Raw genomic sequence first — 61837 nt, 5'->3', positions numbered from 1 at the left:
AACTTTATTACATTACATACATACATTTAAATTGACACTGGAATAATTTTAACTTTTATTTTTTAAAGTAAATTTTATTAACTTACCATCTCTATTTAATTAACTTGTTTTATGAAAGTAATATTTATAAGCAAGTGCAAGCTGAAGTTATGTTTACATTTATTGGAGATACAGATCTATCTATATGTGGAAAATTACCTGTGAACATTAACTTTATTTTCATTTACACATAACCTTTAAATAAATTTATAATTCTGGAAACTCGAACACTTCGGTTTTGTTGTCTGTGGATGTTATGTATATTAAGTCTATTCTTAGTAACTCGAATATTAATGTTATACATATGTATATGAATCCTTGGGACGTGGCCACAACAATAGGTTTCCGTTTCCCGACTTGGCACACGCCACCATTTGACGTGTCGTTACTTGTTGCAGCAGCTTCATATAGTCCGGTTTAAAAAATAGTTCCTCATATAAAAACATACTACAAAATCTTGATATGCTTTTTGAAATTGTATTGAACAGTAATTAATGATTGTGTGTAACCTTAATACCTATTTGTATATCAAATTATAAAACTAACCATAGGTTGCTTTTTTTTTCTTTTTTTTTTTTTTATCCCACTGCCCCTTTTCTTTCTCTCCTTTGAATTCCATCTCATTTCTTCCCGATCTGGCAACTCCTCTTATCTTTCAACTTCTTTCCCAGTCCTTGTCTCTCCTTGTCCTTGTCTCTCCAACCGCGACAGGTGCTTGTCTCTTGTGGCTATCTGTGCCACACACCTGCCATTCCCCATCAGCTTTTAGCTGTGGGCTTAGTCTGACCACTTCGGGGAGTGTTCAGTAGTTACTTCTTGCATTGTTAAGATGCACTTGTAACCACCTACTATGCACCTCTACTACCGGCGGTCGTTAGTTAGTGCCGTGGGTCAGATCAGCTTTATTAGCGGCAGAGGACGAGGGTGTCAGGTGGGTGCAGATAAATACACAAAGACTGCACCCGTGGAGGATGTTGAGACAGGTAGGCGATGGTGTGGACAGCTGAGAAGATAGAGTCGGAGGAAACTGACAGAAAGGGTCGAAACAGATTGAATCCGTGGGAGAAATTGGAAAGGTTTATTTTATATTAAGATAATGAGAATGATAGGCAGAGGGTGATAGATGATAAAGATGAATGAATGTGTGAGCCAGCTTTGACGGGATTTGAACCACTGTCGTCAGCTTGATTGTCCAGCAGCTTATCCACTAGACCACGGATGCTATTAATTCTGTTTACTGCTGAGTAGCACTCCGGAAACAAGTGAGAGATGCGCGCGCAGGTCGATCATAGCGCGTTTAGCATGGTTACCCGATGGGTTTGTTTGGAGCAATCTCCATGTTTTGTGACACAAGTGTTACATGTTTAACATACCCATCGGTTCAGTACAGTTACTGGTAACTTTGAGAATAAGTTCTCATTGTTTGATTGTTTTTTGCATACGTACGTTTGTACTTTTGAACCTTTGTTTGGCCACAACTTGTAGGCCCATGCCATGTGACATGGCGAACGTTACGCCGCCATCTTGTGTGAAAACTGCAAATTGTAGTACTATTGTGTCTGAATTTGACTTAGTCGGTGCAATATTGGGTTCAGATATGCCTAGCAAGGGCAAAGCGGCAAAAAAGTCATCGGGTTCACGTTTGGCTAAATCTTCTAGCGAAGTTTCCAGTGACAGGAGCACTGCACTGACCGATCGAACGCGACCTCAGACAGAAAAGGGAGATAATTCTTCATCTGTGGGCATCTCGGATAAGAATGGTCCCTGTGACGGAACATGCTCTTAATTTTGTTTTCGCCTGTGGCGATATTAATTGTTTTAGAAGGCCGTGTGCAGTTCCAATGAATGAATGAATGAATGAATGAATGTTTAACGACACCCCAGCACGAAAAATACATCGGCTATTGGGTGTCAAACTATGGTAATGCAAATAAATAAAGTGATGATCAACATCAACATCAATATAAAAATTCAAGGTTTAAACAAGAACAGTGTAAAGAACTGTGCAAAAATACAAATACAAATATCACAGAAATTTACTGACACCGAATTTTACTCTAAACTTCAATTTGTGCTGTATTGGCCATTCTCAAAGAGAATGTTACACCCCTGCACCACGGTGAGGTTACAGCACTCGCGGGGGTGTGTGCAGTTCCAAATGCACTTATCCAGGTGGGCAACTTGTTACGTGATACCTTGCGCGACGGTTTTCTAATACACACCCCGCCAGGTGCGGAGGCCATGTTACGTAGTGCGGTTTCGACGACCGTGATTTTGGCGACCAAGGCGTCAGTAAGTCTGGCGATCAAAGAGAAAAATGCGTCTCTGGGAGTTGGGGATATATCACTTGATAGGGGGAGGACCGCCTTGTACCCCCAGGCGATATTCTGTTTTATAATAAATAGCTAGTTTTTTTGAGATATCGAGGAGAACTAGGAAGGCTCCAGGGGATCACGGACGTCGTCCACTGAACGATCTATATTAGTTCAGACGGGACTTTGGTAAATATATATTTTCTGCTCTGTGTATAACCTTGATGTGATTGATGTGACTTTAAATATTTTAATACTGTATTATACCAATATTCTTTAGACAGTGTCTTCGGTCATCTGACGAAGTAAATCGTAGACTTTTTGTTCTAACATTATATGAGTATTTGGTAATATAAAGCTTAGCCAGTCATCCTAGAAGACCTAGGTAAACTGTAGGTTATTGTCTTTATTGTGATAGGTACCAGTATTAATTCTGTGTTACAAGGTTACTGAATGAGTAGTTAGGGTTAATTAAAAATTAACCAGTTAGGAATAGAGCTGTAATTCCTTTATTAATTAAGTTCCCCTGGAAGCGTTTCTCAATTATCACACGTGTGGGTGTTGTGTCACGGTGAAGAGATTCGCATAGTGTGTAAACTAGACACCTAGAGATTAACTAATTAAGTGATCAGTTCTGGGTTGTTATTATTGTTGTTATTAATTAACTACTGCGGCTGTACATTTGTCAGCGTAGGTTAATACAGATTCCAAAGTGTATTGTGTTTTTGTTGTGTTTTCTAGTGAACTAAACGTGCTATAATAATATATACTTTATATAAGATCGTATCTCTGATCATACCTAGACGAGCCATACTCGAGTAAATACCGCCCGTTACAGAGAGATCTAATAGATATACAGTTAGGAGAGATATTTGGACAATCGTGTTTTATTCAGTTACGGGTATTATAGGATCCCCGTGACAGTCCCGATATCTCTGCTAAAGACAAATCTTTGAGTGAACTTTACAACGTGGTGCATTCACTGGTGTCATCTGTTAAAATAATGTCTTAAAACATTCAGAGATCGAATGTTTGCAGTGATGATGCGGATTTTGTTCTTTACGGTGAGCGTTCGGCGAAACGTCGCCGAGTTGATTCTTTTTCCGGATCTTCGGGTGATGACATTTGTGACCAGATCGAAAACTTATTAACAGACAAGTCTGTGGTGGATAGTGGTTGCCTAGTTGCCGACAAAGGCTGTGACAACACATCTTATATGACGATTTTCCTAGATTATTTCAAGGAAATTGCTCAGGATTTTTCTGAAGAGGAAACCACTGGGCTAGATTTGGGAGGTCAGTTGTCAAAATTAGTACAAGACATTTTGAGTAAGAAAATGCCAGAAGAGAAACTGAAGGCCAAGTCTGATGAATATCCCAGACCGAAGAATGTTGAATTTCTTCAGGTGCCAAAAGTCAATCCTGAAATTTGGAGTAAACTAAAACCAGCTACTAGATCCAGGGATATTAAACTTTAAAAAACCCAGGGGAAAATTCTAAAGGGTTTGGTCCCTTTGGCCAAGTTGCTTGAAGATTGTCTGCAAGCAAGAAGGTCGGGTGCAAATGCCGGTATTGTATTAGATAATACAATGCGATATGCTATTGACAGTTTTGCACTCATAGCTAACCCTAGCCAAGAAATTAGTCAACGTCGTCGGGAAATGATAAAACCTGATCTGAATGCTCAGTTTGGACAGTTATGTTCACCTCTCGTCCCAGTCACAACCTGTCTTTTTGGAGACGACTTGCCACAAGCAGTGAAAGATAATAATGAAACTAGTAGAGTTGGCTACAAGCTTGCAGGGCAAAAAGGTATATCCAGATTTGCCAATAAGGGCAAAGGACCTTTTTATCCTAGAAAGGATGCTGGACATGGACATTTTTATCAACAGAAATTTCGTCCAAAAAACATCCATTTTTATGGGCTACTCTTTTCGATTAGAAGCAAGGGATCTTTTATATGCACCATCCTAAAGACAGGATAGCACATACCACACACCTTTGATATACCAGTCGTTGTGCACTGGCTGGGGCGAGAAATAGCCCAATGGGCCTACTGACGGGGATCGATCCTAGACCAACCGCGCATCGAGCGAGCGCTTTACCAGTGGGCTACGTCACACCCCGATATACATAAAAATGACAGAGCCTATTATCTCGCCTTCATGTAAAATTCTTTGATCTCATTGGTTGTTTGCCGTTGGACAAATCCCTTATACCCCTGTGGGCGGAGCTAAATTCTCTTATACCCCGTCTGTAGGCCTAATTTCCAACAGTTTCCAGCCACCACAGTTAATGCTAAAGCAATAATTAGATTATAAATAACATTGATATTAATTTTATTTTTACTATATTACAAACATTTGAAGTTAAAAACTCGTTTATCGATGGAACTATTTTTGTCACTGGCAAGTGGTTTCGTTCGCGTCCGCGTGGTACGGCTCCGTTAATAAATTGTTAACAATTATTGTTTGGCGTTATTTTGATTATTTGGCTATATGGTTTAACACGTCGGCTCGGGGTAAAAGAACACACAGAGGGTACATAAAAAGCCATATACCCCTCGTGATGCTTCTACAACTTATATTGTTCATGAGTAATTTTGAAAATCTATACAATTCAAAGCAAAAACTATTAGGCTATTATTATGAAACTTCGATCACGCAAATTAAGGCGCTCATTACTCGCGTTAGACAATAGTGAACCCCATTGAGACTCAGTAAAACAGACACACATCTGCAAGCTTGCGCAAACACGCACAACTTAGCTTCATGGAGCTAAAAATGCTTACGTGCAAAACAATTTTTGTACAAACAAAAAGGGCATTTGAACATTTTGAGAGCACTTGAAAACATTTTGGGGGACGCGTCCCCCTGGTACACCCCTTCTGGATCCGCCTCTGCCTAGTTAATTAATATGCAAATGGAAGGGGGGGGGGGGGAGAGAGGGCGTGTTACGAGGGGCATACCCTCCATTTTTTCGTTGTCACAAAATACTAAAAGCCTAATCAAGCACCTATTACCACCCACCCCGTCCCTTTCACCTATCCCTGGATCAACACCTGCTATTTATAGAAATAATTAATTATATTTTTTATTATGCAAAACAAAAAAATAGTCTTTATTTGACAGTGGCGTAGGTAGGTGCCAAAAAGTGACGGGGGGTGGGCACACTTTTATATTTACACACTTTTACAATATTATAAAGCAAAAATATCTGAAAAGTTAGGGGCAAATGCCCCCACCCCCCCCCCCCCCCACACACACACACACACACACACACCCACACCCCGCTTCTTAAGCCAGTGTTTGATAATTTATAAACAGAAATGAATGTTATAAATGTGAAATATAGGCTATGAGAAATTTGGGGATTTTATTCAAAATATATAAATTTTGGTTACAAACACGCATTTCTGCCCCACCCCCACCCCGATTCAATTTTAATACTGATGTTTGTTCGAAACATTTTACCTTTTTTTATATTCCCATTAAAGCGACATATAAGTTTAGTTAGTCTACAAACCTGTAACACATTTGGATAAAGTTACAACTGAACGAAACACGAGTCTGTGACTTTGAAATGGTGAAATACCCTCTAAAAATAGGACAAAACTCGACTCCATAACTCTTACTTCTCAGACGCACGTGTGTATTTAAAAATATGAGCAATGCATTTTGTGATATTAAAAACACCAGGTTGACCAAAAACACTTTGAATGTGCGGAAATGGATAATATAAACAATAAAATCTAAGTAAAATATGATTTCAGTTATCAAAAAAAGTGCTTTTAATATCCCCCCCCCCCCCCCCCCCCCCCGACACACACACACACACACACACACACAAAACCCATTTCTGTTCTAGTTTGTTTCGGGTCAAACCATATATTGACTGGGCTAGTGAGGTAAACACCCTCGTTACACCCTTCCCGCTCCTAAGCTCAATGCCACAGTTTTGAAAACCACGTGACAGCGACGTAGCTTGACAGGAATTAGTTACGTCATCAGTTGCTTGGATATTCAATTGTTATTGCGTTGGCTTGATAAATTGAAACATCATGGAGCGTTTCATGGAGAATTTTAATGGAAAAATGCCTTTACGAAGGTATGGAACAAACAAAAATATTGATTACCTAAACACACTTTAATATTTGGCTTTCAGGAGCCTAGCTTCCATATACGCAGGTACACAGCTGCGTACCACCTGAGATTACAATTATTTATCATTATAAAATATATGATGTAAATGCGTGTATACATGCTGTATGTTTTATTCCAGCGCAGAAAAAGTCTGCGTACCACCTGAAAATCCCAAGCTAGGTCCCTGGCTTTTATATATTATTTTGTATTATATTTATTAAAATAATAATAATAATAATAACAAACTAAGATAAAAGTCAGCTAATAATAACAATTCAAAAACATTTGGCACGAACGATTTTGTCGGTTATGCAAAACCAATATCAACATAAGCGACGGATCGCTCGTGTGAAAGCTGTAATCGCTCGTCAGAAAATCCAAACAAATGTGTGTTGACCAATATCAATGTTTTGCAAAACTGTGTGCAGTGGGAAATCCCTGACCTAGATGTAGGCATACGTCGTATGTGCTTGATGGTAATGTTCTAACCTGTTTTTTTCTCCATCGGTCAACGTGTCCAGCTATTTCCTTCACGACCACCGTCTACTTTCGCCATAAAATGCGACCTATATTGACACGCTAGCGAAATATTTTCTTTTTACTGAAATGCTCAAACTCCTGACGTCACGATATTCGGTGTTTGAAGCATTCACAGAACTTTTATGGGTAGTTTCTTAGAATATTATATTATATACCGATTTAATTTAATGACACTGATTAAAACAAAATATGTTAAAAGAATTATATAATGGTGTCATGAAAATCTCTCTCACTACTATTCCAAGCCAATCGGAATAAGTCGGCCGATTACGGATTCTCCACAGTTTGACATTTGTATAGCTTCGTTTGGACTGAATCGAGTCTATTGATAACAAACACGATAGCATTCTAGCCACTGTACCTAGTGTCGGACAAAATCACCGCTAATATTAACTTTGTGACTGTCAATACATAACCTCATCTGGCTCACGCGAAAGTACCTGTGCAGCTACTGTTAGATTGATTTGGTTTAAAACCCAGTTTTGCCTGTCTCAAGAACATGTACTATTGTATTACGAACATGCACCGCAGTGCGCGAGATCTCGTGCCACCGTCGTGGGGAAAATCGTGTTCTCGTTACCATGAATAGATTTTACAAATTTTTTAATTTCTGACGAATAAAAACTGACGTTAATACATTTTTGTTAAATTATATCAAGGTTTTAAAATGTGTGACAAATATCATCTGCAGATCAACATTATACTAGTTTAAATTGAAACTGATTAAATATATATTTTTAAAATAATAATAATAAATAAATTTAAAATCTTTCCCAAAAGGGGACAGAAAAGATTTCCGTAGATCAGACGAGTTAGGATTTTCAAGTTTGTCTTACTCATAAAAAAGAAAAGAAAAAAAAGAGTATTATTTTGTATTTATGGTAGGAAATTTGATGGAGAAAAGGTAAAAAAATCGCTCATCGTTGCCCATTTACCTTTTCATTTGTATCTGAACCACAGTGTATTCGTAAATAAAAAAGAACACACGCATTTAAACAGTTTATTCATCGCTACCAGGTAAACATCATTTTAAAAATCCATTGTTCAAAGCAGATTGTGTAGTTTCGAACTATTTTTATATTTAAGATGTATGGATTACATTTGGCATACTGAAGTTGAAAAACATGTTTAAATATAATATACTTGCCGTAGACAAGACTTTTACCAGCTTTCTTCAAATCTGTTTTGTATAGTGACAATGTCTGAAACCTTAGTGGTATAGGGCATGTAAAAACACACTTAAGTCTAAAATACTCTACGTCACACACGCTAAACACTTGATGAATAGAGGCTGGTACTATTCAGACGAGTCTATGTATCCTGCAGTTAAACTACGTCAGAATCCGTTTCTGTCGGCCAGGTGTGAGATTTCTAGATGTCAAGGTCAAACAAGATGCAATATGGTAGAGTAATATTAATTATTGGTGGTATGCTGTGGAATTTATATACACTATAGGACACCTCTGTACATTACCCATGGAAACCTGACAAGTATTAGGTATAGAGACGAGAATTTGTTAGCCTTTACTACTTCCGTCATATCACCAAATTGGCCGTGGTGGGTTTTTTTTTTTTTTTTTTTTTTTTTTTCGTTTTTTTTACACGACAATTCTAGACCCCAGCATGCCACGTTTGTATCATGTTCTCATACAACATGGTATCCAACGTATGAATCGGCCGGCAGTCTCACCAGATGTGTCACCTATTAAACATGTCTGGGACGAATTGGGCACAGGATTAAGAGACAGTCATAGGAAGCAGACTTCGGTGCTGATTACCGGCCTCGGTGGCGTCGTGGTAGGCCATCGGTCTACAGGCTGGTAGGTACTGGGTTCGGATCCCAGTCGAGGCATGGGATTTTTAATCCAGATACCGACTCCAAACCCTGAGTGAGTGCTCCGCAAGGCTCAATGGGTAGGTGTAAACCACTTACACCGACCAGTGATCCATAACTGGTTCAACAAAGGCCATGGTTTGTGCTATCCTGCCTGTGGGAAGCGCAAATAAAAGATCCCTTGCTGCTAATCGGAAGAGTAGCCAATGTAGTGGCGACAGCGAGTTTCCTCTCAAAATCTGTGTGGTCCTTAACCATATGTCTGACGCCATATAACCGTAAATAAAATGTGTTGAGTGTGCGTCGTTAAATAAAACATTTCTTTCTTTCTTTCGCTGATTTGTATGCAGAACTGACCAAACGTTAAGCTGACCAAACGTTAAGCAATGCATTTTGTACTGATCATTACTATGGTAATATTTACAAACACAGAGTGGCACTTAACAGTCCGGCGTCCTGTCCACTCTGTCAACGTGACGTCTTCAAAAATGCAAACCGGTAGTTAAGACCGCGTGCTGTCCAATATTACGTTCGAAACTAGTGTAACAGTGTTTTTTCCCATCCCTAGCCATGCAAGACTGGCGTATTCTATGACGTCAGCCCTATGGAATAAATCGGTATTGCATGACCACGCGACTTCTATCGTTTGAGCTGATATTTACATTGGGTGACGTCACGTAAACGGCAAAACAACACAAGAAATGGTTTTAATATTTCATAAACACAAGGAAACCTGCTGTCATAATGAAATTATACTGTCATTTTCGGTTTATACCTTCAGTATAAACCATTTTTGGGAACGATCTTTTCAATGATTATGATTATTTTATTGTAAGATAAAAAAAAATTAAAAAAAATGTAGGTTTTTCATGTTTTTTTCCAAAATGCTTGTTTTTCATCTACTGCATGGGAGAAGCCTAGTCCCTGACAACAAATTGTGTACCCTTGGGTGGAATAGCCCTGTCCCACATGGACACATATGAAGGATTCTTTTAGTATTTATACACGGCAGGCGCGAGACGTAGCCCAGTGGTAAAGCGTCCGCTCGATGCGCGGTCGGTCTGGGATCGATCCCCGTCGGTGGCCCATTGGGCTATTTCTCGCTTCAGCCAGTGCACCACGACTGGTACATGAAAGGCCGTGGTATGTGCTATCATGTCTATGAGATGGTGCATATAAAAGAATCCTTCCTGCTTATCGAAAAAGAGTAGCCTATCAAGTGGCGGTATCGGGTTTCCTCCCTCAATATCTGTGTGGTCCTTAACCATATGTCCGACGCCATATAACCGCAAATAAAATGTGTTGAGTGCGTCGTTGAATAAAACATTTCATTCTTTCTTCCTGCATAGTTGACACCATTTATACCATTTTATAAAAGGCAGCTATTGGTGTTCCTATATGCCGTGCAGAGTGAAATCGTCTCTTGTTTTTTTTCTTCCAGAAATGCTAATATTATGTCAATTAGCAGAGAATATTAATTTTAGTTTTTTACTTTGCTGATAGACGTTTGAAACTGATTGCCATCTATTATTTAACATTTTAGATTCACTGCTAGGAGGCCGCGGCTTCAGATGGTATGTATTTTCTTATATGGAATTATTGCAAGCCCTCGAGAACTTAAAATATGTATAACCCTTTTATTGGCCACACACAAAATTTGCAGGAAACTTAATTATCCTTTTCCTACCAGCCAGTGCACCACTACTGGTATACCAAAGGCTGCGGTTTGTGCTATCCTGCCTGTGGAATGATGCAAATAAAAGATCCCTTGCTACTAATGGAAATATATAGCGGGTTTCCTTTCTAAGACTATATGCCAAAATTACCAAATGTTTAACATCCAAAAGCCGATGATTAATAAATTAATGTGCTCTAGTGGTGTCGTTAAACAAAACAAACGTTACAAACACTTGTCAGCTGATCTGGTAGTTCCCTGTATGAGAACTAGCAACGTATTTCTTTTTGGTCTGAATACTCTTTTAGTGGGTGGGGAGGGGGGGGGGGGTCATAATGTGATATAGATAATTCAGTAATACTAGACAAGTCAAAATATATAGCTACGTTAGCTATTATTCTCTACTGCATTATTATTTTTATTTGTTTTCTGCGTTACTTCCTTTGGGTGGGTGGGAGGGGTATTAAAATCAATTAAGCAATTCAAGCTATTAAAAAAAAAAACATGTTGGTATAAAGTGATTGATTGATTGAATGTTTGTTTAACGACACCCCAGCACAAAAATATATATCGGCTATTGGGTGTCACAAATGGTAAGTATATGAACATATTTATATAGACTCATGTAAAACCACAGTGTAAGGAGCTGTGGGGGGGGGGGGGGGGGGGGAAGTATAATACAATATATAAAATCAAGTTAAGTATATCTTAAAATTTTGTATAGAAGTCAAAGTGTTTTAAAAACTTTACAATTAACATTGGATGGAATTTAAACGATTCCAAAACATTTCTGTTGCCAAATATATCATTTCTTGTCGGCTTGAGATGATCACACTCCACCAAAATGTGCCGCACAGTCAGTGTACACTGACAGTGTTCACACTGAGGAGGAGGGTCCTTCTTTAAAATAAATGAATGCGTCAAATATGTATGGCCGATGCGGGCACGGCATAAGACTACTTCATCCTTCCTGCATCGCCTGTAGGATGACTGCCACTCTCCCAGGACTGCCTTGACAGAATGAAGCTTATTCGCAACCGCACCGTCCCAATCATCTTGCCAAGTCGAAAAGATATATTGGTTAATATGAAATTTAAAATCACTGTAGGGGACACCAACATGGACACGGGGCAAGTTCAAAGCAGACTTGGCAGCAACATCTGCCTTTTCGTTACCCCTAATGCCAACATGGCTGGGTACCCAACACAGTATAACATCTTTATTGGCAATTGATAAAAAGACACACTTTCGTATCACCATCCCAACTAAGGGGTGCTCCAATTTCATGTACTGTAGAGCTTGAAGACACGAAAGTGAGTCTGTAAAAATAATATACTTGGATGCATATGAATCCTTAATCTGTTCCAGGGCTTTAATGATTGCCCAAATTTCAGCAGTAAAGATTGATGCTGAATCGGGCAATCTCATGGAAATTATTGTGTCTGATGGAAACACTGTAGCACAAGCCACCGAATTCCCATCCCGTGATCCGTCTGTGTAAACAGGAATGTAATCACAGTACCGCTCTTGGATTTCCATGAAATGTTGTTTATAAATAACTGCATCTGTGCGATCTTTTTTTAGATGCACAAGATCGAATACAATTTTTGGTGGTTTGATACACCAAGGTGGCAAAATAAAATATGAAGGCGTTTCCAAAATGTCTGTTAAATCAATGTTGGAAACTGATAAAAACTGCTTAATGCGAAGACCAAATGTTCGAATCGCATTCGGTTTCGCATCAAATAACTTCATATATTTATTATCAAACACCGCATTGTGTGCAGGATGTTTTGGCATTGATTTAATCTTTGTAGCATACTGCAGAGAAAGCTTTGCACGTCTAGCACCCAAACTAGGTTCGTGTGCATCGACGTACAAGCTCTCCACAGGAGATGTTTTGAAAGCACCAAGACAGAGCCTAAGTCCCTGGTTGTGTATAGGATCTAGCATTTGCAAGTAAGACTTACGTGCTGAGCCATACACAATGCACCCATAATCAAGTTTAGACCGAACTAAAGATCTGTAAAGTCGGAGCATAACCTTTCGGTCTGCCCCCCATTCAGTATTGCCAATAACCTTTAAGATATTGAGGGCCTTCAAGCCCTTCTTTTTCATATACTGTAAATGAGGAACAAAAGATAGCCTCCTGTCAAAAAATAACCCCCAGAAATTTGGTCTCCTCCACAACTGGAACTAGAGTTTTGTCCAAAAACAGCTGAGGATCTAAATGGTGACCTCTTTTCTGGCAAATATGCATACAGACTGTTTTTGACTTTGAGAATCGAAATCCATTGTCAGTTGCCCATTGTTGAAGTTTATTCAAACAAAGCTGCAACTGACGTTCAATGATACTCATACTGGACGACCTGTAGCAAATCTGAAAATCGTCGACATATAACGAGCTATCAACGCCAGGTTTTAAACACTGGGTGATGCTGTTAATTTTCACGGAAAATAAAGTTACTGACAGGATGCTACCTTGAGGCACACCCATCCCTTGGGAGTGAGAATCGGATAACGTAGACCCCACTCGTACCTTGAAAGACCTATTCTGTAAGAAATTTGAGATAAAGCCAGGCATACGGCCTCTTAGGCCCATGCCATGGAGGTCTTTCAAAATCCCATACTTCCACGTGGTATCATAAGCTTTCTCGAGGTAAAAAAAAAGACCGATACCAAATGCTGGTTATGGATAAAAGCATCCCTACAAAACGTTTCAAATCTAACAAGATGATCGACCGTGCTACGTCTAGGCCTGAACCCACATTGCACGTTAGTAAGCAATTTGTGGGACTCAAGATACCAGACAAGTCTACGGTTGATCATTCTTTCCATGGTTTTACAAATGCAACTTGTCAAAGCAATAGGGCGATAACTGGTAGGATTTGTTGGATCCTTACCAGGCTTAGGAATAGGAATGACAATGGCTTTTCTCCAATCAGAAGGAAAGTCACCCGAAATCCAGATTTTGTTAAAGATATTTAATAGAACCATTAAGGATGATTCAGGTAAATGTTTTAAGAGTTGATAATGTATTTCATCTGGTCCTACCGAAGTATCATGGGCTCTACGTAGAGCGTCCTGCAACTCCTCCAAAGAGAAGTGCCTGTTGTATACTTCAACATTTTCAGATGAAAAGTTAATGGGTTGCTTTTCAGCTTTATTTCTGATAGACGTAAAAGCATCTGTACTGAAAGAAGAAGAAGAGTTATGGGAGAAACTGTCTGCCAATGCATTGGCAATGTCACGATGAGACGTAACATCCGTGTCATTGACAGACAAATGGCGAACTGTATTATTGGATTCTTTTCCCTTGATTTTACGTATCCTATTCCAGACAGATTTCACAGATGTTTGAGAAGTCAACTTGGAGACATAATTTCTCCAAGATGATTTCTTACTCTGTCTGATAGTTTTACGAGCCTTTGCCCGAGCAATGCGATAACTATTCAGGTTATCCCCGGTAGGTTCGCGTTTGAACCTCTCGAGGGTCCTGTTTCGCTCTTTGATTGCATCTTTGCATGTCTCATTGAACCATGGTTTATTGAAACGCTTCGGTACTGCCGAAGTCTTTGGAATAGTTTCCTCTGCAATATCTTTCAAGATGGAGGTGAACAAAGACATGGGATCATCGGCACCAGTCATGGCAGTTTGTTGCAGTCGAGTGCTGCATAGATGCCGAAATTGATCCCAGTTTGCCCCTGTCAACCTCCATCTCTGAACCCTTTCAAGTGATGGAAGTCCATCATTCTCCAAAAAAACTGGAAAGTGGTCACTACCACAAGGGTCTGGACAAACTTTCCAGGAGAAATCAAGACAAAGTGATGGACTACAAAGGGTTAAATCAATGGATGTGAAAGAACCACTTGCAGGATGAAAGTATGTATGACTTTTATCATTAAGTAATATTAAGTCATTTTTGAGAATTAAGTCTTCTAATTGTTTACCTCTAGTGTTTATGTCATCGCATCCCCACAAAGTGTGGTGAGCATTAAAATCTCCCATGATAATAAAGGGAGTAGGGAGTTGATCAAGAAGACCTTGAAAGTCCCTAGTGTTAAAATTGTAATTGTTTCGAGGGGGTAAATAAACTGAACAGAGAGTAATAGTTTTATGAGCCGTGACCTTTACAGCCACAGCTTGTAAAGTCGACTTTAGTATGACTTCACTCTGGGGAATGTTTTCATGTACAATAATGGAAACGCCCCCAGACGCTCTGTTTTCACTCTGTTGACATTTATGGTAGAGATTAAATCCTCTGATGTTAATACTGTCAGTATCCTTCAGGAAAGTTTCCTGAAGACACACTGCAAGAGGATTATACTTTTGAATTAGAAGACTTAGTTCATCAAAATTGGGCCTAAGCCCACGACAGTTCCACTGGATAACTTTATTTTCCATCGGGAGGGAGTATGGGTTTTTTCTTTGGCTTTGCTGGTGGTCTTTGTGATCGGCAATGATCTGGAGATGAAATCTCCATATCATTATCACCGATATCAGCCAAAGTATCATACATATTGCTGATCGGGACCGAACGTAGTTCGATCTTTTTCAGCCTACAAGACAGTACTTCTGTAGCTTTCTTTGGAGATTTCTTTGTGTCACTGCCTGTCTTAGGGAGACTAGAGCTCGACCTATTTGGGGGATTCTTAGAATCCAATGACACTTGGGTTTCAATTTCCTTGTGTTGGACAGTGACTTTTTCTTTTTGTGCTGCTTTCTGCACTTGTTTTTGTGCCTTCTCAATGTCAGACAGTTTTTTGTACTTGGCTTCGTCACAGTGCCAGGTGAGGTCTGTGTTGACTGCAACACTTTTAGTGGCGACTTTGGCAGCAGCTGCTGCTGCATATGACTTGTCAGCCACTGTCGGTGTTGCGGTCTCCACCAACCTCCTGGCATCCATGAAGGTTATTTTATTTTGTACCTTTACCTGCTGAACTCGTTTTTCCAGTTTCCACCGTGGACACTCTCGAGAGTATGCACAGTGGTTGCCCCTGCAGTTGAGACAAAGTACATCGTTCTTGCATGTCTTGCTGTCATGGTCTAAAAGACCACAACGAGCACATGTAAGTTTGCCACGACATGTGTTCTGACCATGGCCAAACCTCTGGCATTTGAAGCAACGCAAGGGGTTTGGAATAAAGGGCTCAACAGGGATATTAAGGTAACCCGCTTTGACAGACTGGGGAAGGGTAGGGACGTTAAAGGTGAGGATACAAGTATTCGTCGGTAACAAATCATTGTTTCGACGAACCTTTATCCTCCTCACAGCAGTAACACCCTGCGGACTTAAATTTTGGCATATTTCTTCCTCACTTACTCCTTCCAGATCTCTGCATCTGATCACTCCCTTTGACGAGTTGAGGGAGGTATGAGGAGTTACCTTAATCGGCACATTGCAAAAAACTGTCGACTTGAGAAGGCAAGTTGAATGTTTTTCGGTTAAACACTCAACCAACAGCCCATTCTTAATTTTCTTAACAGATTTTGGCTCACCAGCCAAGCCAACAATTGCCTTTTGAATAGCAAAAGGTGAAAGTTTATTCAAGGCCCCATCATCAGTGGAACTGATGACGAGAAACCTTGGCCAATGTTGTGAAGAAATCACTTTGGATTTCTTCACATTTGTTTTAGATTTCATGGATTCCTCGTCCGAAGACAAGAAGTCCGAAACTTCGGTGTGGACCCTTTTAAGGGTCCCATCTAAGGTTGATAAATTTGTTTTACCCATATTAGGTTAAAAGGGTTCATCAACCATGCCCCCCCCCCCCTCCCCCCACCCACCACCGAGTCCAACAAGGGGACACGGTGCTGCGGATAACCAGCAGACAGCCATGCCAGGGATACATGGTTGATATACTTGGGCATTAAGAACACAAAATCACCCAATTGACCCTAGCCACCGCCCCAAGAGCAACAAATACATGATATATAAAACAATGTTTTCTCTTGACTAATGTAAACAAAACAAAGATTGTATGCTCTCGAGCTTGGCGTGACCAGCCGATTGATCAGGTCGGGCCATTCCTGACCTCCCGTCTACGTGAACTCCGGGCCAAAGTGGTGTATTGTTAGTGGCAATATACTCTGTTGCAGACATTAACCATGACTCAACCACCAGGATCCCATCATCCACTTCACGGGTCGCACCTCACGACAAACAAGGCGCCTCATATGAGGAGTTGTGCATTTATTGGCCATTCTATAAAAAGAATGTTCACCCCTGCACCACGATGAGGTTAATGCACACGCAGGGGATGTTGGTATAAAGAGTCAATTATTTAATTTAGTTGCTATTCAAATATTTGCTCGTCGTTTCCATCAAATATTGGAATACCAGTTTCAGACTGAATACCGGATACTAATAATCATTATATATTTAATGACATCATTTTCTTCACGATTATTGGTTTTTTTTTTTAAACTACAGACATGCTATAGTGACATAAGACGTCGGCGTCGAGAGCTTCTAGAGTTTATTCGCAAGCAGGGAAGCGTCCTTACGTAAGTATCCAGTTAATATATTGAATGTATTAAGTATGATCCAGGACTGATGGCACGTGGGGAGGTGGGAGATTAACAGAAGAGAGTCTCTCCAGCAGTAAGTATCCAGTTAAATATATTGAATGAATTAAATATGATCCAGGACTGATGACATGTGGGGAGGTGGGAGATTAACAGAAGAGAGGCTCTCCAGCAGTAAGTATCCAGTTAAATATATTGAATGTATTAAGTATGATCCAGGACTGATGACATATGGGGAGGTGGGAGATTAACAGAAGAGAGGCTCTCCAGCAGTAAGTATCCAGTTAAATATATTGAATGCATTAAGTATGATCCAGGACTGATGACATGTGGGGAGGTAGGAGATTAACAGAAGAGAGGCTATCCAGCAGTAAGTATCCAGTTAAATATATTGAATGCATTAAGTATGATCCAGGACTGATGACATAATTTATTATTTTATTTGGAGCGCTTACAGTTAAAACTTCTTAAATCACCGATTCCACAATTGATGGCAGTCGTCCATTCTCTTTTGTTTGATATTTGTTTTCTAGAGCATGGTTTGCGCAATTAACATCAGATTTGTTGTATTAAAAAAAGTAAACGTGTTAATAGAAAACTTTACAAACCCTGAAACCATTTATTTACAAAGTTCCCTTTTTTTTTTCATATATAATTATTTAAAACTACCAATATAGAGTCGAGATTGAGCCGAAGAAATTGAGTAAAAATGGAGGCTGTTGAATTTACATTCGGTGCATATGAAGATCAACAGTAATGCTACATTTAATTTCATATCAGAGATCCACAGAATAAACAAAATAATACATTCACACACAAAATCGATTACACATTATGTAGTAGATTCTGCTGGCCAACGATTTACGAATACGGATTTAACGTAAACACTTGTAAACGTGTAATTTCAATTTTCAGTGACGTGTCCAACTACACCATCTACAACACCCACCGACAGCTGGGTAACCTGCCCTCCAGGGCCACGCTTCTGCCGGCGATCGAGGAGGAAAGTAAGTTGAGTCGCTGGTTTAGTATCTCGGTAGTGACGTGGTTAAGCCATCGGACATAAGACTGGTAGATACAGGGTTCGCAGCCCGGTATCGGCTCCCACCCAGAGTGAGGGTTTTTTACGCCCTCTTCTCTATCACTAACCACTAACCACTAACTCACTGTCCAGGACAGACAGCCCAGATAACTGAGTTGTGTGCCCAGGACAGCTTGCTTGAACCTTAATTGGATATAAGCATGAAAATAAGTTCAAATGAAATAAAATGAATGTAATTTGGTGATTTATGTTGATCACGTCTATAATGTTTGAATCCAGCTCCATAGATAATCACTAATGCTCAATCGTTTTCTTTCTTCCGATTCTTATTATAATACCGGCCTCGGTGGCGTCGTGGTTAGGCCATCGGTCTACAGGCTGGTAGGTACTGGGTTCGGATCCCAGTCGAGGCATGGAATTTATAATCCAGATACCGACTCCAAACCCCGAGTGAGTGCTCCGCAAGGCTCAATGGGTAGGTGTAAACCACTTGCACCGACCAGTGATCCATAACTGGTTCAACAAAGGCCATGGGTTGTGCTATTCTGCCTGTAGGAAGCGCAAATAAAAGATCCCTTGATGCTAATTGGAAAGTGTCAAACATATAGTCATTTTGACAGAGTCATAGAGAGGAAACCCGCTACACTTTTCCATTAGTAGCAAGGGATCTTTTATATGCACCATCCCACAGACATGATGGCACATACCACGGCCTTTGGTATACCAGTCGTGGTGCACTGGATGGAACGAGAAATAGCCCAATGGGCTCACCGACGGGGATCGATCCTAGACCGATAGCGCATTAGGCGTGCGCTTTACCACTGGGCTACGAACCCCCCCCCCCCCCCCCCCACCCCCTCTCCCCACACACACACATCTGGATAAAGTTACAATACAGCGAAACAAGAGTCTGTGAGGTTGAAACGGGGAAAAACCCTTAAGAATAGACTAGAGCTCCTCTCCATAACCGTTACTTCTCAAAGGAACATGCGTTGTTGTTGTTTTTAAATATGAAAAACAAAGATTTTGTGGTTTTAGGAAAACCGGGATGACCACAAATATTTTGGATGTACGAATAATTTAGAGAATAAAGCCTATTGTAAGTAATATTTGATTTCAATTACGACCTCTAATAGTGAAACGTCGGTGGGCTCATTGGGCTATTTCTCTTTCCAGCCAGTGCACCACGACTGATATATCAACGGTTGTGGTATGTACTACCCTGTCTGTGGGATGGTGCATATAAAAGATCCCTTGCTGCTAATCGAAAAGAGTAGCCCATGAAGTGGCGACAGCGGGTTTCCTCTCAAAATCTGTGTGGTCCATAACCATATGTCTGACGTCATATAACCGTAAATAAAATGTGTTGAGTGCGTCGTTAAATAAAACATTTCTTTCTTTCTTTCTTATTATAATGGTCAGGTCAAGTTAGCTTATAGGGTTTTACGTGCACATTCAGAACAAGCTGTTGTAGCGCACGCCTGTCCTGGGCACAGGTACCACCAGTTTTAGGGGGGGGGGGGGGGGGGTGTTGGGGAGTAATGTTTTTCATACTTCTATTAGCACGCCTGTCGAGCGTTGGCTTTAAATATAGACATGTATAATAATAATAATAATAATAACAAAAATAAGTAGACAAAATCCCAACAAACAAACCTAACAACATACTTGTCAATAGTTAATTTAGATGTGCAAGCCGAAAAGGTTAATGGTTAAAGGTAAAGCAGTTTCAGGTCCGTTACCTGTCTTTGTATGTCTACGTGTAATGATTAAGTTTGATGTTCATCTTCATCAATTGCAGCTCCATCTATGATTCGACAGGAGTGGATTGCGGATTCGATAATGACTAAAAACATCAAAGACTCTGAAATGGAGCCGGCAATCCAGTAAGTATCCAGCTAAATGTATTCAGTGTATTAGGGGTGACCATGGTGCCCTTGGAAATGGAACCGGTAATCCAGTACGTATCCAGCTAAATGTATTCAATGTATTAAGCGTGAACATGATTCCCTTGGAAATGGAACCGGTAATCCAGTAAGTATCTAGCTAAATGTATTCAATGTATTAGGGGTGACCATGATGCCCTTGGAAATGGAACCGGTAATCCAGTAAGTATCCTGCTAAATGTATTCAATGTATTAGGGGTGACCATGATGCCCTTGGAAATGGAACCGGTAATCCAGTAAGTATCTAGCTAAATGTATTCAATGTATTAGGGGTGACCATGGTGCCCTTGGAAATGGAACCGGTAATCCAGTAAGTATCCAGCTAAACGTATTCAATGTATTAGGGGTGACCATGATGCCCTTGGAAATGGAACCGGTAATCCACTAAGTATCCAGCTAAATGTATTCAGTGTATTAGGGGTGACCATGATGCCCTTGGAAATGGAACCGGTAATCCAGTAAGTATCCAGCTAAACGTATTCAATGTATTAGGGGTGACCATGATGCCCTTGGAAATGGAACCGGTAATCCAGTAAGTATCCAGCTAAACGTATTCAATGTATTAGGGGTGACCATGATGCCCTTGGAAATGGAACCGGTAATCCACTAAGTATCCAGCTAAATGTATTCAATGTATTAGGGGTGACCATGACGCCCTTGGAAATGGAACCGGTAATCCAGTAAGTATCCAGCTAAACGTATTCAATGTATTAGGGGTGACCATGGTGCCCTTGGAAATGGAACCGGTAATCCAGTAAGTATCCAGCTAAACGTATTCAATGTATTAGGGGTGACCATGATGCCCTTGGAAATGGAACCGGTAATCCAGTAAGTATCCAGCTAAACGTATTCAATGTATTAGGGGTGACCATGATGCCCTTGGAAATGGAACCGGTAATCCAGTAAGTATCCAGTTAAACGTAGTAAATGTATTAGGGGTGAACATGATGCCCTTGGAAATGGAACCGGTAATCCAGTAAGTATCCAGTTAAATTTATTCAATGTATTAGGGGTGAACATGATGCCCTTGGAAATGGAACCGGTAATCTAGTCAGTATCATGTTGTATTGACGGATTGACGATATAACGGAGAGGCGAATGCACCATAATTTATTATTTTATTTCGAGGACTGATTAACATCACTCATCAACATTTTATAAATGATGGTAGTCCACTATTCACATTTATCACTATTTACATATTATTGTGGTGGGTTTTTTTTTTTTTTTTTTTAATGTATCGTCTAGGCAGCTACATGTAACTTGAACAAATTATATAAAACTGGAGGTTGTTAAAATTAACATGCAGTGTGTGTCACATGACCTCACATACACCAGATCAACAACGTCAGATGTTCTAAGGGGCGGGACGTAGCCCACTGGTAAAGAGCTCGTTTGATGCGCGGTCGCTCTGGGATGCAGTGTGTGTTTGTTTGTTTCTGCAGTGTGTGTTTGTTTGTTTGTTTGAATGTTTGTTTAACGACACCCCAGCACAAAAATACATATCGGCTATTGGGTGTCACAAATGGTAAGTACATGAACATATTTATATAGACTCATGTAAAACCACAGTGTAAGGAGCTGTGGGGAGGAAGTATAATACAATATATAAAATCAAGTTAAGTATATCTTAAAATTTTGTATAGAAGTCAAAGTGTTTTAAAAACTTTACAATTAACATTGGATGGAATTTAAACGATTCCAAAACATTTCTGTTGCCAAATATATCATTTCTTGTCGGCTTGAGATGATCACACTCCACCAAAATGTGCCGCACAGTCAGTGTACACTGACAATGTTCACACAGAGGGGGAGGGTCCTTCTTTAAAATAAATGAATGCGTCAAATATGTATGGCCGATGCGGGCACGGCATAAGACTACTTCATCCTTCCTGCATCGCCTGTAGGATGACTGCCACTCTCCCAGGACTGCCTTGACAGAATGAAGCTTATTCGCAACCGCATCGTCCCAATCATCTTGCCAAGTCGAAAAGATATATTGGTTAATATGAAATTTAAAATCACTGTAGGGGACACCAACATGGACACGGGGCAAGTTCAAAGCAGACTTGGCAGCAACATCTGCCTTTTCGTTACCCCTAATGCCAACATGGCTGGGTACCCAACACAGTATAACATCTTTATTGGCAATTGATAAAAAGACACACTTTCGTATCACTATCCCAACTAAGGGGTGCTCCAATTTCATGTACTGTAGAGCTTGAAGACACGAAAGTGAGTCTGTAAAAATAATATACTTGGATACATGACCTTACATACACCAGATCAACAACGTCAGATGTTCTAAGGGGCGGGACGTAGCCCACTGGTAAAGAGCTCGTTTGATGCGCGGTCGCTCTGGGATCGATCGCTGTCAGTGGGCCAATTGAGCTATTTCTCATTCCAGCCAGTGCACCACGACTGGTATATCAAAGGCCGTGGTATGTACTACCCTGCCTTGTGGAATGGTGCATATAAAAGATCCTTTGCTGCTAATCGAAAAGAGTAGCCCATGAAGTGGCGACAGCGGGTTTCCTCTCTCAATATCTGTGTGGTCCTTAACCATATGTCTGACGCCATATAACCGTAAATAAAATGTGTTGAGCGCGTCGTTAAATAAAACATTTCTTCTTTTTTTTCAAATCATTTAGTTCTTTTATGCTTTATTTCCAAACGAAAAAACATATTTTATGTGTCACTAAAAGTTCTAACTTCAATTTTTCAGCTCCGTCGCCTCCTCAAGTCGGCCGGCAGAACGCCTGCCTACAATCCCTGAGAGGAGTAAGTTGAGTAGTATTGATCAGGGTGTTAATAACTAATTTGGTTCACTATTGTGATCACTACTATCTAAAGTTTTAACCCAGGGCTATACTAAAAGTACTAATCAAAGTTAAACTGTTTTCCCTTATTCTATCACCACATTTTGAAGTTTGAACCCAGGGCTATACTAAAAGTACTAATCAAAATTAAACTTTTTTCCCTTATTCTATCACCACATTTTGAAGTTTGAAACCAGGGCCAGTGTTAACGTCCGAATCAAAATTAAACTGCTGATACTATCGCCACTTTTTAGAGTTTTCAAATCAAAATTAAACTGTTTTTCCCTGATTCTATCACCACGTTTTAGAGATTTCAAACCAGGGACATAGGTAAAGTCCTAATCAAAATTAAATGTTTTCCCCTGATTCTGTCACCACTTTTTAGAGTTACTAGAGTTAAGCCTTACTTTCTTTCGAATTCCCAGTGTCAAAACAAAAAATAGCAGGACGTTTATGTTAAACAACCACAAGTTACGTGTTCCTATTAAGCAATACTATGCACGGTTTTATTTCTTACGTGTTAGATACATTTTAAAATCATTTTCTAACTGTAGTGACTAAGGTAAGTGGCTGATTCCATTAATTGCAGGGAGGCACGTGTCCAGTGTCTTATTCTCTATGTCTGTGTGTAGTGACTAAGGTTGATCCTATTAATTGCAGGGAGGCACGTGTCCAATATCTTATTCTCTATGTCTGTGTGTAGTGACTGAGGTTGATCCTACTAATGACAGGGAGGCACGTGTCCAGTGTCTTATTCTCTATGTCTGTGTGTAGTGACTAAGGTTGATCCTACTAATTGCATGGAGGCACGTGTCCAGTGTCTTATTCTCTGTCTGTGTGTAGTGACTGAGGTTGATCCTACTAATTGCAGGGAAGCACGTGTCCAGTGTCTTATCATCTATGTCTGTGTGTAGTGACTAAGGTTGATCCTATTAATTGCAGGGAGGCACGTGGCTCTGGAGACAGAACAACGCAGGCCATCCCGCTGTTGGTGGTGCTTGTTTTGTTGCTGTTTTTGCTGCAAGTGAGTACATAAAGAGTGAACATGACAAATGGTTTCGACAATATCATAATAATAACAGGCATTCGTAGTGTACTGCTAAAGCAATACATGTCCCCTACCTGGCCCAACACATTTCCGTATCTCTTCAGTTGAAGGGCCATAACCCTATATCGTCACCGTTCCTAACTGTATTATGCTTCCAACTCCGTTCAGTTTGTTTTCTCGTGCACGGTTCGCGCAATCAACACTGATTTGTTTTAATCTGCTAGTCGTTCATTTGTGAGATTTTTCTTCACAGTTCGTGTACATTTCTATTAACATTAAAGTTAAAAAAAGTAGGTATGTAAATACAAAACTTTACTAATTCCTAAAACCATGAATTTTACTAAGTCGTTTTTGTTTATTTCTTAAAATTACCGATATCGGGTACACTTGACTCGTAGAAATTGATTGAAAATAGAGGAAGATGAATTAACATTTGGTGTGTTTCACATGATCTCACGTATGCCAAAAGAAGCCCAAATCATTTAACTGTTAGAATTTGTTTCAATTATTATATTCGATCTTCAAAAGGTATGCTACATTTGTGTGCCTCTACTGTTGTGAATTGTAGACATAATCCATTTACAATTGCAAATAATTTTGAGTGCATAGATTTTGTTGATTAAGAATCAATTCATTAGAAAATTTATATTTTACAAACTATTCACTGGTGTGAATGTGGACCAGACCGGAACGCTTGTCAAACTGAATTTTTCCTTTTAATGTTTTTTTTTTTTTCTTTTTAGAAAAAGTTTAGTTGAGAAACATATATTTTATCATTTAGTATCTTAAACATGACGAACCTCGCAATGTTTTTGCCATGTGCTAAACTGCCGTATTTACAAAAGTTGATGTTTCTCTACATTTAGAGCGTGCATATACAAACTGTAAATTGAAAACAGAAGCTGGATCAAAAAGCAATTGGTTTATTTAGTGAGCACATCTGTGCATAACTGAATTATCAAATGATTTGATATTTATTTTGTAACGGTAGCTTTTTTACTAGCGTGATATTTCTCAGTGGCTATCAAAGGTCTTTATGGTGTCATAGTTATATATATATATATATATATATATATATATATATATATATATATATTATTTTTTATTTATTTAATTTTTTTTCGGCAGGAATTGTTGCTGACATCTTTGCGCGCTGGGGTCATTACTGCAGTACCAAAAAGCCTTCTTGTCTGCAGAATATATATTTCTTTGTTACACGTAAGTAGAGAAAAAACTCTCAAAAACAGAACCCTCCCACAAAAAAATAAAATAAAAATAAATAAAATAAATGTTTTTAAATATTTAAAAAAAAAATCACATTCATATTCATATATCTACATCTACATCTACATCTACATCTATATATATATAGTTGTTTGCCACCGTACAAATTAGGGGAGGGACGTAGCCCAGTGGTAAAGCGTTCGTGTGATGCACGGTCGGTCTAGGATTGATCCCCGTCGGTGGACCCATTGGGCTATTTCTCTTTCCAGGCAGTGCTCCACAAATGGACTAAGATAGGCCATGGTATGTACTATCCTGTCTGTGGGGGATGGTGCATAAAAAAGATCCTTTGCTGCTAATCGAAAAGAGTAGCCCATGAAGTGGCGACAGCGAGTTTTCTCTGTCAATATCTGTGTGATCCATAACAATATGTCTGACGCCATATAACCATAAATAAAATGTGTTGAGTGCGAATGTATCCGTGCCTGCAATATCTTTAAGAGGGGTCGAGCCCTCGGAATGTATCCGTGCCTGCAATATCTTTAAGAGCGGTCAAGCCCTCGGAATGTATCCGTGCCTATAATATGTTTAAGAGGGGTCGAGCCCTCAGAATGTATCCGTGCCTGCAATATCTTTAAGAGGGAGAGCATCCTCAGATTGTATCCGTGCCTGCAATAACTTTAAGAGGGAGAGCGCTCTCAGATTGTATCCGTGCCTGCAATACCCTTAAGAGGGAGAGCGCCCTCAGAATGTATCCGTGCCTGCAATATCTTTAAGAGGGAGAGCGCCCTCAGAATGTATCTCTTCCTGCAATATCTTTAAGAGGGAGAGCGTCCTCAGAATGTATCCGTGCCTGAAATATCTTTAAGCGGGAGAGCGCCCTCAGAATGTATCCGTGCCTGCAATAACTTTAAGAGGGAGAGCGCCCTCAGAATGTATCTGTTCCTGCAATATCTTTAAGAGGGAGAGCCTCCTCAGAATGATCCGTACCTGAAATATCTTTAAGAGGGAGAGCGCCCTCAGAATGTATCCGTGCCTGCAATATCTTTAAGAGGGAGAGCGCCCTCACATTGTATCCGTGCCTGCAATATCTTTAAGAGGGAGAGCGCCCTCAGATTGTATCCGTGCCTGCAATATCTTTAAGAGGGAGAGCGCCCTCAGAATGTATCCGTGCCTGAAATATGTTTAAGAGAGAGAGTGCCCTCAGAATGTATCCGTGCCTGAAATATGTTTAAGAGGGAGAGCGCCCTCAGATTGTATCCGTGCCTGAAATATGTTCAAGAGGGAGAGAGCACCGTCAGAATGTATCCGTTCATGCACACATTCATCTCTTCACTTTATAAGGTAACAAAACAAAGACGTCAAACTAATTTTTGTAACATTAAAAAGTTAACTTTTGTTTTCTTTAACGACATCACTAGAGCACATTAATTTATTAATCATCGTCTGTTGAATGTGAAATATTTGGTAATTTTGACATATAGTCTTAGAGAAGAAACCTGCTACATTTCCCATTCCAATCAAGGTGATGCGATAGCTAGATTTGGTTTCCCACAATTAATGTAATTTTTATTTATTATCCATTTTTAGAGAAATAAGGTCGTTAAATCCGTAACAGTATGTCTTTAAATATACAGTTATGTTGTTAGCAAGACTTGGCAGGGCTCTAAAACAATGTGTGGGACAAGATTGACGGATAGACACACAGGACAGAAACAAGACTTGGCAGGGCTCTAAAACAATGTGTGGGACAAGATTGACGGATAGACACACAGGACAGAAACAAGACTTGGCAGGGCTCTAAAACAATGTGTGGGACAAGATTGACGGATAGACACACAGGACAGAAACAAGACTTGGCAGGGCTCTAAAACAATGTGCGGGACAAGATTGACGGATAGACACACAGGACAGAAACAAAACCTACATGTGTAGACCCATATGGCGTGCTATTATTTCTTAACGTAGCAGGCCAAAAAATATATATCTATTCCACTAAGTGTCCAGGTTTAAGACAGCATGGGCTGAGGGGAGTGATGCAGATATATGGAAACAGTTTTTATATCATGTCCCATAACTGATTTGTTTTCTTGTATTTTGCAGGATTTTCCCGGACTCTACTACCAACCAGTAGTTAAAAATACTACGAGAAAGCTAGACACTGTCAGTTAGAAATACTACCAGAAACCTGAACACTGCCAGTTAGAAATACTACGAGAAAGCTAGACACTGTCAGTTAGAAATACTACCAGAAACCTGAACACTGCCAGTTAGAAATACTAGAAACCTGGACACTGCCAGTTAGAAATACTACGAGAAAGCTGGACACTGTCAATTAGAAATACTACCAGAAACATGAACACTGCCAGTTAGAAATACTACGAGAAAGCTGGACACTGTCAGTTAGAAAAACTACCAGAAACCTGAACACTGCCAGTTAGAAATACTACGAGAAAGCTGGACACTGCCAGTTAGAAATACTACCAGAAGGCTGGGTAGTTAGAAATACTACGAGAAAGCTGGACACTGCCAGTTAGAAATACTACCAGGAAGCTGGACAACGGTAGTTAGAAATACTACGAGAAAGCTGGACACTGTCAGTTAGAAATACTACCAGAAAGCTGGACACTGCCAGTTAGAAATACTACCAGAAAGCTGGACACTGTCACTTAGAAATACTACCAGAAACCTGGACACTGCCAGTCAGAAATACTACCAGAAAGCTGGACACTGCCAGTTAGAAATACTACCAGAATTTTGTGTAAATCATAAATAAAAAATTGATGACCTGACCTGTGCATGGGATTGTAGAGTTGTGTTAAATGTTAACTGCTGTTGAATGGATTTCTCGCAATATGTAAACTAGTAAATACTGGGCGGATCTAGAGGGGGGTGGGGGGGTGTATGTGTGTGTGTGTGTGTCCAAGTTGTCCGGACCCCCCCCCCCCCTCAAATTTGAGAAGTGCCCCTTTTATTTAGGATTTTTAGGTTTTTTACAAATTTATTTATTCTGTCAATGTATAGAATACGTCTGCCAGCGTCCCTGTTGTAGCACTATTATATTATGGTCCATGTGAACCGTGTGTAATTTGTCAATAGTGCCTCTTCATAATGTTATGGTGCCCTTTTTGTCTTGGACTCCCCCCCCCCCCCACCCCATCAGAAAAGCTGGATCCGCCCAAGAAATACATGTATGTAATACTTCAGAACTGTCCAGTACATTAACATATATATATACACACACACATGATTCACCGATGTTTTTAACAGTGTAGGGATGGTGGATCATTATCTCTCAAAGTAGAGCTAATAATTAACCTTTTCAGCCTGCTTCATAACAGAATCCTGAAGTCTTATTAACATGCCTCTTTACCCATATGGTTTCGGCATGTCCCTCACAGGTCACAGCTCTGTCAAGGTCAGTGGTGGCCTGGGATGGATAATGTTTCATAACAGAATCCTGAAGTCTTATTAACCTGGCTCTTTACCCTTATGGTTTCGGCATGTCCCTCACAGGTCACAGCTCTGTCAAGGTCAGTGGTGTGGCCTGGGATGGATAATGCTTCATAACTTAATGGCCCAAATCGTTAAGACGTTTGCATCAATTCACCTTTAGCAACATTTGAGGCGTGTTTGAACTTATTTCAATGTTCCACAATATTATGACACCAATAACGTCTGGGCCCGGTTGTTCGAAACCTGGGTTAACTTAATCACTGATTAACACTAACTGTGAGTTAAATTCCTTAACCCAGGGTTGGCTAATCACTGGTTAAACAACCCAGTGCTAAAACACACTTTTAACTCTGGGTTAGCAAACTCGGGGTTAGTTTTCATTAACCCAGGGTTAGTTTTCAATAACTCTGGGTTAAGTGCAGTTGGACAATCAGTGCAAAGTAAATGTACTTCCTGTTGTCAACATTAAATTTGCCTGTCCGCACTGCTAGTGTTTCAGTAATTTTCAAAAATGAACAGCAATAAACAGAAAAGGTGAGGAATGCGATTTATTGGTAATGTTAGATAATTGTAGATTATATGATGCGTAAAATATTGAGACAATTGGTGAAACAAGACAGAAACTAGTGGGAGAAGGCAGTTGCGAAAACATGCCAAATTATATTACTACGGTCATGGGCGTACGACCCGGGGGGGGGGGGGGCAATTGTCTCTCTCTCCCCCCCCCCCCCCCCCCCCAAATTCGGGAAAAACAGCGGGGAAAATTCGGGCAAAGCAAGAAGAAGAAAAACTTGGTAAAGAAAGCTAAAAGATAAACAAATTATAGTCTGTCCCAGCCAAAAAAAACCCCAATACCCCGTGTTTTTCCTAAATAATTTCGGTCAGGGTTAACGTAGAAGAAAAGTAAAGTTGTTTTAAAAATAACAAAAGTGCACTATTTTTCTTAACCATTTATAAAACAATCGGTTTATAAATAAATATAATTGTAATACTTACATATAGTACAACATTTCTGGATTTCCGATAACGGCCGGGTTTTTTTTTTGGTTTAACGCTGGGTGGTTCCGTAAAATGGCGTAATAGGAAATCAGCAGTTTCGTACTATATGTAATCTGTACTACTGTACGACAAAACCGTATCCGTGGCCAAGTGCATATCTCTGCAGTATGCAGAGTCCAAGGGACGTTTAGGCAAGGTCTGATAATTTCCATGATCTACCGTCGGGTGACAGGCAAGGCACATCTCATCCTTCCTGCGCTTCCCTCAGGAGGACTGCCACTCCCAAGACTCTCCCTAGCAAACCCATGGGGATACCAACTTCTTGTCTATATGTCCTATCCCCAAATTTGTATTACAATTTTATTTATTTACAAACCGATTGTTTTATAAATGGTTAATAAAAATAGTGCATTTTTCTTATTTTTAAAACCGTTTTACTTTTCTTGTACGTTAACCCTGACTGAAATCATTTACGAAAAACAAGACGTTTTGTTTGGCTGGACAGAGTGTAGGTCTGATGTTGATGGAAAATTAATTGCCGGCTAATAGTCAAACAACATTCTTGATAAACAACATTCTTAAATCTGTCCCCATTAAATGTTTTTAGGAATACAGGAATTAACCCAACGCTCTTATTTCTCCGACTCCGAGTTAACTGTCAAGCTTCTTAGGGTTTGGAAATCGGGAGCCGGTCACACTTAGCCAACTAAAATGTAACAATGTTTCTTTGATTTCTGGGAATGGAAAGTCGAACATACGGAAGCATGTTGCTGCCACTACACATTAAAAGAAATTTCGAGATTTAATGATTTAATATCTAAATTAAATTTTTTCATTTAATGTCCAATGGCAGCGATACGATTCCGTATAAATAGTTTGCGCTGAAATATATTTTAGTGACGTCATCAGCGCTATATGGGTCGCTCTTCTGAGTGCGTGTTCTGTTCTTGTCGGACACCAAATTCAAATTGTGTTTTGTGTAAACCAAATTTCATCATGGAAAAAAACCGCAAACGGTTTTATCGTCAACGCATCAAATGTGCAGAATGCGGCAAGCAGATAGACTCTGATTACAAAGAAAAACACGTTAGGACTGTTCATGCCGACCAGACTGTGACTTTTACACCAGTGCCCGAAAAATCGCAACAGACACTAAGTGCTTTTTTTGAAAAACCAAATCGTTCAGATAAAGAAGAAGGGGGTGAAAATGATAAAGGCGATACATCTATAATCCTCACAACGTCCCAAACTATTGCCAAGACAAACTTTGTTGACAGTGACTATCAATATTTCGCAAAAAACCTCTAATCTCTACAGAGCCTGGCTATTCCGAATCTGAAAATAGTTTAAGTGACGAAAATGACGATGAAGTTAATGTGACCCATGAATCTCCACTGGCTCCGCAGGACAATATCACTGAAACTGGACCAAATCAGCCAATTTTAACACAATATAAACCAAAGAAATGTGGTAAGGAGTCTACTTTGAGAGATTTCAAGAGTGAATGGTTTAAACTTCATCCTTGGCTTACCTATGGCATTGACAAATGCCAAGCTTCGTGTTACCCATGTAAAGTGTTCATGCACAGTAACACTTTTACTTTCGAAAACTGGAAAAAGACAAACCGGCTCACAAAGCATGCGAAAAGTGCTTTTCATCAACAGGCCATGATGAAATGGATAGACCATCGAGCGAACGCAAAGCACAAAACGTCGGCGTTAGGTCAACTAAATATTGTACACAAGCAGCAAGTAGCGCGGAACCGAGAGTATTTGAAAATTATTATCGAAACTGTTGTTCACTGCCCAACAAAATATAGCTCAACGAGGTCACGAAGAAGACCGCAGTAACTTAGGCGAAGTTTCCGATATTAACCGTGGTAATTTTTTGGGAACTTCTACATCTTCGGTCCAAGGATATTCCTTGGCTAGGAGAAAAACTGATAAGTCATTTAAATGTACATATGCAGTGGACCTCACCTATTGTTCAAAACGAAATTCTTGATATCATGGCTGAAGTTGTTTTAGACAGCATAGCAAATGATGTGAAAATGTGTTCTGGATATTCAATTATCGTTGATGAAACGTCAGACATCAGCAGGGTTGAGCAAGTTGCAATATGCCTCAGATTCATCACTGAAGGAGAAACCAGGGAGTCTTTCATCGGATTTTATGCGACACCTTCTACTGAAGGAAGTGTTCTTTATGAGTTGGTCAAAAATGTACTCGGGAAGCTGGAGCTGAAACTTGACAAAATTGTTGGACAATGTTTTGATGGCGCAGCAAATATGAGCGGTGTTCATAAAGGTTTGGCAACAAGAATGAAGGAGTGTTCTCCACTTGCCATTTATGTCCATTGTTATGGGCACCTCTTAAATCTTGCTATCCAGTATGCAATGACAGATACTGAACCACTCCGCAATGCCTTAGGGACTATTCAGAACCTCTACAACTTCCTCGAGGCCAGTCCCAAACGACATGCACTCTTTGAAAGCATAATGGTCGACGGGGAACACATCTCACGGACACTTAAATCCATGGGCGTATGGGGACTCTTTGATTTAGGGGGGGCTGGAGGGGGTGATTTGCCCGAAATTTTACCCAGATAAAATTTGCCCGAATTTCCCCCAATGTTTTGCTCGAATTTGGGGGTCGTACGCCCATGCAAGTTAAATCTCAGTGTAACAAGGTGGTCTTGTAGATATGAAGCAGTAAAAGCCGTGGTAGAACAGTTACCTAGTATCATAAAGGCATTGCTTGACGTGACAAATGATCAAGACCCCAAAACATACGGATAGCAGTGCATTACTGAATGCCATATGTGATTTTGACTTCTTAATTGGATTGGCTGTGTTGAAAATAATACTGTCAAACACAAACAGCCTCAGCAAATACCTCCAGGGAAAGACTGTAGATGTTATAACAGCAAGAAGAACAGCTACAGCAACCAAGGAAACTCTTACTAACTGCAGAAATGAAAAACACTTTGAAAGCCTTTGGAAATGCACTGAAAAGTTAGGTGAATCTATCAAAGAAATCATCCAAGGCACACAATTCTCATTCAAGGAAGCAAGAGTTCCACGAAGAAAAAAAGTGTCTCGTCGATTGCAAGCCCTGGTTGGTGAATCAGCAACGGAAGTACCACTGGATCAATCTGCCAAAGACTGCCACCGCATATCTACCTATTATTTCAGTCTGGATAAGGTTATTACGGAAATGGAATCACGATTTAACGGTAATGACCAAGACATACTCTGTGCACTCGGCTACATTATCCTCAATCCTGATGCGTCAGATGAGCACTATCAACTTGTTGCATCACATTATGGTGTTGATCTGGATCTCCTAAAGGCAGAAAAGGCAATATACACAAAGTTTGTCACGGCCCATCCATCAGGTTCACAGGCAACTGCAGCTGGTGCTGTCGAAACTGTTTACAAGAACGATCTTCATGGTGTACTGCCAGTCTTCAACAAAATCGCTGTATCTTGGCAACCATTCATGCTACATCGTGTTCTGCGGAGCGCTCTTTCAGCGGTCTCAGACGAATGAAGACATATCTGAGGAGCACAATGGGTCAAACGCGACTAAACAGTGTGGCAATACTAAATATTGAGCGAAGGTATGCTAACATGTCTGTTGGCAAAAATGTTGACCAAATAATTGATATTTTTGCTGCTAAGAAAGGCAGAAAACAATATTTCTTTTAAGTTGCATGTTGTGAAGTCGATTGATAAAACTTATTAAAAACTACTTCTTAATAGAACTTGGTAGTTTTTATCTGGGTAAAATGTCGGGCAAATCAACCCCTCTAGCCCCCCTAAATCAAAGAGTCCCCATACGCCCATGACTAAGGTTGATGACAGAACATTGTGGCATCATCGTTTTGGTTTCACACAATAAATAAAACACGTTACACTTAATATTTTTATGTCATATTTAACAGTTTGCATATTTTTGGCTTTCATATTTTAATCTTTTTTATACATTATGAAAAAATATAAAAATATAATATACAAAGAGTCCTTGTCTGATCAATGTGAAACAGTTATTTTGACGGGGTGGGGGTTGAACTTGAGCTAGGAATGCCTGACGTTTCGCCCCACCACATTACCAGTTCGCCCAACAAAAAAGAAGTCCTGTTCGCCTCTACTTGGGGTTTTGAATATCTGTTCTTGAACGACGATAACAATAAATAAACCTGAAACAGACTACGTGTATTGTACATAGGTAACATAAGTCATGTGATCACTGACAATTCAAAATGCACGTAAACAAGGAAATTCAAATGCACGTAAAAAAAAAAAATATATATATATATATATACTATTCACATATTAGTACACGTGTATGTAATGCAGATTTTAATAAACTGGAATGAGAGATGGCCCATTGCGGCCGTGACATGACAGATGCTACCAAGTCAAAAGCCCTTTCATCCAGGCTGACCAAACTGCCGTTGATAGTCAACGGTAATCACTGCATGCATTTTCAGATGGCATTTATCTTGTTGTTGCTTAATTACTAATTACCGCAAATGACCCCATTCGTTAATCTCACTAGTAAGGAAAAGGCATACAAATAGAAATAAACGGCCATATATTATTCTTTGTGGTTTAAAGCACTGTTAAAGTGCTGTGCCAGACCATACACTAAAATTTCAAATTCCATAATCAAATGCTTTCTTAATTCATTGCAGTAATATTTTACACCGATATGTAAATCAATAATTACGAAAATGCCCCATAAAAGTATTAAAACATCACTCCCGTAGAACACTGCCGGAAACGACCGAGTAAAATTCTCGGTAAAAACATTTGCCAGTAAATAGCCGTGACGTCACGAAGGGAACGCGCTTCACTGAAACCTACCACGAGATGACGTCCAGCGCAAGCGAAAGTGGGACCGACAGCGACTGCCAAGCTCATTGATCATGCTATTCTTCTTTCGATGATGAATAGTGTAGTAATGACGACTGGACTAATATTTGTGCAACACAACAAATAATGCCTTATCAGTTTGAACCTGGAACATCTTCCGACGAACCACCGGCCTGACAGATGACGATGAAAATGGTCGTGGAGACAGCTTACCACTAATTTACAACTTTTATTCTTCTTTTGTTCTTTAGCTTTTCGTGCGAATTATTTTGCTACACTGTATATTCTAATACTTGTGATGTAGTAGAAAAGACGATAAATAACTCTTGAATTCTACGAGTCAAGTGGACCCGATATCGGTAATTTCAAGAAATAAACAAAAACGACTTTTAGTCCGTCCCATCCCTCTATGAAGATGGGGGGGGTTTTGTGAATAATTTCAGTTTAGTTTGACGTAAAAAAAAAAGTAAGTGTTTTGGAAATAACAAAACAATACTATTTTTTGTGTGCAGTTTGTTAAAACAGTCTGCTCAGAAATAAATAACTTATAGCACATTCCATAGTATGAAAAAAGGTTTTCTCTGTGGGAAGGTATAGTAAAATTAATTTAATGTATTTTCTTTTCTTTTTAAAAAAAAAAAAAACCTACATTTTTGTAGGATGGGACGGACTAGGCTATAGATACTTACTTGTCTGTACTTTATTGTTTTAATGTTCTCGAACTGTAAAGAAAAATCGGATCTCGATGATTGCATGAAGCGTGCATGAGAAAACAAACTGACCGGAGTTGAAAGCATAACGCAATTTGGGACATTGACGACATGCACCCCAAGGTCGTTATGGTGTGGATGGCGTCGGCTTGTTGTCATTTGTTTTGTGTCGCAGAAAAATTGTTGGTACAGTATCTTTTTTTAAAAGTCATAACATATGGTATTCTCATATCTCGCTTAAGCCGACAAGCCAGTTCGGATGAATCGCAACTAAAGTGTCTGCTGTTCCAACGTCTCCGGCATTTTCTTCCTGTCCAGTATTTCCACGTTGTTTTAATCAAATTCACACACAGCTTTCTCACAGCAACATTACTAGAAAATGCGTGAAGACTAAATTTATCGGTTTTTGTATTGCTACAGCCGCCACCAACACGCCGTTTAACCATAATAAAACACAAAAAAGCAATGAACAATGGCGCTGACTATCGAAAGGAGTTCCCTTCATGACGTCACGGATCAAATCTTACGGAAATTCCCGAAACGAATTCAGCTGGTTCTGTTTTTCAGGGGAATATTTTTAAATGGAAAATATACCGGTATATAATTTTTTACATTTTTTTTTTATAATTTTCTAATCATATTAAATAATATCTTGATTGATATAGCTCAATACATCATACATCTGGAACAGCACTTTAAGGGTTAGCCCATATAACTGGCCTCGGGTAAGTGAACGAAGTGACCCACAACTTCGCTTTGATCAGCTTGACTTCACCTTGTTCAAAACAGTGACCACTTACATTGTACACAGTCGCGACAGAATAGTGAAGAACTTGAGGAATACCTATTCATAGATACTAATGAAGTATGTATGCGTTGGAAGTGACATTGGTGCCACAAAATCAGGTTTATTTAGCCCGGACCACACCCGTGTCTGGCGCTAACAGTAAAATGCGCTACTGAATGTTGAAGCGTATAACTTTTAGTAATTCTACAGTTTATTTTGTATACTTGTATAATGTTTCTGCCAGAAATAATTTTTTGGGTATGACGCTATGGAATTGAATGCAACCACAGTCAAACGGTTCTATTGGGGGGGGGGGGGGGGGGGGGGGGGGGGGGGGGGGGGGGGGGCTCCCCCAGAAAGAAAATAGGTTAAGTTTAGTGTTAGGGTTAAGAAAGTCATACATTAATAATAAGAGTAAATAATTTTGCCATTAAAATAGACTTTATAGATTTAGAGCATGTTATTTGTACACTGACCCGTTCATCAAAATATAAGCCTTTGGCCGTGACATAATCATTCGAATGGTAGACAAACAGATTTCCTATATTCCTTTTAGTGTTTACTGGGGTTTTTGGGGGGGTTTTTTGTGTGGGGTTTTTTCATTTTAATGTGTATTTCTTGGATTACACGTTATTTGTTGGAGACTGATTTTACACCCTTTCTCATGATGAATACATTCAACATATAATGATGTAGAAATTATAAAATAATATTGGGTTATTTTGTTACTATTTTTAAATAAAAAATAAATCAATGTCCCTACCCTTCCTCAATCTGTCAAAGCCGGTTACCTTAATATTCCTGTTGAACCCTTTATTCCAAACCCCTTGCGTTGCTTCAAATGCCAGCGGTTTGGCCATGGTCAGAACACATGTCGTGGAAAACTTACATGCGCTCGTTGTGATCTATTTGACCATGACAGCAAGACATGTAAGAACGATACACTTTGTCTCAACTGCAAGGGCAACCACTGTGCATACTCGCGAGAGTGTCCGCGGTGGAAGCTGGAAAAAAGAGTTCAACAGGTGAAGGTACAAAATAAACTGTCCTTCACGGATGCCAGGAGGTTGGTGGAGACAGCAACACCTACAGTCGGTGACAAGTCATATGTAGCTGCAGCTGCTGCCAAAGTCGCCACTAAAAGTGTTGCAGTCAACACAGACCTCACTTGGCATTGTGATGAAGCCAAGTACAAGAAACTGTCTGATATTGAGAAGACGCAAAAACAGGTGCAAAAAGCAGCACACAAAACAAAAAATCACACCCCAGAAAAAGGAAATTGAAATTGTGCATCTAAAAAAAGATCGCACAGATACAGTTATTTATAAACAACATTTCATGGAAATCCAAGAGCGGTACTGTGATTACATTCCTGTTTACACAGACGGATCACGGGATGGGAATTCTGTGGCTTGTGCTACAGTGTTTCCATCAGACACAATAATTTCCATGAGATTGCCCGATTCAGCATCAATGTTTACTGCTGAAATTTGGGCAATCATTAAAGCCCTGGAACAGATTAAGGATTCATATGCATCCAAGTATATTATTTTTACAGACTCACTTTCGTGTGTTCAAGCTCTACAGTACATGAAATTGGAGCACCCCTTAGTTGGGATGGTGATACGAAAGTGTGTCTTTTTATCAATTGCCAATAAAGATGTTATACTGTGTTGGGTACCCAGCCATGTTAGCATTAGGGGTAACGAAAAGGCAGATGTTGCTGCCAAGTCTGCTTTGAACTTGCCCCGTGTCCATGTTGGTGTCCCCTACAGTGATTTTAAATTTCATATTAACCAATATATCTTTTCGACTCGGCAAGATGATTGGGACGGTGCGGTTGCGAATAAGCTTCATTCTGTCAAGGCAGTCCTGGGAGAGTGGCAGTCATCCTACAGGCGATGCAGGAAGGATGAAGTAGTTTTATGCCGTGCCCGCATCGGCCATACATATTTGACGCATTCATTTATTTTAAAGAAGGACCCTCCTCCTCAGTGTGAACACTGTCAGTGTACACTGACTGTGCGGCACATTTTGGTGGACTGTGATCATCTCAAGCCGATAAGAAATGATATATTTGGCAACAGAAATGTTTTGGAATCGTTTAAATTCCATCCAATGTTAATTGTAAAGTTTTAAAAACACTTAACTTGATTCCATCCAACGTTAATTGTAAAGTTTTAAAAACACTTAACTTGATTTTATATATTGTATTATACTTTACCCCCACAGCTCCTTACACTGTGGTTTTACATGAGTCTATATAAATATGTTCATATACTTACCATTTGTGACACCCAATAGCCGATATGTATTTTTGTGCAGGGGTGTCGTTAAACAAACATTCAATCAATCAGTCTCTGGGACTGTGCATACAAAATATCCTTTGCTACTAATAGCAAAGTGTAGCGGGTTTTCTCTCTATTCGTCAGTGGGCCCATTGAGCTATTTCTCGTTCCAGCCAGTGCACCACGACTGGTATATCAAAGGCCGTGGTATGTACTATCCTGTCTGTGAGATAGTGCATATAAAAGATACCTTGCTACTACTGGAACAAATGTAGTCGGTTTTTTCTCTAAGACTAAATGTCCAAATTACCAAATGTTTGACATCCAAATAGCCGATGATCAATAAATACATGTGTTCTAGTGGTGTCGGTAACCAAATCAAATTTTAAACTTTAAAAAACATTACTAACTTTAACTCCCCCTCCCAACCCCACCCCCCCCCCCCAAAAAAAACAAAAAACCCAAAAAACCCAAACAAAAAACCCAAACAAAACAAACAAATCTTAGTCATTGTAATTAGAAAAAGTGACAGTAACAGCTGAAAAAGAGAAGGTAAAGCAATTGCACGTGCATTTATACTTTTAATCTAATACTACATATTTATAACCAGCCTACGTACTACATACGTATTGCCAGCCTACGTATTACATACCTATTACCAGCCTACGTACTACCTATTACCAGCCAGCGTACTACCTACCCGTTACCAGCCTGCGTACTACCTACCTACGTACTACATACACATTACCAGCCAGCGTACTACCTGCCTACGTACTACATACATATTACCAGCCAGCGTACTACATACCTATCACCAGGCAACGTACTACATGCCTATGACCAGCCTGCGTACTGCATAGCTGTCACCAGCCTGCGTACTGCATAGCTGTCACCAGCCTACCTACTGCATACCTATTACCAGCCTACGTACTACACACCTATAACCAGCCACCCATATATCGAGCTAATAAGGATTTAAAATTTTCAGCGTTATTTAATATTTAGTTCATGCATGCAGTTACATGCCAATTCATCGTTTCCTTTTTGACGCAAACTGACTACAGTCAATTCTGTCCAACTTATACGTTGGTTTATGTTTCTCTGGTTCCAAGTCGTCCTCTGTGAATGGTGAAACTGAAAGTCAACAAAACAACGACGATATTATAGTCTCCTACACGACAGGTTGATGTGATGTGTTTTCGTTTTTAAATAAAACAGGTTTTTAGTATGTTAGACTATCAACTGTTACGGCGGAGTTGGCGAACTCAACAGTTGCGTTGTAAACCTCCCCCCCCCCCCCCCCCACACACACACACACAGATACCGAACTTACGACGGGTGCGCTCAGATTAACAACTAATCGGTCGTAAAGTTGTATTCGACGAGAATCGAGTTGTGTGTTCAGACTAGCAACAGGACTGTCGTAGAACTCGTGAGATTGGCCAACTCCGTCGTTACTGTTTGTTGCCTGGGCCTAGCTTTAGAATGTAAGCTGAAGTTGTTAATAACAGTACAATCAAGAAACATGTATTAGGAGAAGCCGCGCAGTGGTTGTATATATATATATATATATATATATATATATATTGTCATGGCTGTCCCAACAATTTTCGTAACTGTGTGCTGTGACATGGACCTTTCTCAAGTAATTTTAATATTGGACAAAACAGAATATTTATTTTTACATTTAGTAGTAATATTTGCATATTTGCTTGTATTCTGTAATGTCTGGAACTATGCCATTTATTATAGTTATTGTTTAATGAAATTCTTAGTAGTGCAATTTGTCGTGTCGCGCACTATAGACAAAAACGAAATTGCGTAACCAGTTATTAGCGATCGTTTGAATGCACAATGCTTTAGTTGTACGGTATTTCAAAATAATATGTTTATAGTGTATGAAACTATGTTTGTGAATAGTTGCCGTAATTTATTTTTGGGATATTAGTATATTACGATCGCTAAATGTGTTAATTTAATGCTTGACGTCCGTGTTTTGCCACTTTTGGTCTTGCGGTCTTCGACTTTATTTAATTCCCAGATTTCTGTGCATATAATAGCTATGACACAACGTTGACATTAATATTATTGATGTAGATATTTCCTTAATTGCAAAGTGTGTGTACTTACACACTCAACACATCCCATGGGCTCATAAATAAACCTGGGATAAATTTCCGTTTGATCCACTGTTTTGACATGGCTGCCGGGATTGCCCTTGCCCTTCAGTAAAGTTTATTTTCCTCCAAAACTTGTACGACTGATTAGCTATTTTCTTAGTTACATGTAAACGTATCCTAATATTGTTTGTATATTGTGGCAAATCATTTTATTAATTAAGCAAGATAATAACTGTTAAACTAATTACTGTAATATTAGTGCTTTTAGGAACTATATCCTTGTACGCTGAGAACCTGTTTACACATAGGGCCTACTGGTTGCTAAGGTCAGATATATCGGTACACAATGTTTGTAAACAACAGTATTAAAAATGCTGTTTTTATAATTACCTCAAAGGCTTTTTCATTTAAACTATTTTATATTGAAATTAGACCGAAAAAGCAATTGTGTAGTGATAGTCTCATGTTTATGCACCCCTGCGTGTACTGTAACCTCACCGTGGTGCAGGGGTGAAACATTCTCCTTGAGAATGGCTAATACAGTACAACTCCCCTTTTGGGGCGCCTTGTTTGCCGTGAGGTGCGACCCGTGAAAATGGATGATGGGATCCTGCTGATTGAGTTGGGGCATACCTGCGGGTATGACTCCTGGCAATACATCACTTTGGCCCGGAGTTCAAATAGACGGGCGGTCAGGTAGGCCCGACCTGATCAATCGGCTGGTCACGCCAAGCTCGAGAGCACACAATCTTTGTTTTGTTTACATTTAGTCAAGAGCAAACATTGTTTTATATACCATATGTATTTGTTACTCTTGGGGCGGTGGCTAGGGTCAATTGGGTGATTTTGTTTTCTTAATGCCCAAGTATATCAACCATGTATCCCTGGCATGGCTGTCTGCTGGTTATCCGCAGCACCATGTTCCCTTGTTGGACTCGGTGGTGGGTGGGGGGCATGGTTGATGAACCTTTTATTCATTAAATATGGATTTAACCAAAAAATTAATTACAAATTCTGATGGGACCCTGAAAAGGGTCCACACCGAAGTTTCGGACTTCTTGTCTTCGGACGAGGAGTCCATGAAATCAAAGAAAAGTGTGAAGAAATCCAAAGTGATTTCTTCACAAAATTGGCCAAGGTTTCTTGTCATCAGTTCTACTGATGATGGGGCCTTGAACAAATTATCCCCCGTTTGCCATTCAAAAGGCAATTGTTGGCTTGGCTGGTGAGCCAAAATCAGTTAAAAAAATTAAAAATGGGCTGTTGGTTGAATGTTCAACCGACAAGCATTCAACTTGCCTCCTCAAGTCGACAGTTTTTTGTAACGTGCCGATTAAGGTAACTCCGCATACCTCCCTCAACTCGTCAAAGGGAGTGATCAGATGCAGAGATTTGGAAGGTGTTACTGAAGAAGAAATCTGCGAAAATTTAAGTTCTCAGGGTGTTACTGCAGTGAGGAGGATAAAGGTTCGTCGAAACAATGACTTGTTACCGACGAATACTTGTATCCTCACCTTTAACGTCCCTACCCTTCCTCAATCTGTCAAAGCCGGTTACCTTAATATTCCTGTTGAACCCTTTATTCCAAACCCCTTGCGTTGCTTCAAATGCCAGCGGTTTGGCCATGGTCAGAACACATGTCGTGGAAAACTTACATGCGCTCGTTGTGGTCTATTTGACCATGACAGCAAGACATGTAAGAACGATACACTTTGTATCAACTGCAAGGGAAACCACTGTGCATACTCGCGAGAGTGTCCGCGGTGGAAGTTGGAAAAAAGAGTTCAACAGGTGAAGGTACAAAATAAACTGTCCTTCACTGATGCCAGGAGGTTGGTGGAGACAGCAACACCTACAGTCGGTGACAAGTCATATGCAGCTGCAGCTGCTGCCAAAGTCGCCACTAAAAGTGTTGCGGTCAACACAGACCTCACTTGGCATTGTGATGAAGCCAAGTACAAGAAACTGTCTGATATTGAGAAGACGCAAAAACAGGTGCAAAAAGCAGCACAAAAACAAAAAATCACACCCCAGAAAAAGGAAATTGAAACTCAAGTGTCATTGGATTTTAAAAATCCACCAAATAGGTCGAGCACTAGTCTCCCTAAGACAGGCAATGACACAAAGAAATCTCCAAAGAAAGCTACAGAAGTACTCTCTGGTAGGCTGAAAAAGATCGAATTACGTTCGGTCCCGATCAGCAATATGTATGATACTTTGGCTGATATCGGTGATGATGATATGGAGATTTCATCTCCAGATCATTGCCGATCACAAAGACCACCAACAAAGCCAAAGATAAAACCCATACTTCCTCCCGATGGAAAATAAAGTTATCCAGTGGAACTGTCGTGGGCTTAGGCCCAATTTTGATGAATTAAGTCTTCTAATTCAAAAGTATAATCCTCTTGCAGTGTGTCTTCAGGAAACTTTCCTGAAGGATACTGACAGTATTAACATCAGAGGATTTAATCTCTACCATAAATGTCAACAGAGTGAAAACAGAGCGTCTGGGGACGTTTCCATTATTGTAAATGAAAACATTCCCCAGAGTGAAGTCATATTAAAGTCGACTTTACAAGCTGTGGCCGTAAAGGTCACGGCTCATAAAACTATTACTCTCTGTTCAGTTTATTTACCCCCTCGAAACAATTACAATTTTAGCACTAGGGACTTTCAAGGTCTTCTTGATCAACTCCCTACTCCCTTTATTATCATGGGAGATTTTAATGCACACCACACTTTGTGGGGATGCGATGACATAAACACTAGAGGTAAACAATTACAAGACTTAATTCTCAAAAATGACTTAATATTACTTAATGATAAAGGTCATACATACTTTCATCCTGCAAGTGGTTCTTTCACATCCATTGATTTAACCCTTTGTAGTCCATCACTTTGTCTTGATTTCTCATGGAAAGTTTGTCCAGACCCTTGTGGTAGTGACCACTTTCCAGTTATTTTGGAGAATGATGGACCTCCATCACTTGAAAGAGTTCAGAGATGGAGGTTGACGGGGGCAAACTGGGATCAATTTCGGCATCTGTGCAGCACTCGACTGCAACAAACTGCCATGACTGGTGCCGATGATCCCATGTCTTTGTTCACCTCCATCTTGAAAGATATTGCAGAGGAAACTATTCCTAAGACTTCGGCAGTACCGAAGCGTTTCAATAAACCATGGTTCAATGAGACATGCAAAGATGCAATCAAAGAGCGAAACAGGACCCTCGAGAGGTTCAAACGCGAACCTACGGGGATAACCTGAATAGTTATCGCATTGCTCGGGCAAAGGCTCGTAAAACTATCAGACAGAGTAAGAAATCATCTTGGAGAAATTATGTCTCCAAGTTGACTTCTCAAACAACATCTGTGAAATCTGTCTGGAATAGGATACGTAAAATCAAGGGAAAAGAATCCAATAATACAGTTCGCCATTTGTCTGTCAATGACACGGATGTTACGTCTCATCGTGACATTGCCAATGCATTGGCAGACAGTTTCTCCCATAAACTCCTTCTTCTTTCAGTACAGATGCTTTTACGTCTGTCAGAAATAGAGCTGAAAAGCAACCTATTAACTTTTCATCTGAAAATGTTGAAGTATACAACAGGCACTTCTCTTTGGAGGAGTTGCAGGACGCTCTACGTAGAGCCCATGATACTTCGGTAGGACCAGATGAAATACATTATCAACTCTTAAAACACTTACCTGAATCATCCTTAATGGTTCTATTAAATATCTTTAACAAAATCTGGATTTCGGGTGACTTTCCTTCTGATTGGAGAAAAGCCATTGTCATTCCTATTCCTAAGCCTGGTAAGGATCCAACAAATCCTACCAGTTATCGGCCTATTGCTTTGACAAGTTGCATTTGTAAAACCATGGAAAGAATGATCAACCGTAGACTTGTCTGGTATCTTGAGTCCCACAAATTGCTTACTAACGTGCAATGTGGGTTCAGGCCTAGACGTAGCACGGTCGATCATCTTGTTAGATTTGAAACGTTTTGTAGGGATACTTTTATCCATAACCAGCATTTGGTATCGGTCTTTTTTTGACCTCGAGAAAGCTTATGATACCACGTGGAAGTATGGGATTTTGAAAGACCTCCATGGCATGGGCCTAAGAGGCCGTATGCCTGGCTTTATCTCAAATTTCTTACAGAATAGGTCTTTCAAGGTACGAGTGGGATCTACGTTATCCGATTCTCACTCCCAAGAGATGGGTGTGCCTCAAGGTAGCATCCTGTCAGTAACTTTATTTTCCGTGAAAATTAACAGCATCATCCAGTGTTTAAAACCTGGCATTGATAGCTCGTTATATGTCGACGATTTTCAGATTTGCTACAGGTCGTCCAGTATGAGTATCATTGAACGTCAGTTGCAGCTTTGTTTGAATAAACTTCAACAATGGGCAACTGACAATGGATTTCGATTCTCAAAGTCAAAAACAGTCTGTATGCATATCTGCCAGAAAAGAGGTCACCATTTAGATCCACAGCTGTTTCTGGACAAAACTCCGGTTCCAGTTGTGGAGGAGACCAAATTTCTGGGGGTTATTTTTGACAGGAGGCTATCTTTTGTTCCTCATTTACAGTATGTAAAAAAGAAGGGCTTAAAGGCCCTCAATATCTTAAAGGTTATTGGTAAGACTGAATGGGGAGCAGATCGAAAGGTTATGCTCCGACTTTATAGATCTTTAGTTCGGTCTAAACTTGATTATGGGTGCATTGTGTATGGGTCAGTACGTAAGTCTTACTTGCAAATGCTAGATCCTATACACAACCAGGGACTTAGGCTTTGTCTTGGTGCTTTCAAAACATCTCCTGTGGAGAGCTTGTACGTCGATGCACACGAACCTAGTTTGGGTGCTAGACGTGCAAAGCTTTCTCTGCAGTATGCTACAAAGATTAAATCAATGCCAAAACATCCTGCACACAATGCGGTGTTTGATAATAAATATATGAAGTTATTTGATGCGAAACCGAATGCGATTCGAACATTTGGTCTTCGCATTAAGCAGTTTTTATCAGTTTCCAACATTGATTTAACAGACATTTTGGAAACGCCTTCATATTTTATTTTGCCACCTTGGTGTATCAAACCACCAAAAATTGTATTCGATCTTGTGCATCTAAAAAAAGATCGCACAGATGCAGTTATTTATAAACAATATTTCATGGAAATCCAAGAGCGGTACTGTGATTACATTCCTGTTTACACAGACGGATCACGGGATGGGAATTCGGTGGCTTGTGCTACAGTGTTTCCATCAGACACAATAATTTCCATGAGATTGCCCGATTCAGCATCAATCTTTACTGCTGAAATTTGGGCAATCATTAAAGCCCTGGGAACAGATTAAGGATTCATATGCATCCAAGTATATTATTTTTACAGACTCACTTTCCTGTCTTCAAGCTCTACAGTACATGAAATTGGAGCACCCCTTAGTTGGGATGGTGATACGAAAGTGTGTCTTTTTATCAATTGCCAATAAAGATGTTATACTGTGTTGGGTACCCAGCCATGTTGGCATTAGGGGTAACGAAAAGGCAGATGTTGCTGCCAAGTCTGCTTTGAACTTGCCCCGTGTCCATGTTGGTGTCCCCTACAGTGATTTTAAATTTCATATTAACCAATATATCTTTTCGACTTGGCAAGATGATTGGGACGGTGCGGTTGCGAATAAGCTTCATTCTGTCAAGGCAGTCCTGGGAGAGTGGCAGTCATCCTACAGGCGATGCAGGAAGGATGAAGTAGTCTTATGCCGTGCCCGCATCGGCCATACATATTTGACGCATTCATTTATTTTAAAGAAGGACCCTCCTCCTCAGTGTGAACACTGTCAGTGTACACTGACTGTGCGGCACATTTTGGTGGAGTGTGATCATCTCAAGCCGACAAGAAATGATATATTTGGCAACAGAAATGTTTTGGAATCATTTAAATTCCATCCAATGTTAATTGTAAAGTTTTTAAAACACTTTGACTTCTATACAAAATTTTAAGATATACTTAACTTGATTTTATATATTGTATTATACTTCCCCCCCCCCCCCCCACAGCTCCTTACACTGTGGTTTTACATGAGTGTATATAAATATGTTCATATACTTACCATTTGTGACACCCAATAGCCGATATGTATTTTTGTGCTGGGGTGTCGTTAACCTTCTGACTACTGCAGGCGAGATATCTCGCCCGACGTCACGTCAGTCGATATACTGTACACTGTATACAGTGCATTCCCCAATTCATATTTCCCGCCGTTTTGCACACGACACTCACCGGAAACGGAAATATAATTAAAGAAAAAAGATTTTTTTTCAAAATGGTGGTTTTTGTTTTGATTTTTTCAATTGAAAATACCTTGAAATTTTGAGTTCAAAAAGTGGTTTTCGGCAAGTATTTTCGCTTGACAACAATGGCGGCACGTCGCGGTAATTTTCAGGGATCGATAGCTGATTGTAACAGCTAATTTGATAATAAATTTGATCGTTTTACCAACAACGAAAATTACCAAATATTGCAATATGAATCGTAGTTCGGGTTTTTAAAAAAATTCTGGTCAGAAAACCACTGTTATCGGGAATAATGGACATAAATACTGGACAGCTGGCCACAAATGCCCGTAAGTAAACGCAACTTTTTCGATTTTTTGCCAAATTTTAATCACCATTAGCCGATCTAAAATAATAAAAATTACAAAAAAAGACACGAAAATAATACTTACCGATTCATATATGAACTTTATTTCATGTATTTATGAAACATTTAAGTGAATATATGTGAGTAAAAATTATAAACTTGTACCCACTCAACGTGGTTTTTGTTAAAAATTAATCCAGTAGTCTAAAGGTTAAACAAACATTCAATCAATCATGTTTATGCACATTAGAATTTGTTTGTATTATTAGCATGAATTTCCATTGTATTTGCAATGCACAATAGCGTGTTTCTGTGCCTGGTCAATAATGTCGTTTTTTATAAATATTCTAAAGGCTTTTTCTGTGAAATTGTTTTTCGCTAATTTTAGACTAAAAAAGCAATTAAAAAATGTTAGTTTTATGTTTATGCACTTTAGAAATTTCAAGTATTGATTATTTCAAGTTGCTAATGCTTTTGCTATGGGCTAAACTGACGTACTTACAAAAGTTGAAGTTTCTCAGGATTTAGAATATGCATTTACAAACTGTAAATTGCTAACGGAAGCTGGACCAAAATGCAATTACTTTATTTATTGAGCAATTGTGTGCATAACGTAATTATTAAATGGAATGATATTTATTTTGAAATTGTAGATCTCTTCCTAGCGTGATGTAATTTTTGATTGGCTGTTATGACGTCACGTGGTACTTAAGAAAAAGTATAAAAGGCTGATGTCAGTGGTGGTCAAGGCCGGTCCCTGTGGCCAGGATAGGCGTGTGCTATAACAGCTTGCTCTGAATGTGCACGTACATCTCTTTGTCTTGTCTTGTCTTGGTGGTCAAGGGTTCTCTCGACCGGCCTCGGTGGCGCAGTGGTTAAGCTGGCAGGGACAGGGTTTGCAGCCCGGTACCGGCTCCAACCCAGAGCGAGTTCTTAAGGGCTCAATGGGTAGGTGTAAGGCCACTACACCCTCTTCTCTCTCACTAACCACTAAACAACTAACCGACTGTCATGGACAGACAGCTGAGGTGTGTGCACATAACAGCGTGCTTGAACCATAATTGGATATAAGCACGAAAATAAGTTGAAATGAAATGAAAGTTGTTCTCTCGTTCGTTCGCGGTCTGACAAGCAAACATTATCCAACGTTTCAACTTTATTACATCACATACATTAAAATTGACACTGGAATAATTTTAACTTGTATTTCTAAAGTAAATGTTATTATATTACCATCTTTATTCAGTTAACTTGTTTTATGGAAGTAATAATTACACGTATCCGTAAGCTACAGTGAAGTTTACATTTATTGGAGATACAATTCTCATTGGTTTGATATAACTAGAGCTGAAAGGAAGATATCTATATATATATATATATATATTGCAAACTTACCTGTGAATATTAACTTTATTTTCATTTACTCATAACTTTTAAATAAATTTATAATTCTGAAAATTGGAACACTTCGGCTTTGTCATCTGTGGATGTTATTTATATTCTCTGGACATTGTTGATATCCTTGGAACGCAGCCACAACAATATATATACGTATGTATATATGTATACACGCGTTTAAGCATTATTTATTATATAGAAAACCCTCACAAATGTTTTACTTAATGACGCACTCAACACATTTTAATTACTAGTACACAGGGATGTATGTCTTTTCCCCAGCTTGTTGTTGTTGTTGTGTTTGTTTTTTGTTTGTTGTTTGCTGTTGGGTTTTTTAGCTTTCTTTTATTTTGTGAAATGATTTTCACAAGTAGAGTAGATTTGATTTGAAATGGTTAAAAATTACTTTTATTTATGTATTGTTGTATTGTATAAGATTTTTCAGCTTTTTGAATATCAGTTCAGCTTGTATTTTAAAATGTTTATCACATCCTTGATTACAGTTATATGACGTCGGACCATGGAGATAATTAAAGAGGAAACCCGCAGCTGCCACTCCATTGGCTACTCCTTTCGATTAGCAGCAATGGATATTTTACATGCACAGGCATACCACAGCCTTTGTTGCACCAGTTATGGAACACTAACCGAAACGAGAAATAGCTTAATGGTCCCACCGACGGGGATCGATCCTAGACCGACATCGCATCGGGCGATCGTTTTATCACTGGGCTACGTGTGCCCCATTTCATTACAAAGTTGTCATTTTATCGCTTCCATTTTCACGCAAACGAACCATTAATCAGTAAAGAAGTGCATTCCATACTGGAGGGGGTGGGGGCATCTTCATAAATCATGGCTAATATTCGTTCCTCGTATTCAGCCTTGATACATGTCGTCAAGAAATCGTGCCACAAAATGCTTAAATTTCATTGGATGCGATGAGATCTGATTGCAACGAATCGCAACGCTCCTTATAGATTCCCTTGTTATGTAAACTCCATGTTGGCGGGCGAACACTGATATTGCTTTCAAGATTGGCACATGTCACCGATGCTGTGATTGGTCAGCGATGTCATTGTGTAAGGGACATAATCGGTGTTACACATTTTCTTTCAATAGAGGGCGCTAGTAGTGGATATCAGTAATCTTGACTACATGTATCAAGGCTGAATACGAGGAACGAATATTAGCCTTAATTTATGAAGATGGGGGGGGGGGGGGCGTAGTCCAGTGGTCTGGGATCGATCCCAGTCGGTGGGGCCATTGGGCTATTTCTCGCTCCTGCCAGTGCACCACGACTGGTATATCAAAGGCCGTGGTATGTGTTATCCTGTCTGTGGGATGGTGCATGTAAAAGATCCCTTGTTGCTAATCGAAAAGAGTAGCCCATGAAGTGGCGACAGCGGGTTTCCCTTTTCAGTATCCATGTGGTCTTTAACCATATTTCCGACGCTATGTAACCGTAAATAAAATGTGTTGAGTGCGTCATTAAATAAAAACATTTCCATCCATACTGGAGAAAAAGACAATGGGCTACTCTTTTCGATTAGCAGCAAGGGATTTTTTTATATACACCATCTCACAAACAGGGTAGTACATACCACGGCCTCTGATATACCAGTCGTGGTGAACTGGCTGGAACGAGAAATAGCCCAAAGGGTCACACCGACGGGGATCGGCTATTGGATGTCAAACATTTGGTAATTCTAACTCGTATTCGAACACGCTACATTTTTTCTAATGCAGCAAGGGATCTTTTATATGCACTTTCCCACAGACAGGAAAGAACATACCACGGCATTAGTCCATCTGTGGTGCACTGGTTGAAACGAGAAAAAAGCCAATCAGCTGAATGGATCCACCGAGGTGGTTCGATCCTGCGACGCAAGCACCTCAAGCGAGAACTCAACCGACTGAGCTAAATCCCGCCCCACAGGTAATGGACGTGACACACCCTAGTTGTTACACACTCCGGTGTATTTCTCTCTATTAGAATCGTTTTTGATAATTAAAATGAGATATTACTTAGATGTTATTGTGTAGATTATCCATTTTGGAACATCCGATTTGTTTCTGATCATCCAGTTTTCCTAATATCACGAATGCATTTTTTGTGTTTTCCCCATTGGGCTATTTCTCGCTCCAGCCAGTGCACCACGACTGGTATATCAAAGGCCGTGGTATGTGTTATCCTGTCTATGGGATGGTGCATATAAAAGATCCCTTGCTGCTAATCGAAAAAAGTAGCCCATGAAGTCGCGACAGCGGGTTTCCTCTCTCTATATCTGTGTGGTCCTTAACCATATGTCCGACGCCATATAACTGTAATTAAAATGTGTTGAGTGCGTTGTAAAATAAAACATTCCCTTCCTTCCTTTTCGTACTTCTGAGAAGTAACTGTTGTGGACACGATCTGTAGTCTACTTTTTATTTTTAACGGTATTTTCCCGTTTCAACGTCACAGACTCTTCTTACACTCCATTGTAACTTTATCTAAGAGTGTTACGGGTTTGTAGATTAACTAAACTTGGTGTCAACTCTGACTGGTTGAAACTATCTAAGAGTGTTACAGGTTTGTAGATTAGCTAAAATTAGTGTCAACTCTGACTGGTTGAAACTATCTAAGAGTGTTACAGGTTTGTAGATTAACTAAACTTAGTGTCAACTCTGACTGGTTGAAACTATCTAAGAGTGTTAAAGGTTTGTAGATTAACTAAACTTAGTGTCAACTCTGACTGGTTGAAACTATCTAAGAGTGTTACAGGTTTGTAGATTAACTAAACTTGGTGTCAACTCTGACTGGTTGAAACTATCTAAGAGTGTTACAGGTTTGTAGATTAGCTAAAATTAGTGTCAACTCTGACTGGTTGAAACTATCTAAGAGTGTTACAGGTTTGTAGATTAACTAAACTTAGTGTCAACTCTGACTGGTTGAAACTATCTAAGAGTGTTAAAGGTTTGTAGATTAACTAAACTTAGTGTCAACTCTTGACTGGTTGAAACTATCTAAGTGTGTTACAGGTTTGTAGATTAACTAAACTTAGTGTCAACTCTGACTGGTTGAAAACTAGTTTGGTAAACTTGGTGTCAACTCTGACCTTTCTAAGAGTGTTACAGGTTTGTAGATTAGCTAAAACACATTAGGGAATGCTTCTCGGTAGTAGCCGATGATTAATTAATCAATGTGCTCTAGTGGTGTCGTTAAACAAAACACAAACTTCTTCTTCTCAGTAGTAGGGTGCTCACCTAGGGTCTCAGGATCGATCGGCCTCGGTGAATTTGTGTTTCCCCCGTCCCAACTTGTGACCCACATCAAGGGCAGTGGTATGTACCGTCCTGTCTATAGAAAAGTGTTTATAAAAGATATACTGTTGCTTTATCAGCAGGGGCAGATTATATGACGGCAGCTGGTTTCCATCCACTCGTAAATGTATGGAGGGTTATTTTTGTCATACTCTATATGAATAAAGATCTGGCTTGTGCACCCCCCCCCCCCCCCCCCACACACACACACACATATACACTAGAGACTGTTCGCCCCTCTACTAGAGATTATGCCCCTCTCCAATTCGAAAGGTCATTTCTACTGGCCAACCATTGACCAAATATCTAAAACTCTACCGGGTATACTCAAAATAGCCGTCGAAACCCCTTCTTGCTCCGTTTTCCAGTGTAGCACCACCCCTATAATCGTAACACGCTCGTCTACCGCCCCCCCCCCCCCCATCCCCCCCACACACACTGCCAAAATGTTTGGACATGCGCTTGTAGAATAATAGGCACATATTATGAACTACGGCCATTGATGTACCTGTTCTATTACACTTTTTGGGACGGTTTAAAAAGTTGGTTTTGTTTAACGACACCACTAGAAAACATTGATTTATTAATCATCGGCTTCTGGATGTCAAACATTTGATAATGTCGTAGTCTTAGAGAAAACCCGCTGCATGTTTCAATTAGCAGCGAGGGATCTCTTATATACACTTTCCCACAGACAGAACAACACATACCACAACATTTGATACATCAGTCGTGATGTACTGGTTGAAACGGGGAAAACTCTACCAGAGAATAGATCCACTGAGGTGATTCGATTTTACGACACAAACATCTCAGACGAGTGCTCTACCGACTGAGCTACATCCTGTCCTTGGTTGGGACAGAACAAATCCCCGAGACCACCGACAGCGATCGATCCTCCGACTCACGGTACCTCACCTTCACTAAGCCAGGTCCCGCAGCCATCTATATATGTTAGATAACAAGGAAGGAAATGTTTTATTTAACGACGCACACTACACAGTTTATTTACGGTTATATGACGTCGGACATGAGTTAAGGACCACACAAATATTGAGAGAGGAAACCCGCTGTCACCACTTCATGGGCTACTCTTTTAAATTAGCAGCAGGGGATATTTTATATGCACCATCCCACAGACAGGATAGTACATACCACGGCCTTTGTTACACCAGCTGTGGAGTACTGGCTGGAACGAGAAATAGTCCAATGGGCCCACTGACGGGAATCGATCCTAGATCGATCGCACATCTTACGTCCCGCCCTTGATAGATACCAAACAGTCTTATATTATATTGAGTCATCGTTAATTAACTAACATGCTGAGATTCATAAGACGTGGACCTAGGATAGTTGGGTTGTTTTTGGTGTGTGTTTGGGTGTGTGTGTTCTTTTAATATTAGGCTCAAACTGTCAACTGGCACGACGAAGTTGGCCAACTCGACGGTTGCGTTGTAATTTCCCCCAACTCCCAACTTACGACGGGTGCGCTCAGATTAACAACTAATGGGTTATACGACGAGAATCGAGTTGTTAGAGCGCTCAGATTAACAACTAATGGGTTGTACGACGAGAGTCGAGTTGTAAGAGCGTTCAAATTAACAACTAATGGGTTATACGACGAGAATCGAGTTGTTAGAGCGCTCAGATTAACAACTAATGGGTTATACGACGAGAATCGAGTTGTTAGAGCGCTCAGATTAACAACTAATGGGTTGTACGACGAGAGTCGATTTGTAAGAACACTCAGACTAACAACTAATGGCTTATACGACGAGAATCGAGTTGTTAGAGCGTTCAGATTAACAACTAATGGGTTATACGACGAGAGTCGAGTTGTAAGAACGCTCAGACTAACAACTAATGGGTTATACGACGAGAATCGAGTTGTAAGAGTTCTCAGACTAGCAAATGGACAGTCGTAGAAATCATGAGAGCAGAAAGTTGGTTAATTTTGTCGTGACAGCTGGTAGTTTGTGTCTCGCTTAACTCTCTTCAAATAAAAACTTTGTATTCGTCTTTTTCCACTGAATTTACAGCACCATTATAAATAATAGTACATATATATTTGTTGATTATTTCTTCTTTCTTTGTTTAAAGGTTTCCCAACAACGGATAACTTGACTCTAGAGAAACAAACAACTTCATGTAAGTTATGATATATTGTATGTGTGTGTGTGTGTGGGGGGGGGGGGGGGGGGGGGGGGGGTAAAGGAATATGACTCGTCACAGTCTGCACATAACTGTGATACCGAAACAACAGGAACGAAGGAAGGAAATGTTGTATTTAACGACACACTCAAGACATTTTATTTAAAGTTATATAGCGTCGAACATATGGTTAAGAACAACACAGATATTGAAAGAGGAGACCCGCTGTCGCTACTTCATGGGCTACTCTTTTCGATTAGCAACAAGGGATCTTTTTTATATGCACCATCCCACAGACAGGATAGTACATACCACGGCCTTTGTGATACCAGTTGTGGAGCACTGACTGGAACGAGAAATAGCCCAATGGGCCCACCGACGGGAATCGATCCTAGATCGATCACGCATCAGGCGAGCGCTGTACCACTGAGCTACATCCCGCCCCTCTGAAGCAACAGTTTTATGGCCGCCATCTTCTTTCATCACAGCCCATTGTCTTTTTCTCCTGTATGGAAGGAAATGTTTTATTTAACGACGCACTCAACATATTTTATTTACCGTTACATGGCGTCGGACATATGGTTAAAGACAACACAGATATTGAGAAAGGAAACCCACTGTCGCCACTTAATGGGCTACTCTTTTCGATTACCAGCAAGGGATATTTTATATGTATCATCCCACAGACAGGATAACACATACCACGACCTTTAATATACCAGTCGTGGTGCACTGGCTGGAGCGAGAAATAGCCCAATTAGCCCACCGACGGGGATCGACCCCAGACCGACCGCGCATCAAGCGAACGCTTTACCACTGGGCTATGTCTCCCCCACCCCCACCCCCACCCCCCACACCCTCCAGTATGAAATGCACTTGTTTGCAATTGATGTAGCCCAGTGGTAAAACGATTACCTGATGCGCGGTCTGTCTAGGATCGATCCCGGTCGGTCTAGGATCGATCGCCGTCGGTGGGCCCATTGAGCTATTTCTCGTTTCGGTCAGTATTCCATAACTGGTGCAACAAAGGCTGTGGTATTCCTGTGCATGTACAATATCCATTGCTGTCAATCGAAAGGAGTAGCCAATGGAGTGGCAGCTGCGGGTTTCCTCTTTAATTATCTTCATGGTCCTTAAAACTATATGTCCGACGTCATACAACTGTAATCAAGGGTGTGATAAACATTTTAAAAATACAAGCTGAACTGATCTTCAAAGAACTGAAAACTCTTATACTTTAACCATTTCAAATCTACTTGTGAAAATCATTTTACAAAATAAAGAAAAGCTCAACTCAGATAATAAAAAGAGCTGGGGAAAAGACATACATCCCTGTGTACTAGCAATTAAAATGTGTTGAGTGCGTCATTAAATAAAACATTTGTGGGTTTTTTCTATATAATCAATAATGCTTAAACGCGTGTGTGTATATATATATATATATATATATATATATATATATGTGCATGTGCATGTACATGTACATGTACATGTACATGTACATGCACATGCACATGCACATGCACATGCACACACACACACACATACATATATATATATATATATATATATATATATATATATATATATATATATATATATATATATATATAGTCAAACCTGTCCTTGCGGCCACCTGTAATCAGCGGTCAACTGCCTTAAGCGGCCACTTTTTTCTCTCCAAAACGATTTATAATGTAAATACACCTGTAATAAGCGGTCATCTGTCTAACGCGGCCAGCGGCCACCTAAATCGGCTCCCAAATCGCTAAAATACCTGTATTAAGCGGTCACATTAAATATTTACTTTTGTACAAAGGGATATTTTAACAACAGAGATAATGTGCATCAAATACTAGTACCCATTCAGTCCCCACATCTCTACTGTGTATCAAGTAAGAAAGTATGACTGCAATGCATCTAATTGCCTCTGGGCACGCTACGCTTGACATTTGTAGATTCAATTACTATGACAATACACCGCATGAAGTAGGAATTAAATAATTAAATGGAAAAAGAAAACAAACTTTTTGAGAACGGTTAATTTAATATATTCCATTTGTATTTTTCTGAAGGAGACATGTCATAAGTTGATTTATAGTCAATTGTGAAGCATACATCCGTTGATTAGCAGTACAGATGGTAAAACAACAACAAATGTTTTAAAGACTACATATGTGACAACCCGTAATCAGCGGTCACCTGTCTTAAGCGGCCACTTTTGTCTACTCTTTTGTGTGACCGCTTAAGACATGTTTGACTGTATATATATATATATATATATATATATATATATATATATATATATATATATATATTTAGAGAATAACTAACGAGCTACGAGGAATTACGGATTATCTGTCCCGAGTTAATTAATGTTGTAAACCCGAGCCTCTGGCGAGGGTTTTACAGCATTAATTCACGAGGGACAGATAATCCGTAATTCCTCGTAGTGAGTTGGTTATTCTCTTTATTACCCATTGTCAATCTTTAACGATTTTAAAAGTATATTTACGTTCTCGCTGCTGTAACAACTAACAAGCTCTACCAGCCATAACAATATATTCATACGCGCCGTTACCGGTGCACACCCAACAGTATCCACCAAAGAATAGTTCAAAAAAAAACCAGTCAAAATAATAAAATAAAGACATTTTTAAACATTTGTACATATATTTTGATTTTTAATTCCGTAAATGTTCGTATCGTAAAAAAATATTTGAAGTTCGTAGTAATAGTTTGACCGATGAATGGAATCATGAATGAACAAAAAGTAGTCCCGGCAGTATGTAATTGCCAATCAAATCTTGTCTTTTTAAAGCCAGCCAATCAGTGACTGTAGAAGCAATCTGCACACTGTGCAGAGATCGAAAAAATATTACCCCGTATATATATATATATATATATATATATATATATATATATATATATATATATATACACACACATATACATACATACATACATACATACATACATACATACATACATACATACATACATACGTACATACGTACATACATATATATATATATATATATATATACATATACATACACACACACACACACACACACACACACACACAACTCATCTTCTCCTAAATGCTTCTTGATTATACTGTTATTAATAACTTTGGCTTACATTCAAAACCTAAGCTCAGGCCACAAACTGTTACGACGGAGTTGGCCAATCTCACGACTTCTACGATTGTCCTGTTGCTAGTCTGAACTCTCTTACAGCTTGATTCTTGTATACAACTCTACAACCGATTAGTTGTTAATCTGAGCACAACCGTCGTAACTTTGGTGTGTGTGTGTCGAGGGGGGGGGGGGGGGGGGGGGGGGGGCGATTACAACGCAACTGTCGAGTTCGCCAACTCCGTCGTAACAGTTGATAGTCTAACACACTAGAAACCTGTTTTATTTAAAAACGAAAACATATCACATCAACCTGTCGTGTAGGACACTATAATATTGTCGTTGTTTTGTTGACTTTTAGTTTTAGCATTCACAGAGGGCGACTTGGAACCAAAGAAACATAAACCAACGTGTAAGTTGGACAGAATTGACTGTAGTCAGTTTGCGTCAAAAAGGAAACGATGAATTGGCATGTAACTGCATGCATAAACTAAATATTAAATAATGCTGAAAATTTTAAAACCACATTAGCTCGATATATGGGTGGCTGGTACTAGGTATGTAATACGTAGGCTGGTAATAGGTATGCAGTACGTAGGCTGGTGATAGGTATGTAATACGTGGGCTGGTGATAGGTATGTAATACGTGGGCTGGTGATAGGTATGTAGTACGTGGGCTGGTGATAGGTATGTAGTACGTGGGCTGGTGATAGGTATGGAGTACGTTGTCTGGTGATAGGTATGTAGTACGTGGGCTGGTGATAGGTATGTAGTACGTGGGCTGGTGATAGGTATGTAGTACGTGGGCTGGTGATAGGTATGCAGTACGTGGGCTGGTGATAGGTATGTAGTACGTGGGCTGGTGATAGGTATGTAGTACGTAGGCTGTATGTAGGCTGTACGTAGGCTGGTGATACATATGTAGTACGTGAGCTGGTCATAGGTATGTAGTACGTAGGCTGGTGATAGGTATGTAGTACGTAGGCTGGTGATAGGTATGTAGTATGTCGGCTGGTGATAGGTATGTAGTACGTAGGCTGGTGTTAGGTATGTAGTACGTGGGCTGGTGATAAGTATGTTCTACGTAGGCTGATGATAGGTATGTAGTACGTGGGCTGGTGATAGGTATGTAGTACGTAGGCTGGTGATAGGTATGCAGTACGTAGGCTGGTGATAGATATGTAATACGTAGGCTGGTAATAGGTATGTAGTACTTAGGCTGGTAACAGGTATGCATAGGCTGGTAACAGGTATGTATAGGCTGGTAATAGGTATGTAGTACGTAGGCTGGTAGTAGGTATGTAGTACGTAGGCTGGTATTAGGTATGTAGTACGTAGGTAGGTAATAGGTGTGTAGTACGTAGGCAGGTAATAGGTGTGTAGTACGTATGCTGTTAATAGGTATGTAGTACGTAAGCTGGTAATATGTATGTAGTACGTAGGCTGTTCATTTGTGTGTAGTACGTAGGCTGGTAATATGTGTGTAGTACGTAGGCTGGTAATATGTATGTAGTACGCAGGCTGGTAATATGTATGTAGTACATAGGCTGGTAATAGGTATGTAGTACGTAGGCTGGTAACAGGTATGCATAGGCTGGTAATAGGTATGTAATACGTAGGCTGATAATATGTATGTAGTACGTAGGCTGGTAAAACGTTTGTAGTACGTAGGCTGGTAATACGTATGTAGTACGTAGGATGGTTATAGATATGTAGTATTAAACAAAAGGTATAAATGCACGTGCAATTGCTTTACCATCTCTTTTCCAGCTGTTACCGTCACTTTTTGGGATTGTTTTTGTAGTTTTTTTGGTTTTTAGTGGGTTTTTTGGTGTGGGTTTTTTTGTTTTTTTGTTTTTGGTGGTGGTGGGGGGGGATAAAGTTTAAAATTTGATTTGGTTAACGACACCACTAGAAAACATTGACTTATTGGATATCAAACATTTGGTAATTTGGACATTTAGTCTTAGAGAAAAACCCCGCTACATTTGTCCCATTAGAAGCAAGGGCTCGTTTTTATGCAGCATCTGACAGAAAGAATAACACATATGACGGCCTTTAGTATACCAGTCGTGGTGCACCGGCTGGAACGAGAAATAGCCCAAAGGGCCCACTGACGAATAGAGAGGAACCCCGCTACATTTTCCCATTAGTAGCAAAGCATATTTTGTATGCACAGTCCCAGAGACAGGATATAGCCCAATGGGCCCACCGACAGGATCGATCCTAAACCGACCGCACATCAGGCGAGCACTATACCCCTGGGCTACGTGCCGCCCCTCAGAATGACTTGTACGAGACTATAATATTGTCGTTGTTTTGTTGACCTTCAGTCTCACCATCCACAGATGATGACTGGGAAGCAAAGAAACACAGACCAACGTGTAAGTTGGACAACATCGACTATATAGTCCGTTTTGAGGCGGGACGTATCCCAGTGGTAAAATGTTCGCTTGGTGCGCGGTCGGTCTGGGATCGATCCCCGTCGGTAGGCCCATTGGGCTATTTCTCGCTCCAGCCAATGCACCACGACTGGTACACCAAACGCCGTGGTATGTGCTATCCTGTCTATGGGATGGTGCATATAAAAGATCCCTTGCTGCTAATCGAAAAGAGTAGCCCATGAAGTGGCGACAGCGGGTTTCCTCTCTCAATATATGTGTGGTCCTTGACCATATGTCCGACGCCATATAATCGTAAATAAAATGTTTTGAGTGCGTCACCGATGTATAAAACAAAGAAAATAAACTCCTTTAACATGCGTTTAACGGTAAATATGTTCATTACAAATTAACTGAACACGAGACTTCATGAAATTACAAACTTTTAGCATTTTTTTCCAAAACATTGTCTAAAATATATTCATGTTTGCATAGCATTATAACCGGCCTCGGTGGCGTCGTGGCAAGCCATCGGTCTACAGGCTGGTAGGTACTGGGTTCGGATCCCAGTCGAGGCATGGGATTTTTAATCCAGATACCGACTCCAAACCCTGAGTGAGTGCTCCGCAAGGCTCAATGGGTAGGTGTAAACCACTTGCACCGACCAGTGATCCATAACTGGTTCAACAAAGGCCATGGTTTGTGCTATCCTGCCTGTGGGAAGCGCAAATAAAAGATCCCTTGCTGCCTGTCGTAAAAGAGTAGCCTATGTGGCGACAGCGGGTTTCCTCTGAAAACAGTGTCAGAATGACCATATGTTTGACGTCCAATAGCCGATGATAAGATAAAAAATCAATGTGCTCTAGCGGCGTCGTTAAATAAAACAAACTTTACTTTGCATAGCATTATAAATGGGGCGGGTCGTAGCCCAGTGGTAAAGCGCTCGCTTGATACGCGGTCGGTCTAGGATCGATCCCCGTCGGTGGGCCAATTGGGCTATTTGTCGTTCCAGCCAGTGGACCACGACTGGTATATCAAAGACAGTGGTATGTGCTATCCTGTCCGTGGGATGGTGTATATAAAAGTTCCCTTGCTACCAATTGAAAAATAAAGACTATAATATGTTAAAATTATCAAATGTTTGACATCTACTAGCCGATGATGAATAAATCAAGGTGCTCTAGTGGTATCGTGAAATAAAACAAACTTTAACATTATCAATGAAACACAGTATTCAGTGTTATTTATACATGTATATAGATTTATGTTTGTTTTTCCCTGCTAGCACACGTTCCAGTCATCGTTGGTATTGGTGTCGTTGTTGTGGTTGTTGTTGTGGCATGTATCATCACAGCAGTCGTACTTATCAAAAGAAGGTAAATATGAACGTTGGCAGGACCTTTCATTTTAGTACTGGCACGTGCCACGCATAAGCGTACGAGATAGGGGCGGAGGAGGCGTGGGGCAGCTATTGTTTAGTTCTGGAAAAAACAAGAGAAAATTCGGGCAAAATGAGCTGGCCTGAACAATTTTCACCAAGTATTTTGATTATTCTAACCACAATAGTAATCAATGTAAAAATGAGTGGCGATTCGTTTACAACCCTATGTAGCTGTTTGGTAGTAATGCTAATATGAATAAAAGTTGTAATCCAGATTCGGGCATTTTTGTTTAAATCTGGCACAAATCAGCCCCCCCCCCCCCTCCACCCCCACTAAAGAAATGGGAGCTCGTACACCTATGTTGCCACGTGTGTTTAATAATTCAAACGTATCCGTGTCTAGTAATATAGATTATTTGTTTTATTATTTGTGTGTTTAGTACAATAGCTATTCATTCTCCTACTTTGCCGTGTATTTAGTACTATAGCTATTTATTATTCAGCTTGTTCTTGTATATAGTATTATATATAGATTATTGCATGAGCGAGAGTGCCATATGGAATTTATAAAACGCGTTAGAGAATTTTTTTATTCTCCGAGCAATAGCGAGGGTTATAAAACAATTTCCAAACTAATGAATAAATGAATGAATGTTTAACGACACCCCAGCACGAAAAATACATCGGCTATTGGGTGTCAAACTATGGTAAATGCAAAACAATTTCCAAACGAATGCCTTTTTTCATATTATGAAAGTTAGTTATTTCTGAGCCTTTTTTTTTTTTTAAATTGCAAGCAAAAATAGTTTTCCTTTTTGTTTTCCAAAACACTTTTCTTCTTACGTCAAACCAAACTGAAATTATTTACAAAATAATTTTTGTAAGAGGATGGGACAGACTATAAATGTGTGTGTGTGTGTATATATATATATATATATATATATATATATATATATATATATATATATATATATATACACACACATTGTAATGTATTTATGCCCGCAACACGCTGTGAAATGATCGACAATCCTAAT

At 39.8% G+C, this 61837-nt stretch overlaps 1 protein-coding gene across 1 annotated transcript; it reads left to right on the top strand.

The window, feature by feature from the left end:
• Window positions 1–6375: 6375 nt before the first annotated feature.
• On the top strand, window positions 6376–28048 carry LOC121390575. Its single transcript, XM_041522422.1, has 9 exons — window positions 6376–6457; window positions 10410–10440; window positions 16975–17048; window positions 17985–18076; window positions 19913–19997; window positions 22783–22838; window positions 23819–23900; window positions 25053–25142; window positions 27252–28048. Exons 1-8 carry the CDS (start codon window positions 6411–6413, stop codon window positions 25063–25065), a joined length of 480 nt encoding a protein of 159 aa, XP_041378356.1. The 5' UTR covers window positions 6376–6410; the 3' UTR covers window positions 25066–25142; window positions 27252–28048.
• Window positions 28049–61837: the final 33789 nt, after the last annotated feature.

Source organism: Gigantopelta aegis, chromosome 15, assembly GCF_016097555.1.
Source record: "Gigantopelta aegis isolate Gae_Host chromosome 15, Gae_host_genome, whole genome shotgun sequence".
Classification (NCBI taxonomy): domain Eukaryota; kingdom Metazoa; phylum Mollusca; class Gastropoda; order Neomphalida; family Peltospiridae; genus Gigantopelta; species Gigantopelta aegis.
This window is presented reverse-complemented; position numbering and strand designations above follow the sequence as displayed.

What these genes read in the sequence shown, in the direction of transcription:
- LOC121390575 (XM_041522422.1), top strand. Translation starts at nt 6,411, where the DNA reads ATGGAGCGTTTCATGGAGAATTTTAATGGAAAAATGCCTTTACGAAG. An exon ending in GCCGGCGATCGAGGAGGAAA is followed by an intron (nt 18,077 to 19,912) that starts GTAAGTTGAGTC and finishes CATCAATTGCAG; the next exon opens with CTCCATCTATGATTCGACAG. An exon ending in GAAATGGAGCCGGCAATCCA is followed by an intron (nt 19,998 to 22,782) that starts GTAAGTATCCAG and finishes TCAATTTTTCAG; the next exon opens with CTCCGTCGCCTCCTCAAGTC.